General features: G+C 39.8%; 1 protein-coding gene across 2 annotated transcripts; it reads left to right on the top strand.

Annotated features, from left to right (window-relative positions):
* Positions 1-22,127: 22,127 nt before the first annotated feature.
* CCDC198 (coiled-coil domain containing 198) lies at positions 22,128-52,357 on the top strand. Of its 2 annotated transcripts, none has more exons than XM_029239696.1 (6): positions 22,128-22,350; positions 24,727-24,809; positions 43,187-43,273; positions 44,416-44,517; positions 45,296-45,455; positions 51,118-52,357. In XM_029239696.1, exons 1-6 carry the CDS (start codon positions 22,128-22,130, stop codon positions 51,345-51,347), a joined length of 885 nt encoding a protein of 294 aa, XP_029095529.1. In that variant the 3' UTR covers positions 51,348-52,357. The 2 variants fall into 2 exon arrangements, with proteins under 2 accessions (XP_029095529.1, XP_029095530.1); XM_029239697.1 differs by having other exon boundaries at positions 44,419-44,517; positions 51,118-51,347.
* Positions 52,358-72,089: the final 19,732 nt, after the last annotated feature.

The following is a 72,089-nucleotide window of genomic DNA, read 5'->3' as shown; positions in this document are numbered from 1 at the left end:
ATATAAACATGAAAGAAATATGGCAAGATACATGCCAAACTTTTAAGAAAAACTACCTCATGGATTTGAGGCAATAGGGAAAGAATTTAACATTTCCTTTAAAACGTAGCACAGTAGTCAAGATCATAGGCTTAGTAGTCAGACTAGGTTCAAATCCCAACCCTACCACTTTTTATGTGTGTCACTGGGCAAGTTCTTAACCTCTGTGTGCTTTGTTCCCTCAACTGTGAGTGGAGATCATAAGGCTTCCAACCTCACAGGGTTGGGATGAAGATTATCTCAATCTTCAGATAATATTAATACACTTCAGAGTGCTTCACACTTAACAACTACTTGATTAAGGTTAGCTATCATTAGTATTTTGTTTGATCTCTTACAGTGATCAAGGAGTACTTCGGAAATAAAGGGAAAATATTTCACAGCAAAAGTAATTTTAAAGGAACCAAAGTATAATAAAAGAAGAAGAAGGAAGAAGAGGAGGAAGGAAGCAAAGGAGGCAAATGGGGAGGAGGAGAAATACAGCCATTGGTTTCATCCTGAAGAAATTTTGCCTTCAGCCTTCCGACTTGCTCCAAGGATGGGCTGGTTGCTCCACGCTTCCCGCATAGCTATAATCTTGGATTTTGCTTTCACCTTCATCTTTAGGATTTCTTTTGTCTATCACTTATGTCGAATCACATTTTCCTGGGTCCCAAGTTTTCACTTCTCTTCATACCTTCTCATTTTGGTAAGTCATATTTACCATTACCCTCTTAAGAAGGGGTGCGTGGCAGTTAAGTTTTTTGAGATACAGCATGCCTGAAAAGGTCTTTATTATGCACTCATGCTAAATTATGTTTGCGAGGTCAGCTGTAAAATTCTACAGTGGAAATAATATTCCTTCAGAATTTTAAGACATTGCTCCATTGTCTTTTAGCTTCCCGCAGTCCTATAGAGAAGTTTGATACCATTTTATCTGTATTCTTTATTTCAAACTTGAGTTTTCTACCTGAAGGCTTTTAGGATCTTCTCTTTGTCCCATGTGCTCTGAAAGTTCACAGTGGTTGGACTTGGTGCTTTCATCCCTTGTGTTAGGCACTCAGTGGACCTTTTGGTCTGGCAACTCATGCCCTTCAGTTCTGGGAGATTTTCATAAATTACTTCTTTGATAACTTCCTCCTTCCTCCTCTCTGTTTTTGCTACTCTTTCTTTGGAATGTTGTTTGTTTCTGTTGTTGTTGTTCTCCATTGTTGCCTATTTTCCATCTCCTTATCTTTTTCCTTTATATTTTGCAGAAATTTAAACCTTATTTTCCAAAATTTCTTTACAGTTTAAAAAAATAGCTTCTATAATACTTTGAATTTCTAAGAGCTCTTTTTTGTTCCCTGTATGTTCTTTTTTACGTGGCTACTGTAGCTTCCTTCACAGATGTAAAATATTCTCCTCTATCATTGAGAATATTAATAGAAGGTAGTTGTTTTTTCTCCAGTTTTCTTCTCCCTGTATCTTCTGTTTCCTCCAATTAATATTTTTGTTTTAGGTTCTTTCATATTAAAGGGTTTCCTCAAACGTCTGGCAATCCTTCTATGTCTGTTCATATTTAAAAGTGGGAGGGCGGAAGAGTAAGATGTGGAGATCACCTTCTTCCCCACAGATACACCAGAAATACATCTACACGTGGAACAACTCCCACAGAACACCTACTGAAGGCTGGCAGAAGACCTCAGACTTCCCAAAAGTCGTGTGGATGAAAGGCTCTTGGTGCTGCAGCCAGGAGTCAGTGCTGTGCATCTGAGGTGGGAGAGCCAACTTCAGGACACTGGTCCACAAGAGACCTCCCAGCTCCACATAATATCAAATGGCAAAAATCTCCCAGAGATCTCCATCTCAACACCAGCACCCAGCTTCACTCAATGACAAGCAAGCTACAGTGCTGGACATCCTATGCCAAACAACTAGCAAGACAGGAACACAAACCCACCCATTAGCAGAGAGGCTGCCTAAAATTATAATAAGCCCACAGACACCCCACAACACACCACCAGACGTGGACCTGCCCACCAGAAAGACAAGATCCAGCCTCATCCACCAGAACACAGGCACTAGTCCCCTCCACCAGGAAGCCTACACAACCCACTGAACCAACCTTAGCCAGTGGGGACAGACACCAAAAACAACGGGAACTACGAGCCTGCAGCCTGCAAAAAGGACACTCCAAACACAGTAAGATAAGCAAAATGAGAAGAGAGAAAAACACATAGCAGATGAAGGAGCAAGATAAAAACCCACCAGACCTAAAAAATGAAGAGGAAATAGGCAGTCTACCTGAAAAACAATTCAGAAAAATGATAGTAAAGATGATCCAAAATCTTGGAAATAGAATAGACAAAATGCAAGAAACATTTAACAAGGACCTAGAAGAGCTAAAGATGAAACAAACAATGATGAACAACACAATAGATGAAATCAAAAATACTCTAGATGGGATCAATATCAGAATAACTGAGGCAGAAGCACGGATAAGTGACCTGGAAGATAAAATAGTGGAAATAACTACTGCAGAGCAGAATAAAGAAAAAACAATGAAAAGAACTGAGGACAGCCTCAGAGACCTCTGGGACAACATTAAACACACCAACATTCGAATTATAGGGGTTCGCAAAGAAGAAGAGAAAAAGAAAGGGACTGAGAAAATATTTGAAGAGATTATAGTTGAAAACTTCCCTCATATGGAAAAGGAAATAGTTAATCAAGTCCAGGAAGCACAGAGAGTCCCATACAGGATAAATCCAAGGAGAAACATGCCAAGACACATATTAATCAAACTGTCAAAAATTAAATACAAAGAAAACATATTAAAAGCAGCAAGGGAAAAACAACAAATAACACACAAGGGAATCCCATAAGGTTAACAGCTGATCTTTCAGCAGAAACTCTGCAAGCCAGAAGGGACTGGCAGGACATATTTAAAGTGATGAAGGAGAAAAACCTACAACCAAGATTACTCTACCCAGCAAGGATCTCATTCAGATTTGATGGAGAAATTAAAACCTTTACAGACAAGCAAAAGCTGAGAGAGTTCAGCACTACTAAACCAGCTTTACAACAAATGCTAAAGGAACTTCTCTAAGCAAGAAACGCAAGAGAAGGAAAAGACCTACAATAACATACCCAAAATAATTAAGAAAATGGCAATAGGAACATACATATCAATAATTACCTTAAATGTAAATGGACTAAATCCTTCCACTAAAAGACACAGATTGGCTGAATGGATACAAAAACAAGACCCATATATTTGCTGTCTACAAGAGACCCGCTTCAGACCCAGAGACACATACAGACTGAAAGTAAGGGGATGGAAAAAGATACTTCATGCAAATGGAAACCAAAAGAAAGCTGGAGTAGCAATTCTCATATCAGACCAAATAGACTTTAAAATAAAGACTATTACAAGAGACAAAGAAGGACACTACCTAATGATCAAGGGATCGATCCAAGAAGAAGATATAACAATTGTAAATATTTATGCACCCAACATAGGAGCACCTCAATACATAAGGCCAATACTAACAGCCATAAAAGGGGAAATCGACAGTAACACATTCATAGTAGGGGACTTTAACGCCCCACTTTCACCAATGCACAGATCATCCAAAATGAAAATAAATAAGGAAACACAAGCTTTAAATGATACATTAAACAAGATGGACTTAATTGATATTTATAGGACATTCCACCCAAAAACAACAGAATACACATTTTTCTCAAGTGCTCATGGAACATTCTCCAGGATAGATCATATCTTGGGTCACAAGTCAAGCCTTGGTAAATTTAAGAAAATTGAAATTTTATCAAGTATCTTTTCCGACCACAACGCTATGAGACTAGATATCAATTACAGGAAAAGATCTGTAAAAAATACAAACACATGGAGGATAAACAAGACGCTACTTAATAATGAAGTGATCACTGAAGAAATCAAAGAGGAAATCAAAAAATACCTAGAAACAAATGACAATGGAGACACGATGACCCAAAATCTATGGGATGCAGCAAAGGCAGTTCTAAGAGGGAAGTTTATAGCAATACAATCCTACCTTAAGAAACAGGAAACATCTCGAATAAACAACCTAACCTTGCATCTAAAGCAATTAGAGAAAGAAGAACAAAAAGGCCCCAAAGTTAGCAGAAGGAAAGAAATCATAAAATCAGATCAGAAATAAATGAAAAAGAAATGAAGGAAACAATAGCAAAGATCAATAAAACTAAAAGCTGGTTCTTTGAGAAGATAAACAAAATTGATAAACCATTAGCCAGACTCATCAAGAAAAAAAGGGAGAAGACTCAAATCAATAGAATTAGAAATGAAAAAGGAGAAGTAACAACTGACACTGCAGAAATACAAAGGATCATGAGAGATTACTACAAGCAACTATATGCCAATAAAACGGACAACCTGGAAGAAATGGACAAATTCTTAGAAATGCACAACCTGCCAAGACTGAATCAGGAAGAAATAGAAAATATGAACAGACCACTCACAAGCACTGAAATTGAAACTGTGATTAAAAATCTTCCAACAAACAAAAGCCCAGGACCAGATGGCTTCACAGGAGAATTCTATGAAACATTTAGAGAAGAGCTAACACGTATCCTTCTCAAACCCTTCCAAAATATAGCAGAGGGAGGAACACTCCAAAACTCATTCTACGAGGCCACCATCACCCTGATACCAAAACCAGACAAGGATGTCACCAAGAAAGAAAACTGCATGCCATTATCACTGATGAACATAGATGCAAAAATCCTCAACAAAATACTAGCAAACAGAACCCAAAAGCACATTAAACGGATCATACACCATGATCAAGTGGAGTTTATTCCAGGAATGCAAGGATTCTTCAATATACGCAAATCAATCAACGTGATACACCATATTAACAAATTGAGGGAGAAAAAACATATGATCATCTCCATAGATGCAGAGAAACCTTTCGACAAAATTCAACACCATTTATGGTAAAAACCCTGCAGAGAGTAAGCATAGAGGGAACTTTCCTCAACATAATAAAGGCCATATATGACAAACCGACAGCCAACATCGTCCTCAATGGTGAAAAACTGAAAGCATTTCCACTAAGATCAGGAACAAGACAACGTTGCCCACTCTCACCACTCTTATTCAACATAGCTTTGGAAGTTTTAGCCACAGCAATCAGAGAAGAAAAGGAAATAAAAGGAATCCAAATCGGAAAAGAAGAAGTAAAGCTGTCACTGTTTGCAGATGACATGATACTATACATACAGAATCCTAAAGATGCTACCAGAAAACTACTAGAGCTAATCAATGAATTTGGTAAAGTAGCAGGATACAAAATTAATGCACAGAAATCTCTGGCATTCCTATACACTAATGATGAAAAATCTGAAAGTGAAATCAAGAAAACACTCCCATTTACCACTGCAACAAAAAGAATAAAATATCTAGGAATAAACCTACCTAAGGAGACAAAAGACCTGTATGCAGAAAATTATAAGACACTGATGAAAGAAATTAAAGATGATACCAACAGCTGGAGAGATATACCATGTTCTTGGATTGGAAGAATCAACATTGTGAAAATGACTCTACTACCCAAAGCAATCTACAGATTCAATGCAATCCCTATCAAACTACCACTGGCATTTTTCACAGAACTAGAACAAAAATTTTTACAATTTGTATGGAAACACAAAAGACCCCGAATAGCCAAAGAAATCTTGAGAACGAAAAATGGAGCTGGAGGAATCCAGCTCCCTGACTTCAGACTATACTACAAAGCTACAGTAATCAAGACAGTATGGTACTGGCACAAAAACAGAAAGATAGATCAATGGAACAGGATAGAAAGCCCAGAGATAAACCCATGCACATATGGTCACCTTACCTTTGATAAAGGAGAAAGGAATGTACAGTGGAGAAAGGACAGCCTCGTCAATAAGTGGTGCTGGGAAAACTGGACAGGTATATGTAAAAGTATGAGATTATATCACTCCCAGCACCATACACAAAAATAAGCTCAAAATGGATTAAAGACCTAAATGTAAGGCCAGAAACTATCAAACTCTTAGAGGAAAACATAGGCAGAACACTCTATGACATAAATCACAGCAAGATCCTTTTTGACCCACCTCCTCAAGAAATGGAAATAAAAACAAACATAAACAAATGGGACCTAATGAAACTTCAAAGCTTTCGCACAGCAAAGGAAACCATAAACAAGACAAAAAGACAACCCTCAGAATGGGAGAAAATATTCGCTAATGAAGCAACTGACAAAGGGTTAATCTCCAAAATTTATAAGCAGCTCATGCAGCTCAATAACAAGAAAACAAACAACTCAATCCAAAACTGGACAGAAGACCTAAATAGACATATCTCCAAAGAAGATATACAGACTGCCAACAAACACATGAAAGAATGCTCAACATCATTAATCATTAGAGAAATGCAAATCAAAACTACAATGAGATATCATCTCACACCAGTCAGGATGGCCATCATCAAAAATCTAGAAACAGTAAATGCTGGAGAGAGTGTGGAGAAAAGGGAACCCTCTTGCACTGTTGGTGGGAATGTAAATTGGTACAGTCACTATGGAGAACAGTATGGAGGTTCCTTAAAAAACTATGAATAGAACAACCATATGACCCAGCAATCCCACTACTGGGCATATACCCTGAGAAAATGATAATTCAAAAAGAGTCATGTAGGGCTTCCCTGGTGGCGCAGTGGTTGAGAGTCCGCCTGCCAATGCAGGGGACACGGGTTCGTGCCCCGGTCCGGGAAGATCCCACATGCCACGGAGTGGCTGGGCCTGTGAGCCAAGGCTGCTGAGCCTGCGCGTCTGGAGCCTGTGCTCCGCAACAGGAGAGGCCATGACAGTGAGAGGCCCGCGTACCGCACAAAAGAAAAAAGAGTCATGTACCAAAATGTTCATTGCAGCTCTATTTACAATAGCCTGGAGATGGAAACAACCTAAGTGTCCATCATGAGATGAATGGATAAAGAAGATGTGGCACATATATACAATGGAATATTACTCAGCCATAAAAAGAAACGAAATTGAGCTATTTGTAATGAGGTGGATAGACCTAGAGTCTGTCATACAGAGTGAAGTAAGTCAGAAAGAGAAAGACAAATACCGTATGCTAACACATATATATGGAAGTTAAGAAAAAAAAATGTCATGAAGAACCTAGGGGTAAGACAGGAATAAAGACACAGACCTACTAGAGAATGGACTTGAGGATATGGGGAGGGGGAAGGGTAAGCTGTGACAAAGCGAGAGAGAAGCATGGACATGTATATACACTACCAAACGTAAGGTAGATAGCTAGTGGGAAGGAGCTGCATAGCACAGGGAGATCAGCTCGGTGCTTTGTGACCACCTGGAGGGGTGGGATAGGGAGGGTGGGAGGGAGGGAGACGCAAGAGGGAAGAGATATGGGAACATATGTGTATGTATAACTGATTCACTTTGTTATAAAGCAGAAACTAACACACCATTGTAAAGCAATTATACTCCAATAAAGATGTAAAAAATAAATAAACAAAAAATAATAAAAGTGGGGCACTAAAAAGTTGATTAGATGTGCCTGTTTATTGTGGGGTTTCCTGGAAGATGATATGGCCAGACCATGTCACTGGGGACTCACTGGTGTTAGTATCTCTAGGTCTTTTCTCTTGAGCCGGCTAGAGTTTCCAGAAAAGTACCCTCCATTTCCTGCCTCAAAGAAGTTGAATTCTGGGGGCTAGTAGGGAAAGAGAACCAATACTCTCAGCACTCAGCCTATAAACTTTTAGTTGATACAGCACCAGCCTACAACAGTTACTGGTGCTCCCAGGCCAGAAATCCATTGTTGCAAAGAATAAATCTCTAGTCTTTTTTGGGATGGGGATGATCAGGAAAGACAACTAGGGTTCTAACTGCCTTAAAAAGACTTACAAATTTTCCTTCTCTTTAATCCTGCCTTCACCCACACTTTTTGATGTACCTTGTGCTTCCAAATTTCTGGACCATTGAGTTGCTTGGAGATAAAAAAAAATTTTAGACACTCTTAGGGTCTCTTTTGCTCTTGGCTTATAGTTTAGCTTTTTCAGGGATGTGCTAAATAAGTTATCATTTATCATGTACTGTCCAACTTGTAGTTTTCTCCTTTTCCTGTCTTGCATGGGGTTTTACCTTTTAAAACATACCTTGGCTGCCATTTTAGTGGCATTTCAGAAAAGAGATAAATGCATGTACCCAATCCACTTTTCATTCAGAAGTCACCCACAACGTTATTTTCAAAGGAAAAACTTCAGCAGGATTCAGTGTTGGATTGTCTATAAGAGGTGAAGAAATAAAGAAATCAGATATAGGTCCAAGATTTCTAGTCTGGGTGATCAAGAAAATGTGATATCGTTTACAGAGACAGAGAAAACTGGAAAGGGAACAGATGGGGTAAAATTGTAACAGATGATTCTGTTGGGTTTAGACATATTGAAATTGAAGTGATGGGAAACATTCAAATGGAGATGTTATGCAGACAATTGGAAATGCACTCATGGAGCATGGGGAAGGGTGAAGGCTGGATATGTATGTTTGGGAATAAACTTTATTTAAGTCTGTTAAGGTAAGTAAGAGTAGGAAAATATTGAAGAAGTAAGTGCTTAGAAAGAATAGCAGAACAAAGACCTAGCCTTGAAGAATATCAAACAACAGGGAAAAGAAAAAGAAAGGAAATTTCTCACTGGGGAAAAAAAGAGATATGGTTAGAAATAGAAAATAATCAGTATTGTAGGGTAATGTGAAACCCAATGACACTGTGCAAGCTTGGACAGCCACCAGGCCGGGAAGTGGCAGAGTCCAGACGGAACTTCAGGATAGAGTAGGAGGCCAAAAAAGGGGTCTTTAAGGTATTAATATCATAACTAAAGCTGAAGAATATGGACTCTAATGGGTCCTATAGCACTAGTACCCTAGACTAAGGGAAAAGGACAGATGAGAGCAGAATCCCACAAGTCGGTCGGCGTAGAGGCCAAGAACAGATGAGTTCATCCAGGCCAGTGTGCTGGGGAGGAGAGAAGAGCAGTAACTGGTGAAGATTCCAACAGGTAGGTGCTGAGTGTCTCAGAGATACAGGTACAGTGTTCAGAGACTCAGGCATAGGGGAAATCAGGGCAAGTCGCTGAGACAGAGAAGGAAACACAAAAGCAGGAGCTCAGACAATGAGTTACCGTGGTCAGAGGTGGGGCAGCGGCAGAGTCAGCTTAGGTGAATCTTAAACTGCTGAAGTAGGATCTCTGAATAGCCTCCCTGCTAGGAACATGCCTTAATCCTCGATTTGAGCTGAGCTGAGCTAAAAGATGACAGCTAAAATAAAGACAACTAATTATTAAAATTTAATATCCTATAACCCAGTAAATCCATCTTGGCATTTACCCTAGAAAAATACTCACACCTCTGTCCAAAGAAGCATATTCAAGGATGATCATTAAAACATTGTTTGCAATAGCCAAGACACAGAAGCAACCTAAGTGTCCACTGACAGATGAATAGATAAAGAAGAGGTGGTCCCGTGCTGCGGGAAAACTAAGCCCACGTGCCACAACTACTGAGCTCGCACGCTTCAATGAGAGAGCCCCTGCACCACAACTACAGAGCCCACAAACCCTGGAGCCTGTGCGCCACAACTAGGGAGAGAAAACCACACACCACAACTAGCAAGAAGCCCGCGCCGCAACGAAGATCCCTCGTGCTGCAACTAAGGCCCGACACAGCCGAAAATAATAAAGAAAGAAGAGGTGGCCCATATATACAATGGAATATTACTCAGCCATAAAAAAGAATGAAGTAATGCCATTTGCAGCAACATGAGTGGACCTAGAGATTATCATACTAAGTGAAGTAAGCCAACAAAGACAAATATTATATGATATCACTTATATGTGGAATCTAAAACAAAAAAAGATACAAATGAACTTATTTCCAAAACAGAAAGAGACTCACAGTCAGAGAAAACAAACCTATGGGTACCAAAGGGAAAAGGTGGGGGAGGGATAAATTAGGAGGTTGGGATTAACATATACACACTACTATATATAAAATAGATAACCAACAAGGACTTACTGTATAGCACAAGGAACTACTCTACTCAATATTTTGTAATAACCTATAAGGGAAAAGAATCTGAAAAAGAAAAAACATATATATATATATATATATATATATATCTGAATCACCGTGCCGTATACCTGAAACTAACATGACATTGTAAATCCACTATACTTCAATTTTTTAAATTAATTACTTAAAGGGAACTGGATCTAAATTAGGGGACAAAAACAACATTGTTTGCAATCAAAGAACATGTCCATCAATAAAGGCATAATTAAATATGTGTATCCATACTGAAATAATACACAGCAATCAAAAATAATGAGGTAGTGACTGACATGGGACAATCTCAATACGTAATGTTGAGTTGCAGGGGTAAAAAAGTGGCACAATATAATGAAATATCTGAAATTGTTCATGTTTTTGAGAGAGAGAAAGAGGTCTGACAAATGTAGAGGGTCCTTCAGGGATGACACCTGCCACTGTAGATCATTACATGTTGACATAGTCCATATGCAGAGATGCTGAGTCAGGGAAGAAATAAGAAAAGGCGAATGGGTTTGGGTAGAAGGAAGTCATCACCAACCTTCATGACAGCACTACAAGTTGAGCAGTAGAGGTGAGAAAAAGACTGCAGAGGGAGGGAGATGATGGGTGATTTGTGGGGGTGGTCTCTACACCTTCTAACTTTAAGGACAGGAGAGGAATACTGAAGCTGACACAGACAGAAAGGTACAATGAAGAATTTTTAGACTAAGGGCAATCTGGGCATATTTGAAGTTGGAAGGGGAAAGCCCTTGGAAAGAGAGAAACTGCAGATGTTGTCGAGAGCACAGGACCAGAGGGCAGTGGGTTTGTCAAATGTTAGGGTCTGAAAGGAACCTCAGAGCCACCTTGCCCCCTTATTTTATAGTTGAGGAAACTGGGTCTAGGGAGGTGTTGTGGGTAAGATCATGGTTTGGAATCCAGACTCTATCTCTTAGTAGCTTAGAAACTGCTTTGAGCCACCAATTCCTTATCTTTGAAGTAGAAATAAAAGCTGCCTACTTCATAGGGTTGTAAAGCTTTATTTCCATCATCATCATTACTGTTATTATTACTTAACACATAAAGATTTACCATGCCTGTCACTCTTCTAGTGCTTCACGTATTAACCTTCTTAATAACACTGTGAAATAAGTAGCATTTTTATTCCCTTTTTACAACACAGAACTGAGGCATGAAGAGACATTAACTTACCCAGCTAGAAAGTGATAGAACCAGGATTCAAAGCAGGCAGCTGGCTTCTCAGTCTAAGCTCTCAATTACTCACCTCCTGCCTCTCAATCAGGTCATGTGACAAGAAGAACCGGCTGCTGTTCCCACAGAGGAAGCCAGGACCCAAATGACTCAGAATGAGAAATTCTCAAGCATCGGGGCCTCATGGCCCATAGGTCAAACCCTGTCTCAAGGGATATTCCAAGCTCTTTTGTTCTACTGGAATGGGCTGAGTCAAGTATTGCTTAATACAAGGGGATCATGATTCACCATTTGGTAGTCTTTCCAGGTGTGTGGAGATTTTTTATTCAGTTTGATAGTTGTAACACAATTGATTTTGTATCTTCCATTACGGTACCTCATCACGAGTGTTCAAACACATGACAGAGTAGCTGCAGACCATGCTGGCTTCCAGCAGGCCGGTCCACCAACTCAGTGGCAGCTGGAAATCATCTCCATTGAAAGTGGCATTGACATATATACACTACCAAATGTAAAATAGCTAGCTAGTGGGAAGCAGCCGGAGATCAACTCCGTGCTTTGCGTCCACCTAGAAGGGTGGGATAGGGAGGGTGGGAGGGAGACGCAAGAGAGAGGAGATGTGGGGATACGTGTATAAGGATAGCTGATTCCCTTTGTTACACAGCAGAAACTAACACACCATTGTAAAGCAATTATACTCCGATAAAGATGTTTAAAAAGTAAAATAAAATAAAGGCTGCAAAGTGTACCGGAACACTCCTTCCCCTTCCAAGTGAGGAAGGCTCTCCCTCGACATAGGATGCCCTCATCAGCAGACTTGGTGAAAGGGCCAGAGGTGGGAGTACAGGCCGCAGCTGAGACCTGGATGCAGCGATGGATGTGGCACAGGCCACACATGGGAAGGCAGCGGTCCTTCGGCTTTCTGGGTAGGGGGCATGCCCCAGTCCTTACGATACACTCCCTCCAACACGCATCTTGGCTTTTAAAAAGCAGCTTCTGCATCCAAGATTTTCTTCAAATGGAGGGGCTCAAAATGCTTCACTGGGGTCTTCACGATGCACGCGACAATAGGGACGATTATAGATCAATAGCTGCAAGACCCAAACTGGTCACTGCTGTCTACTTTGTGCCTATAATAGAGCTCATTAGGAGCTTAATGAGAATTGAAGGATTTTTTTTTCTTTATGTTAATTTGAAGACCTAGCACTGATTAAAAACCCAGAATTCTTTCCCCAGATCCTAGTGCAGAAGAGAGGGAAAGTCCGGTAATATATCCATTCTTCCAATAAACACTTACACGGGCCTGTTATATAGAAGGTTCTGGATTAAGTATGTAGATGGTGGAGGTGAGAGATGGTACAAAGATGAGGGTAGGGTAGAGTTGCTCCTCTTCATGGATTTAATTTATTACACAATAGGAGACAGATAGAGCTAGGGTTCTAGACTAGTCACAGTGCTTGAATTCATAACCCAGTGAATCCACGCCATGGGACTCTGGATGAGCGACTTGGTCTCTCCAGGCTTCCATTTCCTCACAGGTAAAACAGGGACAGTGATGGGACCATCGTTGTCAGGTTGTTGTAAGAAATAAAATAATGCATAAAAGAAGTTTTGTAGAAAACAGAAATAGAGTTACAGATGTAGAAAATAAACTTATAGTTAGTGGGGGGTAAGTAGGGGAGGGATAAATTGGAAGATCAGGATTGACATATACACACTACTATATATAAAAGAGATAACTAATAAGGACCTACTGTACAGCACTCAATACTCTGCAATGGCCTATATGGGAAAAGACGCTAAAAAAGAGTGGATATATATATATATGTATAACTGATTCACTTTGCTGTACACCTGAAACTAACACAACATTGTAAATCAACTATACACCAATGAAAATTAAAAAAACAAAAAAGAAATTTAAAAAAGAAGTTTTGTAGAGTCTCTAGTACATAATTGAAGCTCATTATATGCTAGTTATTATTATTGTAAATAACAAAAAGCAGATAAGAATCACATTAATCATGATATCCATAAAGATGAAATTCAGGGTTTTGAATAGGAATATACTTTGAAGGGTTTGGTCCCCCCTACAAGATTAGAAGTTTCAGAAAACATTTGACAAGAACGAAAGCTGTAAGTCCTCCCAAAATAAGGATCACCCATCTCTTCAATGCTACCTAAAGTGCAGCCCGTCTCTAGATTGCTACATGTGCTAACCCCACTGTGTCTTGCAGCTGGCCACTCTCTGTTCTGGATCTGACTTTGTAGGCTTGTTTCCTAGGGCCCTGTCCCTCCAAATGCAAAAGCAGTCCTCCTGGATCTTAATCTTCTAAACACCAACTTCCCTGTTCCCCTGCCCACACGGCTGCCTATGCCAGTTTTCACACTGCATCCTCACTTAGCCTTAAAATCTTTTTTTCTTCCTTACAAACTTGCTTCTTTCATGCAAACTCTTTTCCTGCCCTCCACGAACAAAATAAGATCAGAAATGTGACCAGAAGTCTCGACAACTACTCTCCTCTCTTAAAGATCTTTCCATGTGTCTTTTGCTGACCTGGCAAGATTTGGGGGTGAGGGAAAGTTTGTTAGGAGTCCCTTCCAGGTGGGGTAGCCCAGCACTCACATGCTCCAAACTCATGTGCTTGCCCTTTAGGGCAAACCACATTATTACTGATTGCATCTCACTTTTTCAGAGCGGAGGGGTCCCGTGAACTTTTTCCCTGGACCCAGATATCAAGCGATAGTGTGGGAAAATGAGTGGCCCTGCCAGAGGGGACTGCCTCAGGGGCCCCAGGGGGGCAGCAGCAGCAACTCAGCCTTGGGCTTTCCCTGTAGAGTTCCAGCCCCCAGGACACATCTGGTTGTAGGGCAACTCACCAGGCCAGGCAAAGTGTTAATGAGAGCCGAGTGTGTGGGAGTGTCATCAAATCACTTGGTGCTTTGGGGTTTATTCTGGTGCTCAATCAGATCTGATTGCATTAATAGGCCCATTTAACATAATTGGAAGTGGAAGCTGACAGTTTCTTGGCTTGTTTGGGACCTGTGGTGGCTGGCATGAGAGACAGAGAGGGGCCCAGTATCATCTGGAATGAATCTGGGCAAGTGCCGGAAAGGGGGGGGCTGCTCTGCAGGCCCTGGAATGACGGCAAGAGGCACGCTGGTATCCTTGGCCCCAAGCCAGCCCCTCCTGTCCTACCTCCTGGGGCTCAACCTCTGCAGCCCTCGAGGGTCTCATTGTTATCTCCACCTGAAACCTGAAAAGATCAGGTCCAGAGAAGTGAAGAGGGGACAGCGTGCCTCTTCTCCATTTCTTTTCAAACAAAGGCCAAGGCTGTCTGAAGTCTGAGACTCCTCTGTCAGTTCAGGCTGGCACCTTGGTGGGATCAGATTTGGCATCACCATATCTAACTTGAAACTTTGGGGTTGAGATAGTTCTATTATATTATGGTTAAGAGCACAGGCATTGAAAGTATCGCCCACAGATGACTCACTGATTGTAAGCGGGGGAAGCATCTTTGCAATGGAGGGATCCACTGTCGCATCCTGAACCCACTGATTAACCTTAGCTCCCAGCCTCCCCGTGGATGCAGTATGCTGTGTACCGAACCAGCTAGAATCAGGGTCACTAAATGATAGAACCTGCGTCTAACGAGCCTTTAGACCTAACTCCCGGTTTACAGAAAATCCGGGGACTGGAGGGACAAGTTAAATGACACCGGGAAGAAACAATCAGATCCAGAATATGCACACGCCACAGGACAACTAATTTTTTCAGCAAGTTAGTGGCATGTAAAAGGCGGGGAGATTCCTTTAGATGAAAAGATTTGACATTTTAGAGATATAACAACCAGGAAACAAACAAAAGCAACAAAAACAGAACAATACAAAGGGCTGTGGAGTCAGACCAGCAGGGCTTACTTACACCTGGTCTTTGCCACGTATAGGCATGTGGCCTCACACAAGTTACTGAACTCTGAGCCCTATTTCCTTACCTGCGAAAAGGGAATAATGCATTCTACTTCACAGGGCTGCTGTGAAGATTAACTGAGAAAATGCACTGAAGCCTTTAGCATGGTGCATGGGCATACTGAGTACTCCAAAGCAGCAGTTATTAGTATCATAGCAGAGATCCGCGGGTGAACTGAACTGATCCTGTGGCGTATGCGCTGCCTGCCCGATGCTACTGGGCCTCCCTACTTACCGCTTAGCAGCTGCTTTACTGAATGATGCCTGACCCACCCTACTGGCAGTATCACCTCCCAAACACAAAGCCCCCTCATATACTACCTGCTCCTGAGTTGAGGCTGGAAAAGGCGCCAGAGGGCTGCTTGTGCAGGAATATACAAGAGCCTGTGGAGCAGACGGTGCCCCACCCCAGTTCCTGGGCCTTTACCATTTCAGGGCATGCTGCCAGCACTCATCACTCTGTCCCAGGGCTTACTTACTTTCTTTCTTTCTTTTTTTTCTTTTCCCACCTAGGGCTTTCTTTGACTGCTAGAACTCGCCCTGACCTGAGGCGTATGGCCAGCTGGAAGTGCCAGGGAATGAACAACCCGCCCTGCCCTCCCCTCAGCAATTCTCCATCAGAGACAGACAGGAGTGGAGGTATAGATATCCCAGCTCCCTTGCCTCTCTGCTGGGATATCTCTGAAGTATGTGTTCAACACTGTTTCCCAGAAATCCACAGCAGGGCTAAGGTGTACTCAGTGCAGTGGAACAAGCTAAATTATACAGCCCCTCTTCTTAGCTTTTTTCCCTCCCTGAATTAGCTCCCCACACACCACCTGTGAGTTCTAGGACGCCTCCCAAATAAACCGCTTATGCTGAAAGCTTTGTCCGAGGGAACCCAAACTAAGACACCACATAAATGAGTTTGGATTTTACCCTAAGGGCAGCAAGAAGCTGTTGAAATACTCGCTGAACTGCAAATATTCGTATGGTTCTAGAGATCCAAGCTCTGCCCCAGTCCTTGAATTTTCACTACCAGTGCTAGATGTTTTATCCAGTAAGACTAACAAGGGCTGTGTCCCATTCATGTGAGATACTCCCCATGTAGTGCCCGTCACAGTGGACTGCCTCCATCTTCTCCTCCTCGACAGCATCCTCCCCATTCTGCTTTGCGACAGGAGCAACAGGCACGGAAGCTGGAGAGAACCCGGGGATCTTGTTACGCGGAGCTTATGCACGGTAGACACCATGGCTGCAAACGGGCACATAGAAATTAACTGTTGCCTTCTGCTTGGAGATGTCTGAAGTTTAAGAGAAAAGTCCTGCAGAAGACATCATGCCAGTTGTAGCAAGAAACATCTGGAAGGGATGCAGGTCTGAGGAAGCATCTGGCTGCCCGGGGACCTACCTTCCCCGGGGTAACAGAGAGAGCCCTGGAAACACCCGTGGGAAACTGCACTGCTCTAATAAAGAGAATCCTAAGCCCGCTGTCCTGCTTCGACAGCAGTGCCCACAGGCATGCTGATGAGGCCAGAATAAGCCATAAGCAATACGATCAGGCAGCTGGCCAGCGTCCTGTCAAGGGTTTGTATACAGCTCTTGGAACTACTTCAGAAAGAGTTTGGGTACAAGTGTATATCATGATGGAAGATCCTTGCAAAAATCTTTCCAGCGGAACCTAAGATCATCCCCCCAACGCTTCTGGGTAATAATTTTTCCCTTCTCGTGAGAAGCAGATGGAATAAACAGACTAAGTTTATTGTTCCATTATTCTATTGTTGTAAAGCAAGACACTCCATGATCTGTATCTCGGCTACAAACTGGTAGCAAGGAAGTAAATTTAAGATTAGGAAATCCTTTGCCTCTATCCCTTTGTTTAGCAATCATGCCGATTTGTTTTCTGTTTATATTTTCAAAAAAGAAAGAAAGAAAAGAAAAGAGAGGCCGAAACATGCCTTACAAGAGTCCCTAAAGAGATCATAAGAGTTAAGACTGGGTGGCATCATGGACATATAATTTCTGCCTCAAGGAAAGTAATAAAGGAGGTCAAGGTGGTCACTGGACTGCATTGGCAGGGGCTCAGCCCCAGGTAACAGGAAGCCCTCTGTCCTCACTGCACCGCCCAGTGACCTAAGCCAGATCGGGGATCCTGGGACACCTGGACAGGTAAAGAGTCTGTCCAGAGAAGTGACGGTGCCTCTCAGGATTGCTGGGTATCACATTTATTAAAAGTAACAAAAGGGGGAATGAGGGAAAGGGAAATCTTTAGGGAAGGTTTCTTTATTTGGTGTCCCCTAAATTTCATCTCATTGCAGTTTACAAAAAAAATCAAGGTACAGAGTTTCCCAGGACAGGGAGACATCCCTGATTTGGGCATACCCCAGAGTAAATGCACCTTAAAACACATGGCTGACAACTGAGATTTCTGAGCTGGGACACTACTCTGGCCGGGTAGCATTTAGTTTGATGACACCAGCTGAAGTGACACTTGGGACCACTTTGGTCCACCCGGAACTTCGGGACATCTGTTTCACCACGCTCCTCTCTACCCTGTTTTTATGCACCTTGAAAGATAGAAAGAATCCCACGTCTTCACCTCTGGCTCCACAATTTAAATTTCTCAAAAAAAGAGCAACTCTATAATTTGTTTTTAGTAGACATCTGCAAGAGTAGGATTTTGCCTTAAGGGGGAAAAAAATGCATGTTAATCGATTTAGGCCTATATCCTGAGTGACTCTATCTGGTTTAGACCAGATAGAGACCATGTATTAAAGGTTAAATTTCCATGTAAATTCTTGAGACAAACATCTATGGATTAACAGTTAAAATGTAATCTTATTTCAAAGAAGGTAGAAGAGAAAAAAGATTTTCTAAAGATGTCTTAAAAAGGATTATTATAACCAAAATCTGATATTCTCCCAATGAGAGAGAAAATATACAAAAATTCTTTGACCTAAGTTAAATCCACTAGCATTTTAGGAAACTCATACACTGGCTATCTTCAGAGCAGCAGGTATGTGATGGTTTGGTTTTAGCATTTAATTCAGTGATGCACTTGCAGATTGCATTTAAAGTGTAGAGATATAAATTTGATTCAACTGATCTCATTTAACAGTTTATACAAGAAGCCTCAATTCACATTTTTTCCATTTGCTTTGCTTTAGCATTTCCAAGCCAAATAGGTCTGGTTGGACTGTCACCCTCACACCAAATGTATGGATAAATATAGAGGAAAATAATCACTGGGAGGAAAACTAAGGTTTGGATCATACATCAGCTCTGCTTAGTTGGCATCCAAACACATAATTCACATGGCTGAAAAGCCTCTAGTGATTGCTTATTCATTACAGATCAATTGCAGAAAAGACTATAACTTTATTAAATGCATAATTTAGGAATCCTGTAAACATTTAGGATTTAAATCCCACTTACTGAATGGCCAATGCATAGTAATTAACCCATGTGTGAAATTAAATCCAACCCTAAGGAATATTTATATACACGTTGTTTTTAATCCTGTCGGAAACCTTTCCAAGAAAATACTACGCTGAAGGATCAAAAGGCAATTTAACCAACCTGACTCCAGATCACCACCATCCTATTCCAGGGAATATCACCTTCGCATTCACCATCTGCTTAACATAAAACATCCAAATGGATATGCCCATAGCCCATTAAAAAAAGAAATTCATTTGTCCAACATTAGGTTGTATAAATCTTAAAATTTACTACAGATTACTATAAACAGCCACTGAGCATCTGTGTGGTTTTCTTTCTGTCTGTAGCTGCTTAGAGCCTATTGCTACTGCAGTCACAACTTGCTGCTTGATTCACATAGTACCTGGTGAGCTCCCTGCAGGAAATCTACCTTTCTTCATGGCAGCCTCTTAATCTCCAAGAGGTAGGGGGACAAGAGAGCGTGGATGACCCTGGCAAGTCCATCAAAACTATGGCAAGAGCTATCAAATTACAATCCTACGAACAAGGTAGGTCATGTCTCCACACAAGAAAAAAATGCTCTAGTCTTGCTGCCTCTGAGGAGATACTGTTGTGTGAATTGGGCTGGAAAAGGTTGTAAGGAAACTTAGAGGGCACCTAACCTGCTCTCTGTTGCCCAACTCAGCCCTCTGTATTCACATGCAAAATTTTCTCTTATTAGAGAACAGAAAAATCCACCTATCTCCTATGAATGTGCATTGAGTTTCTATAAAATTTAAATTCACTAAACAAGATTCCTTAACAGTTTTGCTCAAGTTAAGACTGAACCAAGAACAAAAGCAGAGATTTCTGGCTGCAGAAAGCAACTTTGTGTTATAGCATTTGCCTCTCCTTCCTGTCTTTAGATCTAAAGGCTGAAGAGGAGGTAAGGGACAGGGTTAGTAAGTTCATGGGAACTGTGTGGTCAGGTTGCCTACGGAGCCGCCCGAAGCTGGGGCTTCCATACCTCACATGTGGAAATGGAACCCCTGGCTATGGGTCCCTGCCCCTCTCCATCTCCTCCGGCACCTCACCACCTGCTCTGTTCTCTGTGCCCTCTGTCTTAATAAAGTTCTCTCCGGGCATTATCTTCAGCTTTAGAAAAGTTTAATCCCTTCTCTGCCTCATCTTAATAGATTTATATACTTATATTCTCATTTCATATTCAAGAATTCTGAGTATTACAAATAACATATTTAATCATCTTTACACACTATCTTGCATATTCATAACCAGTCTTGAACTGGAGAAGAATCATTATAAAGTATCACTGATAGTCTGAGGAGTGGGCAAGGTTTTGTGATTGAGAGCTTTTTAATGTTTTCCAACTCTTGTGGTTAAGAAATTGTATCTTATATATAACTCCATAGGTGAGATTAACTTCTCCTTTTCCTCTTTTAATGAAATTGAAATTATTTTTCTCTATCACTCTTAAAAACCCCTTTTAGCACATGCTGACTTTTTAAATATTAGATCTTAAGTATTGTTTGTTTTCCCAGTTAAATAGGCCCAATTAATTTACCCTTCCCTCACTGGTCTTTTCCATACTTAGGTATAAACTCCTTTAGACAGGAATATGTCTATTTTAATGGATTATGACCAATGGGTGATAAGGACTACCCTATTACATGTAGCAGTACTTCCTCAGGAGGACAAGTGTAGTGGCTAATGTTTACTTCAAGCTTGCTGTATGTCAGGTACTATTCTAAGAGCTATAAGTGGAATTAATTGATTCATTCCTCATTAAGTATTTTTATTAACCCCATTTTACAGATGAGAAAATTCAGGCATGGAATGGTTAAGTAATCTGCACAAGTTTCAAAGCTTGGAAGTGGCTAGTGATCAATGGAAACAAATGTGGTATAAATCTTCATTTCTTTCATCGTTTCCTCAACAACTAACCAACTTCCTCTACAGAGGCTCATATTCTCTACAGATACGTCTCTTGAAATTAAATAATAATAAGGCAAAAAATGAGAACTGAATCTTTCTCACTGGTCCAGATCCATGAAGTCCACAGTTTCCAGTATAATTTCTAGTTCATTGGTCAGTTTGCAATACTTTCGCCTGCCCTTAGAAATACTTAAACTAATTGTATCCAAAAATAAACCTGACTAGATATTGTTCAAGTATTTTAATCTTTATAATTGAACTAGTCTCTAGTTACCAGAGGTAGTTTTGTTTGCAGATACTACTTATATATGATTATTTCTTACAAGTCTTTCTGCCACAGAGCAAATTGTGTGTAAAATGCAAAGGGAATAAGTAGGAGAAAATTAAACTCAGGCTTCTTTTTAGAAGTCCTCTATTGGCTTACAAGAATTTCCAAACCCATATTAGCATCTTAGAAAATGAATTTTACAAAAGTGAAAAATAAATTTCTTTGAACTTCTCTCTATCCCTGTATGGATATGATGAAAACATAAGCAATCTGTGGTGATGAACAATTAGAACTTGAAAGTGAGTTCTGTTTCTAAGCATCAATATGAAGAATAAAATAAAAATCACCCATAATCTCAACATTCAGAAATCACTGCTCAACATTTCAGCACATTGCTTTTCAGTCTTTTTTTTTTTCAATTTTTTTAAACATAGTAAATAGGCTATCTTTGAATAGGCTATCTTTGAGTTTTACTTGAATTATTTATTCAAGAATTTTGTCCCCTCATCCCCAGGAAAGAAGTGCTATTGTCTCCCTGCCCTCCTGTAATGTATTCATCTCCTTCAAAGGCAATTCAAATTATTGACAGAAAAACTATTTTAGCTACTCTGCTGTTTCCTTTCCTATTTGGAAGATAAATTCTTCAATTAAGATTAAAGATTAACAAAGCCCTAGATGATTAGTTCCTGTTATTTCCAAAGGTGACTTAGCTCTTCTCAGTTGGTAATTCTTACAGATGATGTTTGAAGGTACACACAATGAAAGGGTCCAATTTAAGACCAATGAAAGGGTCAAATTTAAGACCTCTGAATCCTTGCTCTCCATCTCTGTTAATGGCCTTCCTGGTGTTAAGAGATTTGTTTAATGATCAATAGTGGTTTCTCTTCCTACCACTGAGTCTTTCAGAAAGTAGGCATAACCAAGTCAATGTTTAACTGGATTCTTTGGGTCTGAAATGGCAAAGTAGGAGTTGAAGGGCAGTCTCCATGGAAACCAGCCCCCCGGGAAGTGGCCAAAGTGTTAGTGTGTAGTGAAATAAAGCTACACAGATGTTATGAAGGAAACGACTGCTTTAGAGCTGGGTTAACTTCAGAAATCCCTTGATTAAAAAAAGCTATATTAAAGGCCCCAAACCACTAACCTCATGGTTTTACACTGAGTGTCTTTAATGTGAAATGGGCCTGAGCCACTCTAAGGCTCACCCAAGGGTGACCAAGGTAGCACCTTTGCAAAACAAAGAGGAAGAGACTCCCTCAGCCGGCCCTGTGGACTTTGTATTCACTGAGAATCCAGAAGAAGAGAGTTCATATTCATTTGCAAGACTGGAGGAACGGAATAAAGCTTTGGAAGGGCGGTTGCCACCTCTAAGAGAGACCTGGTATGGAAGATATTCTGCAGGTAAATGTAAAACCCAGCGTGAGATTTGTGGATTTGGGCCGAGGAGTGCTATTGATAGATTTACCTGACTGTCTATCTCTATAATCTCTGAAAGTTTCTAAATTACTGAAATATAAGAGAACATTCATTCTTCAAAGGGTGACAATGTTTGTCAGTTGTAAGTATTCTGGGCACATTAGAATAGGTGTGTAAACTGTGTGTGTACTAAGGGCTTTTCACCATTCCACATGAGAAGGAAAAAATCATTTTGTGTCATCTTGGTTTATAGTGCTTTGGATGTTTATACCTAGCTTTGCCAGGCAATTAAAATTCTATAGATAAAGATGTGATAATTAGGACAATCATATGTTTCAGTTAGATTCTAAATTTAAATCATTCTCTTCGGTACTGTTTCTTGCATCAGGCTTTGTTGTTTTGCAAGCAGTACTTTAGGAGTGAATCCATTGTGATGTGAATTTGGAAACCACCCCAAACTGAATTGATTTATTGCAGTACAGATGAGCGGATGGGGCACCCTCTCCCCAGCCCCTTATTCTTCATGGTCATACGCAAAACTAAGAGAATTTTTCCTATTATGATTGGAAGCTCTGAGCCAGGTGTGGCTATAAATTCTCCTGGGATATTTCACAAGACATAGAATGTTTTATGACAACCACGATGATACTTAAACAGATGATACTTAAACTGACGTTCTAACTTGGGAAGAGATACATGCATATATACATATGTATATATTTTATATATATATACACACACACACATATATACGCATGTTGTTTTTTCTTTTCTTCACATTCTGGATTATTAACACAAATAAGTTCCCATTATTGGCCATAAAGCCATATATTCCCTTTCAGCACCTAGTAGCTCTTACCTAGAATGATTTTCATGGCTACCTTCTACAGAACTGACAACCTTTGACTGGTTCTATATGGCCTTTTTTTTTTTTTTTTTAATGTTTTCAACTTCCTAAGCATGCGAGTAGGAATATTCCTCTTAGTTTCATTGAACAATTCCTTTTTTACCCAAACCTTCCATCTAGAGTTTTAAGATTTTGGTAACTGACAGGTAAAAGCTGATTCTAACATGTTAAGAGTCCCAACTGGGAAATGTTCTTATTTTTGAAATTGCAAAATCTCATTAAAAATAAATAACAACGGATGGTAAGCATTCTGAACACTATTTTCAAGGGGCCCATATTCTAACCCCAGCTCCACCAAATACCAAATAGTATGACTTTGGGCAAGTTGCTTCATCAATTTTCTTCACCTATAAATCAGGGGTAAAAGTAACACAGCCTATGGCATTTCAGCAGTATCAAATTAAATAACGGGGTGATATTACTCAAATCATGGCATAAAAATAAGTAGTCACATTGCTGAAAAAAATTTTGCTGGAAATATTTACATTTTTAAATGCAACATGTTTTTGGTCTTGCTCAGTATACTGGCATCTCTCGAAAGAAAATAAGGACATAGAGAAGTTCTTAAGGTGATCATTCAAATGTCTTAAGGATAGAAACACATAATTACCCATGGATTTTTCCATTTAAAATGCAAAGTGGCATTATAGGATAGTCTACACAACAATCTAGAAATCAGAATGTTTCCAGATTGTTAAGAGGAAAGGACAAGAACATCATTCATGTAGCATTGGTCACGGTAGTAGTCCCAAGGGCCCAGGATAATCAAACTGAAAAATGAAATCTATATGGATCTCTTGAGCTTCTCTGTTTCCTAATGAGGCTTAACTCTGTAGCCCTGGGTTATTTTATCAGGAAAGAATACTGATATGTTGTATTATAGTAGCAACTTGTGGGAATTCATTTCCCTAGATGGGGGGACTATTTAATTGGGAACATTCAATGCTAAACGTTGCATACTCCTATTACACACTCAAGCTCCATTTCTTTATCATCTCTCTGTCTAATACCTATCCACCTATTTATCTATTTTATCTGAAAAGAGAACTTATTTTCATTTCTTACAGCTATATGTTTTCGGATTTCCTATTTGAGGGAGATTTCATGAAATTAAAACAAATCAATAAGTTTCTATTTTCCAAGCTAAATTCTATGTCTGAATAACACTTGCACTCAATACGTTGTTAATTGTGCAGCTCTTCTTCTAAATATTAGTCTGGGGAGGAAATGATGAAAGCAGAAATTAAGTCCTGTATCTAGGCTAATATTTTATCATTTGCAGTTATGTAGGGCCCCTGGTTTATGTGTTTCATTTCCACATTCAACCTATCGGTTAGACATATAGAACTGAAGATACAAAACTGTGTTAACAAAGTCTAATAACTAATGACCAGTCTAATTTAATAGTAAATTGCTTTTAATAGTTTGTTTTTGTTTCTCTCCAACCCTTCAAGGACCGAGGGCCATGTATTTTGACATCCCACTGGAACAGGGAGAAACAAGTATTATTAAAAGGCATCCACCCCGAAGACTTCAAGTAAGACGCATTTAAAAGGCTTCATAAGGAATTTCTTGGATTTAATGGTAACATCCCTTTTTAACTATAATCATAGAAGAGGGATATTGACAATGACTAAGCTAATGAGAATGACAGTGTTGTTAAAGAGAATGTTGTCAACGCAAAAGCCATATTTCTTTAGGATTTCCTTTTGTAATGATTTCACTTTTAAGACCACCACCAAAAGAAAGAAGTATAGTACTAAAGACATAAACATAATGGGGCACAGAGGACCTGAATCTTGCACTTATTAGTTGGATGACTGTAGGGAAATCACTGTAATAAATAACAACAGTAACAACCACTACTACTATTCAATTACCACCTATTACAAGTCTGATACACTCTAAGCAACAATGATCTACATCATTCATTTAATCCTCATACCCCTCTATGAGAAAGGAAGGATTATCTTTGTTTCATACATGTGCTTCAGAGATTAAGTGACTTGCCCAAGGACAACAGGGGCCACATATCAACCAGGCCTCCAAAGCCTGTGCTCTTAACCATCGGCATAGATGATCTCAACAGCCCTTCTATCCCTAACTTTTCATTGTTCTAAATGTTAACCGGTTGTCTAAATTGAGGACATTGGATTTCAAGGCGGCAAAGCAAGAGCTTTAAGGTAAAATACATTCACCTGAATAAATATTTAATGAATTCCCTGTAGAGAACTATAAATTTTAAGAACTCTCATCCTAGAAGGGGAAAGAGATCTGAGTGGGTCCTTAAAACTGAGCATCAGCTAAAAGGAAGCTCTGGGGCTCTCTTGTGAGCAGGATCTATCACTGACATTTGGAAAAGGGAACTGGAACTAAACCCCACCTGCTACACAACTCACCCAGGTGTCCGGACTAATCCCAGGGGTATTTGAGCTCATTTGTTGGGGATTATTTCTTTTAACGTTAGTTTTTATTTACCTGTCTTCTCCAGAAGCTCACAATCATTATTTGAAATGAGTATATCTTTTGGTCACACAGAAGAAGTATCTTTTCCCAAAATATTAGAAACCTCAAAATATTGCTTAGTTACTGGAAAATAAAGTGTAATTCTATAAAATTGATATCTAATTTTTGAGCATATCTCTAGCTAAATGGCAATTTTAAAAACTTAGGTTTTATTCCTAAATCAAAGGTATCCTTTCAAAGGAGCTCATTTGATATATATTCCTGTGAAGACTCTAAGCCGAATAACTCAAATAGAAGATATCACTATAACTAGTGAAAAATATTTGTGTACCAACCTATAGTTCACAAAGTACTTTTTTATATCTATCAACCCTAAATAAGCTAGAGTCAGGCTTTGATTCTCTCAAGTCAATCAAACTCAAAAAGAGAAATTTGGTATTTCAGAGTCAAAGACTGCATTCCCCACATCCCAGCCAACCACCTTAAAAATGAAGAATCAAGATGAATTATTTGAGCATAAAAACAACATCTCATTCAGTGTTACATATTTAGTCACTAACACTTAATATGTATCCCTCGAAAGTTTATGAATAAAGGAATGAATGAACAGATGAATGAATGAAACCCATTATCCCTGGTGGGAAAAAAAAATCAAAGTGAGCTCCCTGCTATTTCAGACCTGTAACATAACTGTATTAGAAGTCAAATGGACTAGCCAAAGCAACCAATGCGATAAATTATAAGGATATAGGAGTGTTTTAAGGAACTCAAAAGCTGGGAGGCATCTAGACTTCAGGGAAGAGCTATGTCTTGGAACCTGAAAGGCAGAAGAACTCTCTCTGTGCATTTGCTTTAATCTCTTCTTGCAGGTCGACTTTCTCTAGCCCTCAAGACCTCTTGGTGAAATATGGCCACCTTGAATTTGCATCTTATAATTCCAGCCAAACCAACTAGTCTGGCCCTCTTGGGTCTAATTCAAAATTCCTGGGAGAAAAGATGCTGTTGGCTCAGTTTAGCTCATGATTCTAGCTCTGTTCCAATGAGCTATGACCAGAGAATATGCTCATGCAGTAGAAATGTGGGCAGGGGAGCCCTCCCCCTGCCACCAAATGCCACTCCCCACCAACTGCCACTCTCCATAGATTCTAGAAGCAGGTCCCAGAGAAGAAGGAAATCACTGTGAACTTGGCAGACACTCCCAAAGATATAAACTATAATTATCTTCACAAATGAGGCTCAGCACATTTTCTACCAAAAATGGGTTTTTGAGAGAATAATAACTTCTGGGTTCCCATGACATGCTAATTAATAGCCTAACCTCTTCCAAAGAAAATTCTAAAAGTATCTTTAATTATTAAACCAAATCTAATTGCATCCTAAATAATTTGAGTTTCATATTTGGCATACTCCACTTCCTGAACATCTACTCCTCAAGTAAACAGCAGGTCCTGAACTAAGGTTCTCCAACTCGGAGCGGCTAAGATCTGAGAAGCTCTGCCAGGGAACTCTGAATCAAATGTACTCGCCCCATGTTGAAGAGTTGACCATCACCGTCCCTTCTGGGTGGTTCACCTTCTCATCCAACCATCTCAGGTCCAGCCTAAGGTGGAGATGGTCCCCCACTCCCACCGCACCCCACGTATAGAGTTTCCTCAGGTGATCTCCTTGGATGACTCCCTCATCTCCAAAGATTTTCTTAAAGCTCACTTTCCCTATAAAGCTTATATGACAGCCTATTGACAACTGTAGCCCTTACTCTGGCACTCCTGATCCCCTTGACCCTTCACTGTCTTTTCTCTGGGGCGCTTATTTCCATCTAACACACCAAGCAATTTGCTTATGTGTTAGGTTCATTGTGTGTTTTTCTTTTTTTTTACTACCTGCACACTCCACCTCAATGCTAGAATATAATCTTCACAGGGGCAGGGATTTTTGTCTGTCATCTTCACTAATATCCAAGTGTCTAGAACAGTAGCTGGCACATAAAGGGTGATCACTAAGTATGTGTTAATCAGTGTTGAAAGAATGAATGGAGAGGAGAAAGATGAGCGTAAAGACGGCTGGTGAGGGATGAGGAGAGTGATTCCGACCTGAATGATTTCATTATACTCTTTGCGGTATTAGACAATTTGTCACAAACTTATTCTTTCCTTACTTATTCTAATCCTTTGCCCATTTTCTATGATTTTTCTTTATGATCTGTGACAGTTCTTTATATATTTTAGATGTAGTCCTTTGTTAGTTATATGTATTGCAAGTATCTTCAATCTATGGTTTGCCTTTTCATTTTGTTGTGTGTATGTGTGTGTGTGTACACAAAGACTTTAATGTCAGATTTCTCAATCTTAATCTTTATGTTTTGTATCTCATATTTTGTCAAGGAAAATTTTTAATTCCCTAAGTTCATAAAGATATCCTTATTTATTTCTAAAATTTGTAATCTTTAACTTTTCACATTTAGGTCCTAATCCATCTTAAGTTCATTTGTATGCAGGTGTGAAATTGGAAGCTAATTTTACGTTTTTTCCATTTGATTATTTTATTGCCCCAGAACTCTATGGAATCATCCATTGTGACCACTGATTTGAAATGTTACTTCTGTCACGTATCCAATATCCAGATCTTAATGAGTCTGCTTCTGAGCTCTCTCTTCTGTTGCACTGGCCTACTTGTATATCCACAGGAATTCCATCCTGTCCTAATTATGTACCTTTAAGCTAAGTCTTAATATCTAGTTTGGCAAGTCCCTTCACCTTATTCTTCTTCAAAATTGTCTTTGCTATTTACAGTCCTTTGCTCTTCCATGTAAAGTTTGGATCTTCTTGTCAAGTTCCACAAAAAAACCTTGTCAGCATTCTGATTGGAATGCATTCATAGATTTGGGGGAAATTAACCAAGTTTATAATACTGAGTCTTTTAAACCATGAACATGACGTAAATCTCCATTTAGTCACATTTTCTTTTAGATCTTTCAATAATGTTTCATAATTTCTCCACAGGGGCCTTGTGTGGTATATTTTTAGGTTTGTTTCTCGATACCTGTATCAGTCAGGGTTCAACCAGAGAAACAGAACCTATAGAAGGAGACATATATTAAGAGACATTGCAAGGAACTGGTTACATGATGGTGGAGGTGGACTGGCAAGGCAAGTTTGAAATCATAGGACAGGCCATCAGGAAGGGCAGACTGGAACTGTAGGGCATGAGGTGAAGCTGCTGTCCACAAGAAGAATTTCCTCTTCTGGAAAACCTCAGCTTTGCTCTTAAGGCCTTTCAATTGATTGAATCATGCCCACCCAGATTATCTAAAATAATCTTCGTTAAAGTCAACTGATTATTGGCTTTAATCACGTCTACAAAAGAATTTCACAGCAACACCTAGGTTAGTGTTTGAATAACTGGACACTGTAGCCTAGGCAAGTTGACACATACAACTGGCCATCAAAATACCTCATTTGGTTTTTACATCCTACAATGAATGAGGTATTTTTCCTATTTAATTTTCTAAATGATTATTATTGGCAAATAAGAAAGCTAATAATTTTTGTGGGGACTTCCCTGGTGGCACTGTGGTTAAGAATCGCCTGCCAATGCAGGGGACACGGGTTCGATCCCTGGTCTGGGAAGATCTCACGTGCCGCGGAGCAACTAAGCCTGTGCACCACAACTACTGAGCCTGCACTCTAGAGCCTGCGAGCCATAACTACTGAACCCACGTGTCACAACTACTGAAGCCCATGTGCCTAGAGCCTGTGCTTCACAACAAGAGAAGCCACCACAATGAGAAGCCTGCACACCTCAACGAAGAGTAGCCCCCACTCGCTGCAACTGGAGAAAGCCTGCGCACAGCAACAAAGACCCTACACAGCCAAAAAGAAAAAAAGAAAGCTAATAATTTTTGTGTATTAAATTTTGTTTTCCACAACTTGATTGAAATACCTTGGTAATTCTAATTGTCTATAGATTCTTCTTGACTTTCTATGTAGACAATATCTTCTATAAACAGAAATAATTTCTCCTCTTTCTTCCCAATTGTTCCTTGTACTGGTTTTCTTGACTTTTGCATTGACTAAAACTTCCCTTGCAATTTTGAACACAAGCAGTAATAATGGACATCCTTGCCTTATCTGTGACATTAACGGGACTGGTTCTAAAGCGAAATACATTCGCGATAGGATTTTGATAGATGCTCGTCAGAGTCCCAAAAGGAAACAGATGGTACATTCGAATTAGGACAATTCAGGGAAGTTTTCTTTACAGGTAACTGTACCGAGGTTTGGATGGAGGGAACCAGAGGGGGTATTGCAATAACCACTAGCAGCAGTAAGAAGTAGCTATATCTAGGCCAAGGGACTTCTAGAACCTGCAAGGGAAGAGTGAGATAGAGGGAGCTGCTCTGAGAGGAACAGTGGGACACAGCCAACCCAACATGCCTTGCAGGGAGGAGATAGAAGATGAAATATCCTGACCTCATTCTCTTTCTCCTCTCAGATTTCCTACCAGGATTCTTTAGCGGTTGAACCCAATAGGAAGCCAGAAGGCAGGATAAACTGCTTGCTCGTTATAGGCAGAGAACAGGGTAGAGAAATGTGATAAGTGGATCTGGAGAAACAAATGGAAGATATCTGTCACAATGCTGTTTACTAAATTATGGGCATTTCTCTCATTTCTCTTATTCCTGGTAGGCTAAGAGTTTTTCCCAGGACTGAGTGTTAAATTTTATTGATGTTTTTCCTCCATCTAGTAAATAATCAATTAAAATGATCTTATGGATTTTCTTTTTAACCGGTTGACCTAATATATCACACTAATAGATTTTATGATGTGAACCATGCTTGCATTCCTGATATAAATCCTACTGGGTCATGAGATACATATATAAATACACTGCTGAATTTTATATGCTTAGAATTTTTGTACCTACTGATATTTTCATAAGTGGAGTTGTTCTATAATTTCCCTATGCTGTCTTTTTCCAGTTTTTTTCTTGAGGCCGTACTAGTTTTATTAGAGGAGCTGATTACCTTTCCATCTTTTCTGTTCTCTAAAACATTTGATTTAACATAGTTCTTATCTGTTCCTTAAAAATCTAATAAAACAGGGCTGTGAAACCATCTTTGACCACCTGGAATTTTGGGGAAAGAGAAATTTTCCTGCTTACTTAATTAGTAAAAGAATGGTTCTTAGTTGATTTCGATATCTTATAGGTATCTTATTTCTTCCCGATGCAATTATGTTAACTTATATTTCCCAGAAATTTACCTAAGCTTTTAAGTTGATTGTTATAAAGTCTTAGCTTCTTATTCAACTTTTTGATAATGCCTGTAAAACAAATCTTCCGGCTTACGTTTTGATGCAGCTCTTGGACTGGGGAAAGAGGTGAGAACAACTCAGCCCCTGAGTTTAAACTCAGGCCCCTGTGAGCCTGCCTCTACTTTCCCTTCTTATATGGAGCATTTTTGAGGTCTACTTTAGCCTACAGAAATAACTCACAGCCATCAGGAGCCCTAAATGCCTTATGAATCAGCTTCCCCCAAGTTTTCTGTTCCATTTTCTGATCCAGAGAGATATTTTTCTTGTATTAAAGCCTGACCACATCTTATTTGGTTTATGTTTTATTTCCATTGCTGGTTATTTGAATCAAAGAATGTTATTGAAATGTGAACTCACTGCAATGCCTTGGCCTTATAGTTTCTTGCTCCAATCTGTCTTGGACACATTTACCTTCTTCCCAGAAACTTAAAAGACACATTCTTAAGTCATGATACCAAACAAACTTTACAGTTCTTCGAATTGCTCCTACCCACCTTTCTCTTCCTGCTAGTAAACAGAAGCAACCATCTCAGGTTAGTGGTTGTCACCAGGCTCTGTGCTTTATGCTTGATTTAATCTCCTTTCCTGAATCTCCTAGCTGACACTCCAACTGATTATCCTGACCATTTGTTTTGTTTGAGAAGCCAAATAATCCATAAATCTTTAGACAAATAATCATTTTTTATATCATGAAATAAAAACAGGCATCATTCTACCAATTCTCCAGTAATTCCTCCCATTGTATTCTCTCCGAAGATGATGAAGTGAGGCATCTTGCTTCCCAGGCAGGGAAAAGAAACATTGATATGAACCCAGAATTCTGAGGCAATTTCATTTGACTGGTTTGTTTGGAGATGCCAGTTTTCCAACACTTTTCTGCAGTGCTTCTCAGGGCAAGTGCAGACGATTTAACCAGGGAATCCTATTTGCAATGTTAGCTACTGCCATCTAGTGCCGTTTGTGGAGGAATGGCATTCTTTAGGTTCTTATCAAAGGCCAGAAAGAAAGTCATTGCCTGGAGAGAGTACTTAAAGATACTTACTACTTAACCATTATCAGAACTGAAAATGAGGCTGAAAATAGAATCATATATATTCATACTTTCAAAGAAAAAGCTGGCTCTAGAACTTATGGATAGACTATTTTAAATAGCTGAAAATATTTAAATAGCAGGCTTCTTCAGACTCAATTTTTCAATAATGCTCCACAAACAAATCCTCCCTGGTCTATTTTGATGTAGCTCCTTTACTGAGTGGAGGGAGTCTGGAGGCCAGTGGACACCACCCTAGGAAATCTTCAGAATCCTCTGGAGAGTTTTGAAAAATACATATTCCAAAGAAACAACTGATAAGCTTGACTTCATTAAAATTAAGAACTTCTGTTCTGTGATAGACAATGTCAAGAGAATACGAAGAGAAGAAGACATACAGATGGCAAGTAATCATATGAAAAGATATTCAACATCATATGTCATTAGGGAATTGCAATTAAAACAACAATGAAATACTACTACACACCTATTAGAATGGCCAAAGTCCAGAGCACTGACAACACCAAATGCTGACACGGATGTGGAACATCAGAAACCCTCATACATTGCTGGTAGGAACGTAAAGTAGTACAGGCACTTTAGAAGACAGTTTGGCAGTTTCTTACAAAACTACACATATTCTTAACAGACAATCTAGCAATCACTTTTCTTGGTTATCTACCCAAATGAACTGAAAACTCATATCCACACAAAAATCTACACACGAATGTTTATAGCAGCTTTATTCATAATGCCAAAACTTGGAAGCAACCAATATGCCCTTTAGTAGGTGAATGGGTAAATAAACTGTGGCATATCCAGACAATGGAATATTACTCAGCAATAAAAGGAATTGAGCTATAAAGCCATGAAAACACATGGAGGAAACACAAATGCATATTGTTAAGTGAAAGAAACCAATCTGAAAAGACTACATAGTATATGATTCCAACTTGATTACATTCTGGAAAACGTAAAACTGTGTAGACAGTAAAAATATTAATGGTTGCCAGGGGTTTGTGGGGAGAGAAAAATGACTAGGCAGAGGACAGAGGGTTTGGGGGACTGTGAAACTGTCTATATGATGCTACAATGGTGGATATATGTCATTATACATTTGTCCAAACCCAGAGAATGTATAACATCAAGACTAAGCCTTAATGTAAACTATGGACTTTGAGCAATAATGATGCATCAATGTAGGCTCAATGATTGTAACAAATGTAGCGCTCTAGTGAGGGATGTTGATAGTAGGGAGGTTGTGTGCGTACAGAGATGGGGGTATGAGAACTCTGTACTTTCTGCTCAATTCTGCTGTGAACCTAAATCTCTCTAAAAAATAAATTGTATTAATCAAATATATACATGTAAATATATATAAATATTTATAATACATATAAATATATATAATACATATAAATACATACATGTGTATATATTTTTAAAACATCTTTATTGGAGTATAATTGCTTTACAATGGTGCGTTAGTTTCTGCTTTATAACAAAGTGAATCACTTATACATATACATATATCCCCAAATCTCTTCCCTCTTGCATCTCCCTCCTTCCCACTCTCCCTATCCCACCCCTCTAGGTGGTCACAAAGCACCAAGCTAATCTCCCTGTGCTATGTGGCTGCTTCCCACTAGCTATCTATTTTACGTTTGGTAGTGTATATATAAGTCCATGCCACTCTCTCACTTCGTCCCAGCTTACCCTTCCCCCTCCCTGTACCCTCCAGTTCATTCTCTAGTAGGTCTGCGTCTTTATTCCTGTCTTGCCCCTAGGTACTTCTGACCATATTCTTTTTTCTTTTTAGATTCCATATATATGTGTTAGCATACGGTATTTGTTTTTCTCTTTCTGACTTACTTCACTCTGTATGACAGTCTCTAGGTCCATCCAACTCACTACAAATAAATCAGTTTCGTTACTTTTTATGGCTGAGTAATATTCCATTGTATATATGTGCCACATCTTCTTTATCCATTCACCTGTTGATGGACACTGAGGTTGCTTCCATGTCCTGGCTATTGTAAATAGAGCTGCAATGAACATTTTGGTACATGACTCTTCTTGAATTATGGTTTTCTCAGGGTATATGCCCAGTAGTGGGATTGCTGGGTCGTATGGTAGTTCTACTGGTAGTTTTTTAAGGAACCTCCATACTGTTCTCCATAGTGGCTGTATCAATTTACATTCCCACCAACAGCGCAAGAGGGTTCCCCTTTCTTCACACCCTCTCCAACATTTATTGTTTGTAGATTTTTTGATGCTGGCCATTCTGACTGGTGTGAGGTGATACCTCCTTGTAGCTTTGATTTACATTTCCCTAATGATTAGTCATGTTGAGCAACCTTTCCTGCGTTTGTTGGCAATCTGTATATTTTCTTTAGAGGAATGTCTGTTTAGGTCTTCTGCCCATTTTTGGATTGGGTTGCTTGTGTTTTTGATATTGAGCTCCATGAGCTGCTTGTATATTTTGGAGATTAATCCTTTGTCAGTTGCTTCATTTGCAAATATTTTCTCCCATTCTGAGGGTTGCCTTTTTGCCTTGTTTATGGTTTCCTTTGCTGTGCAAAAGCTTTGAAGTTTCATTAGGTCCCATTTGTTTATTTTTGTTTTTATTTCCATTTCTCTAGGAGGTGGGTCAAAAAGGATCTTGCTGTGATTTATGTCATAGGGTGTTCTATCTATGTTTTCCTCTGAGAGTTTTATAGTGTCTGGCCTTACATTTAGGTCTTAAATCCATTTTGAGTTTATTTTTATGTATGGTGTTAGGGAATGTTCTAATTTCATTCTTTTACATGTAGCTGTCCAGTTTTCCCAGCACCACTTATTGAAGAGGCTGTCTTTTCCCCATTGTATATCCTTGCCTCCTTTATCAAAGGTAAGGTGACCATGTGTGCATGGGTTTATCTCTGGGCTTTCTATCCTCTTCCATTGATCTATCTTTCTGCCTTTGTGCCAGTACCATACTGTCTTGATTACTGTAGCTTTGTAGTATAGTCTGAAGTCAGGGAGCCTGATTCCTCCAGCTCTGTTTATCTTTCTCAAGATTGCTTTGGCTATTCGGGGTCTTTTGTGTTTCCATACAAATTGTGAAATTTTTTGTTCTAGTTCTGTGAAAAATGCCAGTGGTAGTTTGATAGGGATTGCATTGAATCTGTAGATTGCTTTGGGTAGTAGAGTCATTTTCACAATGTTGATTCTTCCAATCCAAGAACATGGTATATCTCTCCATTTGTTTAATATCATCTTTAATTTCTTTCATCAGTGTCTTATAGTTTTCTGCATACAGGTCTTTTATCTCCTTAGGTAGCTTTATTCCTAGGTACTTTATTCTTTTTGTTGCAATGGTAAATGGGAGTGTTTCCTTAATTTCTCTTTCAGATTTTTCATCATTAGTGTATAGGAATACAAGAGAATTCTGTGCATTAATTTTGTATCCTGCAGCTTTACCAAATTCATTGATTAGCTCTAGTAGTTTTCTGGTAACATCTTTAGGATTCTCTATGTATAGTATCATGTCATCTGCAAACAGTGACAGCCTTACTTATTCTTTTCTGATTTGGATTCCCTTTATTTCTTTTTCTTCTCTGATTGCTGTGGCTAAAACTTCCAAAACTGTGTTGAATAATAGTGGTGAGAGTGGGCAACTTTGTCTTGTTCATGATCTTAGTGGAAATGGTTTCCATTTTTCACCATTGAGGACGATGTTGGCTGTGGGTTTGTCATATATGGCCTTTATAATGTTGAGGTAGGTTCACTCTATGCCTACTTTCTGGAGGGTTTTTATCATAAATGGGTGTTGAATTTTGTCTAAAGCTTTTTCTGCATCTATTGAGACGATCATAGGGTTTTTCTCCTTCAATTTGTTAATCTGGTGTATCACATTGATTAATTTCTGTATATTGAAGAATACTTGCATTTCTGGGATAAACCCCACTTGATCGTGGTGTATGATCCTTTTAACGTGCTGTTGGATTCTGTTTCCTAGCATTTTGTTGAGGATTTTTGCATGTATGTTCATCAGTGATATTGGCCTGTAGTTTTCTTTTTCTTGTGACACATTTGTTTGATTTTGGTATCAGGGTGATGTGGTGGCTTCGTAGAATGAGTTTGGGAGTGTTCCTCCCTCTGCTATATTTTGGAAGGGTTTGAGAAGGATACGTGTTAGCTCTTCTCTAAATGTTTCATAGAATTCTCCTGTGAAGCCATCTTGTCCTGGGCTTTTGTTTGTTGGAAGATTTTTAATCACAGTTTCAATTTCAGTGATTGTGATTGGTGTGTTTATATTTTCTATTTCTTCCTGGTTCAGTCTCGGAAGGTGGTGCCTTTCTAAGAATTTGTCCATTTCATCCAGGTTGTCCATTTTATTGGCATAGAGTTGCTTGTAGTAATCTCTCATGATCCTTTGTATTTCTGCAGTGTCAGTTGTTACTTCTTTTTCATTTCTAGTTCTGTTGATTTGAGTCTTCTCCCTTTTTTCCCTTATGAGTCTTGCTAATGGTTTATCAATTTTGTTTATCTTCTCAAAGAACCAGCTTTTAGTTTTATTGATCTTTGCTATTGTTTCCTTCATTTCTTTTTCATTTATTTCTGATCTGATCTTTATGATTTCTTTCCTTCTGCTAATTTTGGGGTTGTTTTGTTTTTCCTTCTCTAATTGCTTTAAGTGTAAGGTTAGGTTGTTTATTTGAGATTATTGTTGTTTCTAGAGGTAGGACTGTATTGCTATAAACTTCCCTCGTAGAACTGCTTTTGCTGAATCTCATAGGTTTTGAGTTGTCATGTTTTCATTGTCATTTGTTTCTAGGTATTTTTTGATTTCCTCTTTGATTTCTTCAGTGATCTCTTGGTTATTTAGTAGCATATTTTTAGCCTCCATGTGTTTGTATTTTTTACAGCTTTTTTTAAAATTACATAAGTTATTTATTTCTGGCTGCGTTGGGTCTTCATTGCTGCATGTGGGCTTTTCTCTAGTTGCGGTGGGCGGGCACTACTGTTTGTTGCGGTGCATGGGCTTCTCATTGTGATGGCTTCTCTTGTTGTGGAGCACGGGTTCTAGGTGTGTGGGCTTCAGTAGTTGTGGCTCGCAGGCTCTAGAGCACAGGCTCAGTAGTTGTGGTGCACAGGCTTAGTTGTGCCACAGCATGTGGGGTTTTCCCCGATCAGTGCTTGAACCCGTGTCCCCTTCACTGGCAGGTGGATTCTCAACCACTGTGCCACCAGGGAAGCCTGTTTTTTACAGTTTTTTTCCTATAATTGATATCTAGTCTCATAGCGTTGTGGTCGGAAAAGATCCTTGATATGAAGTCAATTTTCTTAACTTTACCAAGGCTTGATTTGTGACCCAAGATATGATCGATCCTGGAGAATGTTCCATGAGCACTTGAGAAGAAAGTGTATTCTGTTGTTTTTGGATGGAATGTCCTATAAATATCAATTAAGTCCATCTTGTTGAATGTATCATTTAAAGCTTGTGTTTCCTTATTTATTTTCATTTTGGATGATCTGTCCATTGGTGAAAGTGGGGTGTTAAAAATCCCCTACTATGATTGTGTTACTGTTGATTTCCCCTTTTATGGCTGTTAGCATTTGCCTTATGTATTGAGGTGCTCCTATGTTGGGTACATAAATATTCACAATTGATTTACCTTATTCTTGGATTGATCCCTTGATCATTATGTAGTGTCCCTGTCTCTTGTAATAGTCTTTATTTTAAAGTCTATTTTGTCTGATATGAGAATTGCTACTCCAGCTTTCTTTAGATTTCCATTTGCATGGAATATCTTTTTCCATCCTCTTACTTTCAGTCTGTATGTGTCCCTAGGTCTGAAGTGGGTCTCTTGTAGACAGCATATATATGGATCTGGTTTTTGTATACATTCAGCCAGTCTGTGTCTTTTGGTTGGGGCATTTAATCATTTACATTCAAGGTTATTATCAATATGTATGTTCCTATTACCATTTTCTTAATTGTTTTGGGTTTGTTTTGTGGGTCTTTTTCTTCCCTTGTGCTTCCTGCCTAGAGAAGTTCCTTTAGGATTTGTTGTAAAGCTGGTTTGGTGGTGCAGAGTTCTCTTAGCTTTTGCTTGTCTGTATGGTTTTAATTTCTCCATTGAATCTTAGCTTTTGCTTGTCTGTATGGTTTTAATTTCTCCATTGAATCTGAATGAGATCCTTGCTGGGTAGAGTAATCTTGGTTGTAGGTTTTTCCCTTTCATCACTTTAAATATATCCTGCCACTCCCTCCTGGCTTGCAGAGTTTCTGCTGAACGATCAGCTGTTAACCTTATGGGGATTTCCTTGTATTTTATTTGTTGCTTTTCCCTTGCTGCTTTTAATGTTTTCTTTGTATTTAATTTGTGAAAGTTTGATTAATACGTGTGTTGGCATGTTTCTCCTTGGATTTATCCTGTATGGGACTCTCTCTGATTCCTGGACTTGATTGACCACTTCTTTTCCCATATTAGGTAAGTTTTCAACTATAATCTCTTCAAATATTTTCTCAGTCCCTTTCTTTTTCTCTTCTTCTTCTGGAACCCCTATAATTCGAATGTTGGTGTGTTTAATGTTGTCCCAGTGGTCTCTGCGACTGTCCTCAACTCTTTTCATTCTTTTTTCTTTATTCTGCTCTACGGTAGTTATTTCCACTAGTTTATCTTCCAGGTCACTTACCCGTTCTTCTGCCTCAGTTATTCTGCTATTGATTCCTTCTAGAGAATTTTTAATTTCATTTATTGTGTTGTTCATCTTGTTTGTTTGCTCTTTAGTTCTTCTAGGTCCTTGTTAAACGTTTCTTGTATTTTCTCCATTCTATTTCCAAGATTTTGGATCATCTTTACTATCATTACTCTGAATTCTTTTTCAGGTAGACTGCCTATTTCTTCTTCATTTGTTTGGTCTGGTGGGTTTTTACCTTGCTCCTTCATCTGCTGCGTGTTTCTCTGTCTTCTCATTTTGCTTAACGAACTGTGTTTGGGGTCTCCTTTTCGCAGGCTGCAGCTTCTTAATCCTGTTGTTATTGGTGTCTGCCCCCAGTGGGTAAGGTTGGTTCAGTGGCTTGTGTAAGCTTCTTGGTGGACTGATGCCTGTTTTCTGATGGATGAGGCTGGATTTTGTCTTTCTGGTGGGCAGGACCATGACTAGTGGTGTGTTTTGGGTTGTCTGTGAACTTATTATGATTTTAGGCAGCCTCTCTGTTAATGGGTGGGTTGTGTTCCTGTCTTGCTAGTTGTTTGGCATAGGGTGTCCAACACTGTAGCTTGCTGGTCATTGAGTGGAGCTGGGTCTTAGCGTTGAGACTGAGATAGTTCTCTAGGATAGCTCTCACTGATTGACATTATGTGGAGCCAGGAGGTCTCTGGTGGTCCAGTGTCCTGAACTTGGCTCTCCCACCTCAGAGGCTCAGGCCTGACAGCCAGCTGGAGGACCAAGATCCTGTCAGCCACACGGCTGCTAGTGTTGGAGGGTCTCCTGCAGAGGTGGGGGCTGGCTGTGGCTCACTGCAGGGACAAGGACACTGGCAGCAGAAGTTCTGGGAAGTACTCCTTGGCATGACCCCTCCCGGAGTCCACCATTAGCCTCAAGAAAGAGCCTGTAGCTTCCACTGCTGGATCACCTCAGGCCAAACAACCCTGTATTTTATATATATATATATATATATTCCCTCCTGCTGGGACATATCCCAGACCTATTGAATCTCAATCCCCAATGAATAGCCTAGGATTTTTTTTTTTCAATTCCAGGAGATTCTAACAATAAACCAGGTTTAGAAACAAGTATGGAGAAAGGAACATGGAATTTGGAAGTGGACAGACCTGAGTTTGAACCCCAGAATCAGCACTTTCTAGGTCTGCAAACTTGCACAACTCATTAACCTGTGAAACAGAGAATCACCATAATTATACGCAGGGTTCACGTGGGGATTGAATGACATATTGTGAGCGTGGCATGATGGACGGCAGTGGCTGCAAAGGCATATGGGCCTAATCACCAGAAAGGACCAAATCTTGAACCAAGTCCAGGGGATGGCACAAACACTTCCTTGTTCTCTCCTCACCCCGAAATCCCCCTCAGTCATTGCTGAGTCTTCCTCCCATAGGTTCCTGCATATCCCTTCCCCTTGGTCTCCCTCCCCCTTCCTTTTCTTCTCCATTCCTTCAGGGTTCTGACTTGATCAATGGCTGCTTCCTGTGCCAGCAGGTGTCATTTATCCTGCATCTTTAGGTTCTGCAGAGTTGAGAGACAGGACAACAAACAAACCTCTTTCTAGCTAGTATTAATTACCTCTCATTACCTCATTGCTAAGTTATTATGTTAAAAAAAAAAATCCCTCACTTCCTCACCTGAGGTGAGACCGGGACAGAGAACCACTTCCTTCCACAAATGCAAATGGCCTGGCACATCTAACACAGAGATGAGTTCTTCCCCCTTTGTCTCTCCTTCCCATCTCTACATCCTTTGCCTTTCTTTCCTTCCTTGCCAGCTCAGCTTTGGGCTGCTCTACCAGAAAGGGCTGCTGGCTGTTCTCCCTAGAACAGCTCAGGCCCAGCCCAGGGACCAGGAAATTGTTCTACAGGGAAGGAGCAGGAGGCCCCAGTCATGCTCCCCCTTATGAGTGCTGGATGCTCGGCTGCCATTTTCCATGGTCTCTCCCTCTCTTTTCACTCTGGTCACCTTGAAGAACAAACTGGCTTCCAGGCCTACCCCTTGATAAGGCAACCAATCAGACTACAATGGAAAATACTTTCAAAATATGTTAGGATTTGCTTGTAGTGCTGGACTAAGGTGGGCGTGGTGCTGACACAGGTTTCTGTGGCATGGTGTCCTCCTGGTTTTCCTCCCACTTCTGAAGCAATCGTTCCTCCATCTCCTTGGCCAGCCCATCCCCATCCACCAGCTCTCAGTGCTGGGGCATCCTTGACTCTGCTCTCCTCACTCTGGACCTCATTCATCCTATGGTTTCAGTTATTCTCTACCCAGGGATGATTCCCAAGCATGCATCTTCAGCACAGACCTCCCCTCTACATTCCACCCAAACGTGGCCCTCTTCCAGGATTCCCCATCTCAGCAAATGACAGCACTATCCATCCCTTGTATCTGGGTGTCATTTGGACATGTCACTCTCCTTCAATAACCATCACAAATCTTGCTTGGTCTGTTCTAAACATTTGTAGAGCCCATCAATTTTCCCCCCCATGAGCCCCCAGCCCATCATCTTTGTCTTCCTAAGTGCTCACCCACATCCATAATTGCTCTTCTTCAGTATAGTTCCCACACTGCAGCTCGAGTGATCATTTTTTTAAGCAAATGTAGCATGTCCCTACTCAGCTTAACATGTGTCGATGGCTGCCTGCTCCTCTTAAGAAGACAACGTCTTCATGATGCCCCATCAGGCCCTTCATGAGCTGGCCCCTGCCTACCTCTCCAGTCCCATGTGAGCCACTCTTCCTCTCACTCTCAACTGTAGCCAACTGACTTCTTACAGTTCCTTCCAGAGATCATGCTCTCTCCTGCCTTGGGGCTACTGCCCATGTGATTCCCTCTGCCTGGAACTCCTCAATCCCCTGAAAACTCCCAACCTTCCAACTGCTGCTAAAAAATTACTTCCTCAGGAAACTTTCTTGGACTGCCTCCTGACCCCTCCATCCCTTGAATTAGTTTTCTAGGGCTGTGGTAACAGAGAATAACAACTGTGTGGCTTAAAACAATAGAAATGTATAGTCTCACAGTTCTAGAAGCTACAAGTCCAAAATCAAGGTGTTGGCAGGGGTGGTTCCTTCTGGGGGCTACGTAGAAGAATCTGTCCCATTCCTGTCTCTTAGCTTCTGGTGGTTTGTTGACAATCTTTGGCATTCCTGAACATGTGAAAGCATCACCCCAATTGCTACCTTTATCTTCATGTGGTATTCTCCCTGTGTGCATGTCTGCATCCAAACTTCTCCTTTTTATAACGATACCAGACATATTGGATTGAGGGTCCACCCTATTCCAGTACGACCTCATCTTAACTAATTATATCTGCAAGGACCCTATTTCCCAATAAGGTTGCACTCTGAGGTACTGGGGGGAGGTGGTTTAGGGCTTCAACATATGAATTTGGGGGGAACATAATCCAATTCATAAAACCCCTCATTCCCAAGGCGGAGTCCTCCAGTTATATCTTGTCATAGTCCTACCCTGCAGACTTTTTCTTCAAAGCCCCAATCGCAGTTTGTAATTATTCATCAAATAATCACACAAGCAAAAGTGTACTTGTCTCCCCATAGATCGTAAGCCCCAAGAGGGACCATGCCCATTTTTGTTGAGCATTGCAACCCAATGCCTGGCCGGTAGCAGTCATTCAATAAGTCATCACTGAGTGAACAAATAAATTCAGGTCCCTGATTGCATGTCAATGTGAAGAGACCAGCCCTTGTCTCCCAAGCCTGCTCAGTCACTTCCTAGTGCTCCAAATTAAGTCATCTAAGACAGGTAGAGCTGGCGGCCAATCACTAGTTCATCAACTGCTGCCTAGTCTCAGTGACCGCTTGAAACTTCAGCATCACCCCCCTGATAAAGCCAAGGCCCTGCTGGAAAAATCCATGTCTGAGATTTGTTAGCACAGTGCACTTTCATTGTCAATATGCCTCACAAGCACCAGTGATTATTACTGAGGAGGCTGAGGGAGCTTCTCTGGAGAGCTTAAAATAGGTTACTTCCCTAAGGACCAGAATAGTTTAGCTGGGTGGTTAAGGGATAAATAAAGTAAAGGAGCTTCCTGGCGCCTCTTTCATCTCTAATATTCTAAGACCCTTGTTGCTTGATAACTGTGGACATAGTCCCTCAATGCAGACAGAAAATGATTCTTAATCCTTTAACTCTCTGACCAATACTTAGATCAATGAGTCACTGGCAACAGTGCAAGAGAACACTGAAGAACCCAGATAGGTAAAAAAGCCTTTCACACAGATACAGCTGTACTCCTGGAGAAACTGCCTTCCCTGTGTGCTCTCATGAATACGTGCAGAGTGTTAAGATAGTTTAATATCTGGCTTTTATGTTTCATCATCTCATGGCGTGAGGAATGCTGAATACTCTAAATGTTGGACTTCCAGAAGCTTGAACCCATTGACCTGCCACAAGTAATTACTTCTGAAAGGCTCCTGAGCCAGGAAGAAGCTGGGAGGACTCACAAAGCCAAGGTGAGTGGCAGCAAAACCTGGAGGGGGTGGGGAACTGGGGGGCTGGCCATCCTTTTCCTGTACTCCCCACACAGAAGACCTCAAAGGCAAAGAGAGCTATTAAGTCATTCAGAGCTAGAACTTTCCAAAGCTATCCATTCTCTTCTGGGCCTGCTTCCAACTGGTGATTACTCTTGCCTCTCACATGAACTCTGAGCCCTTCTCTGCTGCCTGGTGAAAACAGGGAGATGTAGATGAGAGAGAGGAATTTTACTTGGAGATTGGTGATTCTAGAAGCGTTCAAATTTGTGAACACTTTCCTCCCCTGATTCATTTCAGAGTTATCTAGATGCTGCCATCCACAGATGACTGAGTTGATAAAAGATGTCCAGGTACTTTTAGATCCCCAAGGCCATGTTTGTGATACTGACAGTGCCCATAGAGATGGGCCCCTCCCTTAGGCTCACATAGCCACCACAGTTCATGTCCACAAGGAAACAGAACAGGGGATTACTGAACACATTTGGCTGCATGTCCCTTCCCCTTCCTGGCCACAGCAAGTGATGAATGAGGGTATATTCACCCCTGGCTGCCCTCATTAACTGTTCACATTGTCTCACTGGAGTTTATGATACACCGGGGGAGATCACCCAAGTCACAAATAATCAATTTTAAATCCTTCCTAAACTGCAGTGTACCAGGGCTTATAGTGGAATATGGGAGTAAACCCTACAGAAATAGGTTGGCCCCCCTCTAGTTTCATAGCCAGACAATTACTCAATGACAGAAGAAGCAGGGAGAGAGAAGCAGGTCTCATCAAACCGGAACACATTTCTGGAAAGATAGTTAAAGCAGCTGTTGACATGGAAAGTGATATCTTGTCAAAATGAGATATGGAAACATATTTCCATGCAACGTTTGCAAAACGCTACAGGAACCTTAAAAATGATATGATACACATGGCAAATCGCCACTTCATTCACTGATAGCTTCACTAAGAACTGGTCGGGAAGCTGCAACGGTCCACCTCTGACGTCACAAGAGATCTCTATGGATTATGACTGATGACTAAGATCTCACTCTGTTCCAAAAAGGATTTCAAGTTGTGATTGCAGAGTCAGTAACTAATTACCCCATGCTAACGAGTGCGTCATCTTTCATAGCAGGAACTGGAAAAGAAGATGCAAACTCTAATGTATCCTTCTGGGAAAAGACAGTATTTACATAAGATGCAAATGCTGGAAATGAACCGTAAAAGACAAGAGGTAAACATGAGAAGAAGAGGGTCATATTTACCAAATGTACTCTACATAATCACTGCCCTGGCACACGAATATAGTTAAGCATTCATCTCTAGTCTTTACCTAGCATTTTAAATTTAGTCATTGGAGCCGAAGTTTCAACTACTGGGGTTGAGAAGAAGCAGGAAGATCCCTTCTGCTACCAACTCTGTTGAGTCTTTCCTCTGTTTTCCATCCTCTCAAGGATGTATCCATGTCTCAAGTCTCCCTTTTTTTAACTGTTGCTTCTATGACATTCTGGCTCCAGCAGGAAAATGAGGTTAATTTTTCTTGGTTTAGTAAAAAGGAAGAGGGTGGTGAATTGGTCTGTGTATTGATACCTAGGCATCTCTCTATAATTTAAGCCATAGAATCATTTTATAAGCAAGATCTCTTGTAACAAACCCCTTTACAGTAATGTCTCCTGTAAATGTCATAACCCAAATTCCTCACTCTAGTGAATAAGCCTGAAGTCCCTGTCTTCTGCAATTCCAAATATATCAGCTAGCCTATGGTGAAATGGTTTTACAAAGGTCCTCACTGTTTTGAGATTATAGGCATGCTCCCCTTTCTCCTAACAAACCTGCACCTGAAGAAAGTTTCCATACCTTCTAACAGGAAAAAAGAGAACTGTGTTCTATTTAGGGTATGACAGATGTCTACAGATAAGCACACAATTTGCAAAGTAGCTGATCTGTTGACCTTCTCTGGTGAAAGTAGCTTGAGGGGAGAATACTAACTGTTTATAGCTGATCAATTTCAGGCCCAAGTGGAATTGAAGACAAGTCTTCACAAGGAGGCAAGAACTAATAAGCAGAAACAGAGGGACCATAAAGTCAAGAAAATCCTTCAAAGCATCCCAAGAAATGATGACGATGACTTTCTAACCTTGTTGCCTGATGAAACCTTGAACAGAAGTCCAGGTGAGGCACACAATTTTTTTAGTAAAATATTTCAAGCATTTTAAAAACTTCATCAGATAAACTTCTGATGTGGAGTGGGGAAGGTGAAATGCAAATCTGACCATATCACTCTCCTGCTGAAAAAAAAAAAAAAATCCTTCAGTGAGTCTCCTTGAGCCTGAGGACAAGGTATATAACTCCTTGCCCTGATACTCTAAGCCTTCAGGATCTAGCCTCTGCCTACCTTCCTGGCTTCATCTCCTGCTATGATCACTCCCAGCCCACACACTGCAGTCAGGCCAGTTGCTCAGGGGCCTCAGATGGCTCTGTGATTTCCAACAGACATTTTGCTCATAAACTCTGTGTTGTGTTGCCCCATCAATTAGCGTCCCATTAAGTTTTCCCTGTCTGTACTCCCCCAGAGCAAACCCACCACTGCAAATGCATGGTATTGTTCACATACAGAGCTTACTGCGCTGTGGGCCAATCGCCCATTAGCAAGACTGACCGCTTAGAGACCTACAGAAATGCTGGCCTCCTCTCTGGAGGTCTTGAGCTTCTAAGATGCAAAGTTACCAGCTGAAAGAGACACTGCCCCTGCTCAGAGGAATGAGATGCTTAATCAATAAGTTAATTAAATAAGAAAAGGCTGAATAAATGAAAAATCTACTTGGAACATCTATTTAACCTACAGTCCACGTCCCAGAATGAAATATGCTGTGTAGTCACATAGAAAAACAACTTTTACCATTTAAAAAATATTGACAAAACCACCAAGAAAGGCGCCTCAGTTAAAATTAGACACTTAGAGTCATTGCTTGAGATCAGGCCAAAAAAAACCCCAACATTTGGAAGATGCTCCAGATCTGGAGAGGCCAGGGGAGACAGAGGCACATGGAGAAGGGGGTTCGCCTCTGCTCTCCTGATACTTTTTAAAGCTGTTTCATTTAGTTCCAGCTAAGGTTTCTTGAGTGCTTACTCTAAGCCAGGCACCGTGGTCCACCCTTAACATGAATTATCACGTTTAAGCTTCACACCTATAAGACAGGAGTTACTATTAGCCCCCATGTGACAAGCCAGGATTCAAGGCCGGGTCTTTCTGATTCCAAAGGGTGCACTCCCACCCATCCCCTCATATAGCCTCATCAGGACTCCAGCGACTCAGAGCTGGGTCCAGGACAACCTTGGGAAAGTCAGCAAATGTAGAGGTTATGACTCCTCCAATTTCTGTCTCAAGAGAAGGCTTCCCACTGCAAAGCCTTATAGACCTCGCCACTCTGTAGGCATATGCTCAAGCAATGGTTCCTTTTTACATATTCCGAAGTAGCATCTTTGATTACCTTCTTTGTCTTCTAAAAGCAGTTCACTTTTCTTTCTCCTAAAAATGAAACGTCGCTAAGATCATAGACTTCCATGAGCATTCTGCTAGTCGGGTTCTGGTAATTAAGGTTCCTCTGTACCCGGCTCCTCTTATTTAAGGCTCTATTTGTCCATTGTTATTCCCTCTTTTGGAAGGTAGGATGAGAGTTTCAGCTCTCTTGTGAGATAAAAATCAGTCTTTGCTTCTTGCTGCTTCTTTAAAATGAAATCACACATGCTTTACCTATATTTTATAGATAGTTACATAGTAAATTACATATATCTGTGTAATACATGATAATATATAACTTACACAAAGTGAACATTGCTCTTTTAGGTATACAATTCTATGAGTTTTAACATGTTAATGTGGCTCCTACACTTTCCAGAAGCCATATGAGTCTAGTGAGTAGAAAAAGCACTGGACTTGGAATCAAAGTCCTTTATTTGAGCCCTGATGGTACATTCACTAATTGTAAGCTCCATGGGAGCTAGGATCTTTTCTTGTTCCTATAACAGTGCCTGGTACATAGCCGCTCAATAGCACCACTATTAGAATAGAATTAGAATAATAGAAGCCCGAATAGTACCGCTAAGAGCAGCCGCACAATAAATATGAGCTATATATTTGTTCATATAGCTTTATTCTACAGAGAGATTATAGCTAACTTCCAGTTGTCTAACCTCTTTGAACCTCAGTTTCCACATCTATAAAATGGGAATAAAGCATTGTGTCTACCATGTAGAGTTTACATAAAATTCAAACGATGTGTGTAAAAGCACATATAAAATGTAAAGTATCATATGGATAGGGACAAAACTGAAGAAATATGGAACTGATGTCTTATAGTGAAAATAACTACCTGCTTCAGGGGAAGTGTCACTCCACATACATCATTTGAATGTCACCTTCACAACTCTGGTCTTATCTGGCCACTTGTACTATTACTTAGTATTTTCCTTTAAGGTATCTTGCTTTGTTTTATTTTTATAATTTAGCCTTGTCTGTGAATTAACTGTGACATTATGGGTTCGATATAGTGGTAATACATTTTTCTAAAACACATATTATAAAATACATAACCATCAAACATTTTTAATGGTTGGTATGATCCTTGTACTACCTAAAATCACTCCCTATTTTTCCCACACTGGCTTCTGTTTCTTTCCTCTCTCCCCAAATTAATTGTGAAGTAGGATACACTTTCCTCTACTCTGCTCACCCAAAACACATTTAGGTTTTAAAGGCTGTGTTTTTCTTTTTTTACTTTTTCTTTAAGTCTAGCAACCATAAAGAATCAAACAGAGATTTATCAAAATGTAACAAGTAATAAGACGTCTAGCTCAGAAGTTCTCAGACTTTAATGCTTAGTATACAAAACTTTGTATATAGTGCTTTGTGAGTGACTTAAGGGATTTTCAAGGATAAAACTGAACATGTGACTTTTGCCTCACATATAACTTTAGAGTTGAAATATCATAACACCAAGAGCGTAGTGAGAGTCAAGCTATTGCTAATATTACATTAGATCCCACCATTAACAAATGGTCTCTTCCTGTTTCAAAGCTCCTGCCTCTAGTCTGCAGAAAATCCCTGTTCTCAATCTGAGTGAAGCTTCTAATAGTTCTGGGCTCATGTGTAGAGCAGAGATGATTGACACGCCCTGGCCCCAATGAATGAAGCCCTTCCCAGGTCCAAGTTACCAATACTTCCCGCCTGCCAAAATTCTCTGATGGCTCACTTGTTCATTCCTTTACTTATTTACTCTTTCAACAGATACTGAACTGAGTAGATGTGGTTCTTACACAATAGCACACACAATGAACAAAGGAAAGTCCAATGAGAGTATAACTGAGAGACCTAATAATCTGAGGAGTTGGACAGTTTCTGTGAGGAAGTGATATTTAAGTTGAGACAGGAAGTAGCTGCATGAAGGGAGCAGGTGAGCACGTGAGCATAAGGAACAGAGTCCTGGGACATCCTAAACTGTGATTGATAAGTGTGCAAAAGCCCTTGAGTGGGAAGGAGCCTGACAGATTCCAGACACCAGATGGAGAAGAGACATTGAGATAGAGAATGACTGGAGATGGCTCTGGAGGCACAGTCAGGGCCCAGGGCACACAGGGTCTCATAAATCAAATAAAGACTTTGAACTCTATCTTAAGATCAATGGGAAGCCACTGAAAGGGCAAGTAAGTGAACTATTGGGTTTATATTTTAAATATTACTCTGTCTGAACTGTGGAGCATGGATGGGAGAGGAATGCAAGAGGATGTGGGGAGACAGGTGAGAAGTACATAGCAGTAGTGCAAGAGAGAGGTGGTGTCTGGACCAGCAGAGAAGGGTGACACAGAGGAGGGAGAGAAGGAGCCAGATATAAGATATTTAGGAGAGAGAATCGGCAGAACCTGGTGATGAATTACACGTGGGTACGTGGAGAGAGTGAGGTGGCCAGGAGGATTCTTGGGTTTCTCCTGAAGAACTAGGCAGATGGAACAAAGTTACAACCAAGTGCTGGACTAGGGTAACTGGGAGAAGAGGCAGGTTTAAGACAGAAAAAGAAGGTGGAGCTGACATATTGTCAGGAGACATCAAAGAGGAGGTGTCCAGTTGTACAAAAAATGTATCAGAGCTCAGGAGACAGATTAGGGCTGCAGAATAAATTAACTATAGTATTCTGTCGGGGCTGTGTAAATAGACAATGCTAGTAAGTAGAGTAACATGCAAGGGGAGAGCAGGGTAGCCCCTCAGTGAGGCAGAAAGGGAACTCGCGAGTCACAAGGCATGAATCCTCACGTTGAAATGTTTAATATTCTTTTGTAACCGTATGCAACTTCAGATATCAAGGGCTTAAATAAAATATGCCTTAAGATTTGATAAACAACAATCATGAAAACAACTTCTATAAAGTTACAGCTGATTCCGCCAGACCGAGGGGAAAATCTGGACTTTGACCCAGGATGATTTTCCAAGCTTGAAAATGATCGTTAAGATTTTGTTTTCTTAAAAGCCACCTTCCTTGCATAAAGCCTGTTGTTCTGAAGCGCATTCTAAAAGGGCACTGAGTACTACTTAAATAAAAAGCTAAAGTAAAGACATACATGCACAAAATCCCACACCAAAAAATAAATTAAATCTCTTCCAAAAAAAAAAAGAAGGTAAAATAAGTGCCTGACCCTTTGAGCTCCCTAGTTCTGTAGATCTGGCATCTGTGTCTCTGAAAAGCTCCATAGGTGATTCTGCTACGAAAGGCAGAGCTGATGTGAAGGTTAAGAAAAGTGTATAGTATGTGCCTAGCATGTAGTAGAAGTTCAATAAGTAGTTCCAGGCAACATCACCTGTGCAATATTCTTGCCAAAACCACTTAATCTTAATTTAATCACAAGGAAACAATCAGAGAAGCCCGAATTTAGGGCCATTCTACCAAACAATTGACCTGGATGCTTTAAAATGTCAGTGTTAGGGAAAAAAGAAGATAATGAAGGTGGAGGAGGAAAAGAGCCAATGAGAGAGTTGGGGATGGGGAGAGAAAGAGAGACGAAGGAGAAGAAGAAGGGGGAGATGGGAGGGGGATAGGAGGGAAGGGGAGGGGAAGGCAAAGAAGAGCGGGAGAGAAGGAAGGAAGGAAGGAAGGAAGGAGAAGAGAAGAAAGAAGAAAAAGATAGGAGGGTGTTCTTGAATTAAAGAAGACTAAGAGACAAGAAAATAAAATGCAACACATATTCCTAGATTGGATCCTGGATCTAAAAAATAAAACACAAACAGACAAACAAAAAGCCATTATAAAGGGTATTACTGCGACAACCATGGATATCTGAATACAGACCGTATATTAGAAAACAATGTTGTCTCAATGTCATATATCTTAAGTGTAATAATTGTATTGTGGTTACATAGGAAAATTGCCCTTGTTCTTAGGAGACTTGTGGTGATGTATTTTGGGAGGAAGTGACTCTGCAACTAATTCTCAAACGGTTCAGCTGAAGAAAAGTGTGTGTGTGTGTGTGTGTGTACATATATGTATAAAATATTGTGACAAAATGTTGTTGATAAGTTAGGATATACAAGTGTATACTGTGCCATTCTTGTGACTTTCAGAAAATTAAGAAGTTTTTTAAATAGCAAGGAAAGCATTTTTAATGCTCACAGAAACACCAGTTGAAATCCTTTATATGTGTGTATGTGTGTGTGTGTGTGTATATATATATATTTTTTAAAGAACACCAAGTAGATTATTTTGTGTTCCTAAAAACCTAAGCACTTAAACAAATACATCATTGTCAGGGGAAAAAATAAATTAAATGAACTTCTAATTCTTTGTAGAAAATACACAGAGTGCAGAATTTCTGGAACATCAAGCAAGTAATGACTATTGTCCCCAGAAAATTGGCAAATTGGAAACATGGTTCCGTGAACGAGAGGCTCGTGGACAGCTTCTCTGGGACAGTTCCAGCTCTGACTCAGATGAGTTGGGGAAAGACGAGAAGAAACCACGAGCACTGGTGAGAACCAGGACAGAGAGAATTCCACTTTCTGACGAGTTTTTTGATTGAGAATAATAATACTATTCACTAACCTAGATACTGAGTGCATTGAAAGCTTACTTTCCTTTAAAAATTCTCCAAGGTAGTATATGAACTATTTTGAGGACACCAATTCACTTTCTTTTCATTTTGAAATCCTAAGATTAAACATGTGAGATATATTGTTAATTATACTACATAACTGACTGCCTCAAAACTTAGGGGCTTAAATAACAGCCACTTATTGTCCAACTTTTCTGTGGGTTGCTGGGCTCAGTTGGGTGGTTCTTCTGCTGGTGTCTTTTGAAGTTTCTCATGCTGTTGAAGCCAGATGGCAGCTAGGACTGGAGTCCTCTGGAGGCCGACCAGGACACTGAGACAGCTGGACCTCGCCCCCTCTCTGTATCATCCCAGAACCTCCTCATGTGGATTCCCCAAGTGCTCTCTCCTGCAGGGTAGTGAATTTGCTTTTATATCAGCCCAGGGCTCCCCAAAGCAAACGTTTCCAGAGGAGGAAAAGCTGCCTATCCTCTTAAGTCTAATTCATGGAACGGGCCCCAAATCACTGCCCCAACAACACACACTCGATTGGTTACTACAAGTCATAGGCCAGGCCACAGGTAATGAAAAAGGGGCTACACAAGGCATCAATTCCAAAGTGTGGTCTATTGGGGTCCATCTCTGAGACATGGCACCCCACTGTTTTAAAAGCAAATTATTTCTTATAAAACAAATAGATGAGAGAGTAAATTTGATAGAAATAAAAATGACTTTTTAAAGAAAAGTCACAGTGATGCTACAGTAGACAGTAAGCTCACTTAAGTCACTTTCCTGTGAGTTAGAAACTTGTTACCTCATAACAGAGAGGCTATAGGAAAAAGGTAAAATAATGTCAAGTGTGGAACGTCACTGTGAGTTGAAACTCAAAATTAAATGAAGATCCCTTAGATTATGGTGTAGATCTTAGAACTCTTTAAAAGGAAACTTAGAAATGTTCAGTCCAAAAGTGATTATATTTACAAAATTAAATTTTTTTTACCCTTCAAGCAATCTACTTTATTCAGATTTTACCAGTTACATGTACTCGTTTGTGTGTGTATTTAGTTCTGTGTAGTTTTGTCACATGCGTAGATTCATGTGAGCAACCCCACAATCAGATACAGAGAAGTTCAATCACAAGAATCCCTTGTGCTATCTATAGGGGCCCCCAAAGTAGATTTTTAGGCAATTTTAAGAACTTCTTTTGTATAAAATTTGACTCCACTTTTAGCATAACCTAAAAATATTTTTAAGCCATCCAGAAGCTTCTAAGAATTTAGTGAACTTTAAAACAAAGTAAAACAAAAATACCTTTTAAGCCTTCTCTAGGAAACTTCCAAAAAGAAAACAATAGAAACACCCCCTGAATTTGACATTCAGTGCATTCAGATCAGTCACTAAGAAGATAAAAAGACTGCTGTGTCAAGGGATGAACATTCATGTTTCTTCCAAGGACAGAGACAATTAATTAGGTCATCCCTGGGCATTTTTACTCCCAGTTCTTTGCAAGCAGCATTCTTACTTTTTCTTTGGTAGGTAAAAAGCGTATTTCTTACAAAGGAATGCATAGATTGTTTGACCAGTCAGCCTGTTTGGAAAAGTAAGATCCTTCTTTTTTTTTAATTGAAGTACAGTTGATTTACAATGTTGTGTTAGTTTCAGGTGTACAGCACAATGATTCAGTTATATATATGTGTGTGCATATATATATATATATATATACATGTATGTGTATACATATGTATGTGTATGTATATATATATATATATATATATTCTTTTTCTGATTTTTTTCCCTTATAGGTTATTACAAAATATTGAATATAGTTTCCTGTGCTAGACAGTAGGTCCTTGTTGGTTATCTTTTGTATATATAGTAGTATGTATAGGTTAATCCCAGCCTCCTAATCTATCCCTTCCCCAGCCCTTTCCCCCTTGGTAACTGAGAAGGGATTAATTCAAAAAAACAACCCAATCAAAAATGGGCAGAAGATCTAAATAGACATTTTGGTAAAGAAGACAAACAGATGGCCAATAGGCACATGAAAAAAATGCTCAACATCACTAATTATGAGAGATTATGGCCATTCTGACCAGAGAAAGGCAAATCAAAATCTACAAACAATAAATGCTGAAGAGGGTGCGGAGAAAAAGGAAACTTTCTACGCCGCTGGAGGGAATGTAAATTGGTGCAGTCACTATGGAGAACAGTATGGAGGTTCCTTAAAAACTAAAATAGAGTTGCCATATGATCCTGCAATTCCACTGCTGGGCATATATCCTGAGAAAATATATTTTTAAAAGACACATGCACCCCAATGTGCATTGCAGCACTATTTACAACAGCCAAGACATGGAAGCAACCTAAATGCCCATCAACAGATGAATGGATAAAGAAGTTGTGGTATATATACACAATGGAATATATACACAATGGAATATTAAATGCCCATCGACAGATAAATGGGTAAAGAAGATGTGGTATATATACAATGGAATACTACTCAGCCATAAAAATGAATGAAATTTTGCCATTTGCAGCAACATGGATAGACCTAGGGATTATCATACTGACTGAAGTCAGACAGAGAAAGACAAATATTGATATCATATGATATCACTTATATATGGAATCCAACAAAAAAAGGAAAAGTAAGATCCTTGAGAGGAGAAATGAGTTCAACCTATTCTCAACATCCTCATATTATGGTTGACCTGGAAGGTTTAAAACAAAGTGGGAGGGGCTTCCCTGGTGGCGCAGTGCAGGCCCGCGTACTGCAAAAAAGAAAACAAAAAAACAAAGTGGGGTGGGCAACTCCCAGCACTGAAGACAGCAGGGCCAATGAAGGTGTTCATGGCTCTGGTCTGTGACTTGAACTTGGACGACACTTCCTTCTACACGTTCACTGGTCTCTGAGCTACATGAGGGCTCGGCGTCTCCTCCCTGTAGTATCCACACCCTACACCCACCCCCCTGCTTCCTAGCATGACATCTGGCACCGAGTTTATTATTTAATGTTTGTGGAATTCATTAATTTATGTGTTAACTAGTCAATTAGCGTCAATTGCTCACTCTCACTTTCATTTCCCAAGAGTCTTAGTTGTACAAGGTTGATTATACAGTTTAAAAAGAAGGGCTTCCCTGGTGGCGCAGTGGTTGAGAGTCCGCCTGCCGATGCAGGGGTACATGGGTTCGTGTCCCGGTCTAGGAAGACCCCATATGGCGCGGAGCGGCTGGGTTCGTGAGGCATGTCCGCTGAGCCTGCGCGTACGGAGCTTGTGCTCCACAACGGGAGAGGCCACAACAGTGAGAGATCCGCGTACCACAAAAAAAAAAGATGGGGGGTTTTTTTCCCCCTAGATCTTGGAATTTATACATCTAAATGGATGGCACAAATTAGACATTGTCTTGGGATAGAGGAGCTAGACACGTATGTGTACCAATGAAGATGCCATAGCTCAAAATATTTCTTGAAATTCAATCGGAGTGTGTCAGCTGCAAAAGAAAGTCAATCATAATGCCTTCTCTATTTTCCTGCTCCATGTGGAACTCTCCTTCACCCAATCTTAAACTCAAGAATTTGAAATTACGATAATAACAATAACGGTGATAGTAATAACTGCTAATGTGCACTGACTGCTTATGGTGTGTCAAGCACTCTCCAAATGCTTCACGTATATAATCCACGCAACAATTTTGTGGGTCACCCCTGTTTGACAGATGAGGAATCTGAGGCACAGAGAGGTCAACTAACTTGCCAGGGTCACCCAGCAGAACTGGGTGTTTTTGAGTAGACCGCTGCTTACCAGAAGGGGCCTGATGGGAGCCAGAAGCACACGCCTCCTCTCCCTAATTTAACCTTAGCTCACCAGTTGCATTCTCACATTTCTGTTACGTTTTTTGTTTGGGGAGCGGAATACTATTACACTGGAAATGGTGAGAGCTTTCTTTGAGCAAGAAAGAATTGCCGTGGAGCCTGAGTGCTTAAATGGGGGCACAGGGCAGGATAAGAGCACCTGAGAAATATGTCAGGAGGGGAGTTTCCAGGGGTGGGGTGAGGGGTACAGAAAGGCAGATGAGAGACTGAAGATACATTTAACTGTCTTCACGATTTGGCCTGCGAGCAGGATCAGTGAGCAACCCCACCAGACACCCCATCCAGGATGGAACTCAGGTGCACACCGTATCCTGGGCCAGAGGGCTGTGGTTCTCAGAGCCACATGTTGGAATCAGCCAGCGAGTGATCAAACACCTAATAACAAGTAGGATTTGTGTTCCCGCCTTTTGATTTATTTGGGTCAGGCTAGAGTTCTGGCACTGGGTTGGTGTTTTCCTGCTTTTAGCTCCCAGGTGAATCCAACGTGCAGCTGGGGTTGAAAACCACAGCTTCAGGGCTACAAACATTCTATTATAGCAGATATACCAACTTCTATCTTTAAAAGCAACAGCTTCTGAGGTAATTTTTAAAGGTAAGGACATGAGGCCTAGAGCTCCACACACAGTAAGAGACTGTGCGTTTGGCTGGTAATCATCTGAGAACACCAATCCTTTACTTAATCTTGAATTTGTTCAGAGGCAACGCAGGGCCGTCAGTAAACACAGCTGCTGCCGCTGGTAAAAGCTATAAAATTAAGCCTCAAGGCAAAGTTGTCAATTTTCTCTAACTGAAAATCTCCTCAGCTTTGGGGATGGTGGGGGGGGGGAGAGTGGGGGGAGGCTTGTCTATGACCAAATACATGCTTTCTCTTGTGGAAGCAGCATTTTCTTTCTTGCTCTGAATTTTTCATGAGAAAAAGAAGTCTTTTTTCTGGCATACTTTTGGAAATATGCTTTTCTCGATTATTTTTTTCCAGCAAAGGGCCATTCTTCTTCATCTATCTATTTTGACGATAATTCTGAGTTACTGTACTGGGAGTTAACTGAACATGATTCTTGCAGGAGTCACCCATGAAATAGCTTTGTAAACAAGAAGATAATCTTTTCCGCTCACACAGAGCCTTTAAAGACAGAAAACAAATACCAGCTCTTCATGCCACTTCCCTTCTTACCAGGATCATCAAATCATAATTAAATTCAAATATTTCCTGCCTCAAATGAAAAACAAAAGCCTATTTCCACATATTACTGCAAAACCTAATTTAGAATACTGTGGGGAAAGCTTGAGAGAAAATATACTAAGGGGTAGATTAGGGAAGTTTAGACCATGAAAAATCCAAATTACATCTCACTTTTAAAGGCATACTATTATACTATTTATGTGCAAAATAAACAAAAACATTTTAAAACAAAGTGAAGAGTTAAGGTTTATTTTCAAATGTGTACTTCATAATAAGTCTGCAGCTCACTCTCATTCATTTACTTAATCAAGCATGCAGCCAATAGGTTTTAAGTGTCTACTAGATGCCAAGCACTGTTCCAGATGCTGAAAATACAGCCATACAAGACAAAGTCCCTGGACCCATGGGTCATATTCCAGCGGTGAGACCTGGAGCAGAGAGTCAAATACATGATACAATTTCAGGTAATATTGAAGAGAATAAAGCAGGTATGAGGACACGCACAGTGGAATGGACTGTTTCAGGCAGGATGCTCAGGGAGGGGCTTGTTAGGGAACCAGGTTTGTTTTGCCTGACACACAACAAGCAAAAACACTGCGGTGACCAGGTTTGCAGCAAAGAGAGGGTTTATTCTCAGGACAGACAAGACAGGAGAACAAGTTTCAAATCTGCCTCCCTGAAGCCAAGGGGCTTGGGTATTTATGAGATAAAGAATAAAGCAGCAGGGTGGTCTGAGGCATGGGGGGCGTGGGGAGTGTGGGGAAAGGTGATTGGAAAAAGGTGCAGTAATTGTCCTTCTGCGCAGGTGTAACTAAGCTACAGGCCTTGGCACATTCAAATATGTAAGTGCTTAACACAATCTGAGGGTGGAGTTTTCAGCCCTCTGACAGCTAAAGAATACTCAGGCATGCCCAGCTGGAGGGTCAGTGGTCCCATCCAGTCTTAACTGGCTCGGCTTGAACTAGACACAGCTGACTGCAAGTTCCCGGAAAACAACTTGGGCTATGTGCTGGTTGGAGAACAGGCAAATCTTTTGTAGCAACAATGAAAATGACCTTGATTAGTAAAGCAAGGTGAAATGGATTTGACCCATGGTTTTAGAATCTCTGAGGAAGAGACTTGAATGAAGTGATGATGGAAGCCATGAGAACACCTATGAGAGCAAGTACAAAGGCCCTGAGTTGAGATGAACTTGTAATATTCAAGGACCAACAAGAAGGCTGGAAAAGTGAAGTGAGCAAAGGGGACACTGACAGGGACGACCTCAGAAAGGTCATCAAGACACAGATGGTGAGGAGTCCAGAGGATCGTGGTGTGACGAGTTTTAAGTGTAACAGAATTTCAGAGACAGAAGGGGCTGGTCCTAGTCTAGAATGACATCTCCAATGTGATCATGAACAGAAGCAAACAGACTATGGCCAACACTAACGTCACATGGTCATAGCTGACTGTCTAGGACTGACCCTTGACCCAACTGAGCCAGTCAGAGAGGACCTCAGTCTCTGCTGGTGGCAAGAACCTCAGTGGGTACATTCAGGATTGATGGATAGTAGCATTCTGCTCTGTGAGCCAGAGATGCAGGAACACAGACCTGCAGTAAACAGAGTCAGAGACAAGGGATGCACTGAGACCCCACAGCACATCTATCCCTCATTCCCAGCCCTCCTAAGCCCTGCTGCCTCCTTGCCCTTCCTTCTAAGACTGTATCTTTACAGCGAATTCACCTTTGACTTGGACCAGCTCCACCTGATTTCTATTTCTTGAAGCCAAAGAACCTCAACCAACAGGTACCTTACACAGCAACCACCTCCTTGCCTTATGATGTAATGCTGGAGGCTGAGGAGTGCTGGAATTGCCTAGTGTGGCCAGTTCCGGTTCCCAAGAGGAATTATGAGGACCTCTTCCCAAATCCATATTCAGTGATACCACATCAACCATGGTGAAAGTAGTTACACCACAAAAATTGGCAAATGTTGCCAATCGGGACTTTTTTTTTCTCAGAGAGCTGGATATTAAACATTTACCAGCACACCTGTCTAAAGGTAAAGAACAATAGGCTCTAGGCTCAGAATTCACAGCCCGGCTCTGCAACTTCCTCATGGCCACATAGAGGTTAAATAACTGAAAGAAATTCTGAATCAGGTATCAATAGTTAATAAAAGCTGTGTATTTTTTAATGAGTCTTCTATGTGCACAGAATTCCTGATCCTGATTCCATGATAGACATTATCATTCTCGATTCTGAAAAGGGAAAACCGATGTTAATAAAGTGTATGAAATGTCAATGCCCACACATTTAATTGGAAAAACTGCAATTTCATTTGAAGTTTGCCTGTCTTCAAAACCTCCTCACTGTAAAATGGAAATTATAATAGTGCCTACCTCACAGTGACAGAAATAAGATCATACATTAAAGTACTTAAAACAGCACCCAACACACATACAGACTGAAAGTGAGGGGATGGAAAAAGATATTCCATGCAAATGAAAATCAAAAGAAAGCTGGAGTAGCAATACTCATATCAGATAAAATAGACTTTAAAAAAAAGAATGTTACAAGAGACAAGGAAGGACACTACATAATGATCAAGGGATCAATCCAAAAAGAAGATATAACAATTATAAATATATATGCACCCAACATAGGAGCACCTCAATACATAAGGCAACTGCTACAGCTATAAAAGGAGAAATCGACAGTAACACAATAATAGTGGGGGACTTTAACACCTCACTTATACCAATGGACAGATCATCCAGATGGAAAATAAATAAGGAAACACAAGCTTTAAATGACACAATAGACCAGATAGATTTAATTGATATTTATAAGACATTCCATCCAAAAACAGCAGATAACACTTTCTTCTCAAGTGCACAAGGAACATTCTCCAGGATAGATCACATCTTGGGTCACAAATCAAGCCTCGGTAAATTTACCAAAACTGAAATCATATCAAGCATCTTTTCCAACCACAATGCTATGAGATTAGAAATCAATTACAGGGCTTCCCTGGTGGCTCAGTGGTTGAGAGTCCGCCTGCCGATGCAGGGGACACGGGTTCGTGCCCCGGTCCGGGAGGGTCCCACATGCCGCAGAGCGGCTGGGCCCATGAGCCACGGCTGCTGGGCCTGCGTGTCCGGAGCCTTGCTCCACAACGGGAGAGGCCACAACAGTGAGAGGCCCACGTACCGCAAGAAAAAAAAAAAAAAACCGTGAAAAACAGAAAAACGTGGAGGCTAAACAATACGTTACTAACTAACCAAGAGATCACTGAAGAAATCAAAGAGGAAATCAAAAAATACCTAGAGGCAAATGACAATGAAAACATGACGATCCAAAACCTATGGGATGCAGCAAAAGCAGTTCTAAGAGTGAACGTTATAACAATACAATCCTACCTTAAGAAACAAGAAAAATCTCAAATAAACAATCTAACCTTACACCTAAAGGAACTAGAGAAAGAAGAAAAAACAAAATCCAAAGTTAGTAGAAGGAAAGAAATCATAAAGATCAGAGCAGAAATAAATGAAATAGAAACAAAGAAAACAATAGCAAAGATCAATAAAACTAAAAGCTGGTTCTTTGAGAAGATAAGCAAAATTGATAAACCGTTAGCCAGACTCATCAAGAAAAAGAGGGAGAGGACTCAAATCAACAAGATTAGGAATGAAAAAGGAGAAGTTACAACAGACACTGCAGAAATACAAAGCATCCTAAGAGACTACTACAAGCAACTCTATGCCAATAAAATGGACAACCTAGAAGAAATGGACAAATTCTTAGAAAGGTTTAACCTTCCAAGACTGAACCAGGAAGAAACAGAAAATATGAACAGATCAATCACAAGTAATGCAATTGAAACTGTGATTAAAAATCTTCCAACAAACAAAAGTCCAGGACCAGATGGCTTCACAGGTGAATTCTATCAAACATTTAGAGAAGAGCTAACACCCATCCTTCTCAAACTCTTCCAAAGAACTTCAGAGGAAGGAACACTCCCAAACTCATTCTATGAGTCCACCATCACCCTGATACCAAAACCAGACAAAGATACTACAATAAAAGAAAATTACAGGCCAATATCAGATGAATATAGATGCAAAAATCCTCAACAAAATACTAGCAAACAAAATCCAACAACACATTAAAAGGATCATACACTGTGATCGAGTGGGATTTATCCTAGGGATGGAAGGATTCTTCAATATATGCAAATCAATCAATGTGATACACCATGTTAACAAATTGAAGGATAAAAACCATATATCATCTCAATAGATGCAGAAAAAGCTTTTGACAAAATTCAACACCGATTTATGGTAAAAACTCTCCAGAAAGTGGGCATAGAGGGAACCTACCTCAACATCATAAAGGCCATATACAACAAACCTGCAGCAAACATCATTCTCAATGGTGAAAAACTGAAACCATTTCCACTAAGATCAGGAAAAAGACAAGGATGTCCACTCTTGCCACTATTATTCAACGTAGTTTTGGAAGTCTTAGCCATTGAAATCAGAGAAGAAAAAGAAATAAAAGGAATACAAATTGGAAAAGAAGAAGTAAAACTGTCACTGTTTGCAGATGACATGGTACTATACATAGATAACCCTAAAGATGCCACCAGGACACTACTAGAGCTAATCAATGAACTTTGTAAAGTTGCAGGATACAAAATCAATGCACACAAATCTCTTGCATTCCTATACACTAACAACAAAAGATCAGAAAGAGAAATTAAAGAAACAATCCCATTCACCATTGCAACAAAAAGAATAAAATACCTAGGAATAAGCCTGCATAAGGAGGAAAAGACCTGTACTCAGAAAACTATAAGACACTGATGAAAGAAATTAAAGATGACACAAACAGATGGAGAAATATACCATGTTTGTGGATTGGAAGAATCAATATTGTGAAAATGACTATACTACCCAAAGCAATCTACAGGTTCAATGCAATCCCTATCAAATTACCAATGGCATTTTTTACAGAACTAGAACAAAAAATCTTAAATTTTGTATGGAGACACAAAAGACCCCAAATAGCCAAAGGTATCTGGAGGGGAATAAAACAGAGCTGGGGGAATCAGACTCCCTAACTTCAGACTATACTACAAAGCTACAGCAACCAAGACAATATGTTACTGGCACAAAAACAGAAATACAGATCAATGGAACAGGATAGAAAGCCCAGAGATAAACCCATGCACCTATGGTCAACTAATCTATGACAAAGGAGGCAAGGATATACAATGGAGAAAAGACAGTCTCTTCAACAAGTGGTGCTGGGAAAACTGGGCAGCTACATGTAAAAGAATGAAATTAGAACACTCCCTAATACCATACACAAAAATAAACTCAAAATGGATTAAAGACCTAAGTGTAAGTCTGGACACTATAAAACTCTTAGAGGAAAACATAATAACACTCTTTGACATAAATCACAACAAGATCTTTTTTGATCCACCTGCTAGAGTAATGGAAATAAAAACAGAAATAAACAAATGGGACCTAATGAAACTTCAAAACTTTTGCACAGCAAAGGAAACTATACAAGATGAAATGACACCCCTCAGAATGGGAGAAAATATTTGCAAATGAATCAACAAAGGATTAGTCTCCAAAATATATAAACAGCTCATGCAGGTCAATATTAAAAAAAAAATCAAACAACACAATCAAAAAAATGGGCAGAAGACCTAAATAGACATTTCTCCAAAGAAGACATACAGAAGGCCAAGAGGCACATAAAAAGCTGCTCAACATCACTAATCATTAGAGAAATGCAAATCAAAACCACAATGAGGTATCACCTCACACCAATTAGAATGGGCATCATCAGAAAATCTACAAACAACAAATGCTGGAGAGGGTGTGGAGAAAAGGGAACCCTCTTGCCCTGTTGGTGGCAATGTAAATTGATACAGCCACTATGGAGAACAATATGGAGGTTCCTTAAAAAATTAAAAATAGAATTACCATATGACCCAGCAATCCCACTATGGGGCATATAGCCAGAGAAAACCATAATTCAAAAAGACACATGCACCCCAATGTTCATTGCAGCACTATTTACAATAGCCAAGTCATGGAAGCAACCTAAATGCCCATCGACAGACGAATGGATAAAGAAGATGTGGTACATATATACAATGGAATATTACTCAGCCATAAAAAGGAAGGAAATTGGGTCATTTGAAGAAACATGGATGGACCCAGAGACTGCCATACAGAGTAAGTCAGAAAGAGAAAAACAAATATCACATGTTAACGCATACATGTGGAATCTAGAAACATTGTACAGATGAACTGGTTTGCAAGGCAGAAATAGAGACACAGATGTAGAGAACAAACATATGGACACCAAGGGGGGAAAGTGGGGTGGTGGGGGGGAGTGGTGGGGGGATGAATTGGGAGAGTGGGATTGACACGTATACACTAATATGTATAAAATAGATAACTAATAAAATAAACAGCACTCAATGCCTAATAACTGCTCTATACATGTTTGTTAACTAGTAGCTTTATTCCTGTTGAAATTAGGAATAAAATAAGAAGAAAAAATTTTGTGGTTCTAGGAGTCTGGTCTGTTCAATGAGACATGAAACAAAAGCCAGAAGTACATAACTATGGAATTAAAAAGAGATTTACCATGATTCACAGACAATTTGATTATATGCCTAGACTACCCAAAAGAATCAGCTGAAAAACTTTTAGAATGCATAATGGAATTAAAAATAGGTGTCTGGATAAAAGATATATTTAAAAATCAGCAGCTTTCGCAAACCATTTCTCAGAAGTTAGCCAACAGAAATAAAAATATCAGTATGCAAAGACAAAAGTTCAAGGATGACTGGGGCTTCCCTGGTAGTGCAATGGTTAAGAATCCGCCTGCCAATGCAGGGGACATGGGTTCTAGCCCTGGTCGGGGAAGATCCCACATGCCGCGGAGCAACCAAGCCTGTGCGCCACAACTACTGAGCCTGCACTCTAGAGCCTGTGAGCCACAACTACTGAGCCCATGCCACAACTACTGAAGCCTGCACATCTAGAGCCTGTGTTCCGCAACAAGAGAAGCCACCGCAATGAGAAGCCGGCGCACCACAAGGAAGAGTAGCCCCTGCTCACTGCAACTAGAGAAAGCCCGCGTGCAGCACCAAAGACCCAATGCAGCCAAAATAAATAAATAACATAAAATAAAATAAACCATAATAACTGTAGAAAAAAAAAGACGACTGACAAAAAGCTCCAAATATAATTTTTTAGAAGTTCACGGATGAACAGTGGGTTCACTAATCACAAGGGAAATGTCTCAGGGTATACTATCTTGAAATGCTGTTCCTCTCTCTGTAACTCTAGCTCTCAAGCTCCCATTCCCAACACTGTCCTCTCACCAGTTCAAAGTACTTCAACCACTATGGCTTAAAATGCATTCGCTTAAGATTCTCCTCCACTCCTGTTTCTCTCTCCCCAGCCAGGGTCCAAGTTTGGGGGAAGAAGCTCAGGCCTGCTTACGGCCCTGTCCTTGTGGGGTGTGAGGAATAACTCATCAGTGTTGTCCTCTGTCCTCTCTGGCCTTGACTGAAAGATATTCATCTTGATGATCTTGGGCATCTACCTCCCTCTCCTTAGCAAGAGGCCCAGCCCCATCCCCAGCTATGTTACTTCCTGCCATACTCTCGGCACTAGCCTTGTGTAGTGACTGCTTACAAGGAAGCCCTGCAGTTTTCTCCTGCTGTTGGGCCCCACCTCAATTTGGAGGGTGCTACTCATCCTCCAAGAATCAACTATATTTTCTATACAGTCCCTGGGGTGGGCTGTCCATCCCACATACTGTGCAAAGGAGTCCCCAAGGCTCTCAGTTCTCAGCTCCCTCGCGTGCTTCTTTGGAGGCCGTGGAAACTTCCTTGCAATACCTGCAGGAGTCGAGGCTTGGAGGTGCAGGCCCTTTCTACTGAAATATATCTTGTTGCCATTATTACTCTGCTGCAGCCCCCAGATGTTGCTTTAAGGCAGGTTCATAATTTTCATTCTTTTTCATAAAGGGCACACCCCAAAATATATGTTCCTATCCACCCTGCAGATAGAGATGTAGCTTTCCGCTTTTAAGTCAACAAATTTTCCTGAAGACGGCAGGGGACAGTCAAAACATTTAACTATGCACAGAGCATGGGCAGTAGTCAGAATGGCTCCGGCAGGGTCCTCTAAACAGGACGCACTGAATGAGAATCTGCCCGGAGTCTCTACATGATCCCACCTCCCAGGTTTTCACACCAAAGGACAGGCCAGGGAGAAAGCCCCACATAAGCTTCTCAGCTCTTTTACTTTCTCCTCTCAGTTTCTTCCAAAATACTTGCCTCTAAGCCAAGGAGGAATTTTCTTTCTTCTTTATGTGGTTGGCAACCTGTTCCTGAGTCATCACCTTTCAACTTCTTACCCCATGTCCAGAACACAAATGCTTCGTTCTCTCTGTTCTAAGACTTATGGGATCTGGCTCTTAACATCTAAGGGGAACTTTTTAAAGTGCAAAAGCCCCCTTCTCAAGAACCTGACCTCGTTATTGAAGACAAAGATCTCAAGGTTATTGCAGCAGCATAAAATTTGAAACAATATTAATGTCTATCTATAGTGGTAATTGAAAAATTATAGTATGGAACCTCAATAAAATCAATGTAACACTATAGAGAATTTTTTTAAAGGATTGTCTTAGGCGTCCATGATATATTACTAAATGAAAAAACTAAGGCAAATTACAGGGTAATGTGTATAATGTATAACTTTTTTTCCTGTTTATGCATGTCGTAGAAGAGAAAAGTATAAGACAAACTACTCTAAATTAACAGTATTTATGGTAGGGTGGAATTGGAGCATTTCTTAGGTCAGGTTCCCCAAAGCAGACCTTGAGGTGACTTGAGCACAAGTTATTTTTTAAAGAAGAGATGTCAGGAAAAATCAGTTAAGGGAGGGGGGAATCAGGACAATGAAGGGGAAGAACCCAAATAAAGGTGCAATTTCAGGCAAAATTCTGAGGAAGGTAATTTATCTCACAGGAGACCCTGGAGTATGATTGAGATAACAGAGTTGTTGAGACCGACACCAGGAAGCTCTTCATAATCCTGTAACCTCTAGTCATTGGCTAGGGATGACTGGTGGAGAGTAACTGCCTGGCCCTCCAGCCCTCTGTTCATGGGGGTAGTGAGCTCCACTAGCCCAAAGCAGTTTGCTGAAGATGAGTCTCAGGTGACAGTCATTGAAAGCGAAAGCAATTTGCCCCAAAGGAAGGGCACACCAAATGGTAAAATGTATTCAAGAGGATCTGGAGTAGCAACAGTATATGCCATGGAGTAGAAGGGGGAGATGATCCAGTGCAACTATATATTTTACATAGTTTGAATCAGTGCAAAGTGTAGCAAAACAGACATTCCTGCCATATGCCAGATATATCATATACACTCAATTACTGTTATTTTGAAGTAGTGGATAGATGGATGATTGTGGCAATTTTACTTTTTCAGGAAGCAATCTAGAAGCTTCCAAGAAAGTCTTCAAAATTATTTGTTCTTTTTGACCCAGTATTCTATGTATAGGATAAATTCTTAAGGATATGAACATGTAAACAATTTTTTGAATAAAAAGACATTCAATGCAACATTACAAAAGCAAAGAACTTTAAAATAAATATATTAATTTCACAGAGATAAAATAGGCTGACAAAAACAAGTGTCTATAAATATAAACAGGTGAAGAAGACAATGTGAAATCTTGAAAATGTAAAATACAATTTAAAAAATAGCTGCTCAATAAATGAGCAGAATTGCATAATTGACATTGAAGATAATTTAGTGAGCTAAAACATTTGTTCAAGGAAATCTCCAACAATGTAGAAGAAAGGGGTAAACCATGAAAGATGGATCTAATAATTCCCCTTCCTTAGAAAAAAGACAGGACATACAGCAGAACAAAGATGGCAGTAGACTTTTCATCAAAAACTATACAATCCAGAAAACAATAACATCTTTAAAGTACTAAAAGGAAAAAAAAAAACCTGTCAACCTAGAATTTTATACCCAGAGAAAATATATTTCATAAATGAAGACAAATTGAAGACTATTTTAGACATTCAAAGCTGTAACAATTCATCACCAGCTGACCGGCATTGAAAAAAATGTCAAAGAAAGTTCTTTAGGCAGAAGGAAAATGCTATCAGAAGGAATTATGAATCACCCAAATGAATGAAGAGCACTAGAAATGGTAAATATATGTAGGTAAATATAAAATACTTTAAAAAAATTTTCAGAACCTCTATAAAAGTTAATTGACTGTTTAAAGAAAAACAACAATGTATTATGAGATTTCATATATATTTATATAGTTATATATTTTAATAATATTAGTATACATTATTATATATTACATTTTATTTATATATATCTTTTTTACATATATATGTAAAACGCATGTATTGACGTGTGTTGACATCAACAACAATAAAGGCCAGGAAAGAGGATATGGAAGTATACTGTTGTAAGGCTTTTCCACTATACATGAGTGACTTAATATTACTAAAAGGCAGACTGTGATATATAAATAACTATACTACAGCAACCACTTAAAAAAAAAAAAGAAAGAGGAGGAATGGCTAATACCCCAGTAAGGGGAGATAAAATCAAATCATAAAAAATAATCTAAGAAAAGCAGAAGAAAGAGGAAAAGTTGCACAAAAGAGAAAATGCAAAAACTAGATCCAAAAGCCAAGGTGTCCTAATTAAACCCAGATTGTCAATAATTGTATTAAATATAAATGGCCAACAGCACAATTTAAGTGCAAAGATGGTCAGATTTGATAAAAGAGCAGGAATCAACTCTATGCTATCTTCAAGAAACAAACTTTAAATATAAAGACACAGATAGTTTAAAAGTAAAAGGATGGAACAAGGTGTACCATTCCAACATTATACGATACAGAGTAGCCATATTAGCGTTGAACAAAGTAGACTTCAGAGCATGTAACAAGCATCATCACCATTAGCAGCCAAAGTTATATATCCATCCAGTTTAGCAAGGACAGAAATAAAAGATTGTATTGAATCCCTCCCACCCTTCCCACCTGCATGAAACTCAAATCCCCGAAAGGAATCTGACCGCCATGCTGAATCACACCCCCACTCTTTGGGAAAGCAGGTCCAGATGATTGAGAGCCTCACAGAGTCACATGAACTTGAGAAGGGTAGTTTCCCAAAGAATAGATCCAAAGACACTGAAGAAAAGCAGCAGATGTGAAGCAATTATACTCCAATAAAGAGCTATTAAAAATAATAATAATTTTAAAAATGTTTAGGGACTGTCTACTTTCCTAACACATCACACAGGTATAAAGCATAGCAATACCATCGTCCTATCCAAGAATAACTTGACAGTGGTAGAGGAGAATGAGAGGAGTTTTTAGGTGCTTATTAGTTCTTAAGACAATGCACACTAGTCTCTCCTTATCCATGGGGCATAGTTCCAAGACCCCCAGTGGATGCCTAAAACTGTGGATAATACCAAACCCTACATATCAGTATTATTTGTAATCTCAAAACCCTATACATACATATTCCCTTATACATACATATCTGAGGTACGACAGCAAAACTAGCACAAATTTCTTCTTTCGTCTTCACAATTTCGTGGATAGATAATTTGTTCTTACCATTGATCTCAGCAATCTCATTATACAACTTTTTTTTTTTTTTTTTTTACTAAGTCAAGAACTTCCACCTTTTTGTATAAAGGAAGCACTTTACAGCTTCACTTTGGCATATCCGAATTGCTAGCATCACTACTGTTGTGCTTTGGGGCCGTTATCAAGTACAGTAAGGGTTACTTGAACACAAGCACTGTGATACCTCAACAGTCAATCGACACAGTTACTAAATGACTAACAGGTGGAATATACTGGACAAAGGGATGATTCACATCCTGGGCAGGAAGGAGCAGGACTATCACACTACTTAGAATGGCACACAATTTAAAGCTTATAAGTTGCTTATTTCTGGAATTTTCCACTTACTATTTTGAAACCACAGTTGATTACAGGTAAATGAAACCATGGAAAACAAAAACCTTGGATAAGGAGGGACTACTGTATTGCCTTTTAACCAGAAAATGACTGTCCAAGAGAATGAATGAAGAAATAATTTTTCCCCAGAATTTATCAGCATAAAGTTAAAACTTTGAGAATCTCAGGAATGACAGAAAATGTTAACATTGAATCCAAGTTTTCAGTAAAGAAACAAAAGGTGATTTTACAGTCTCCTACGTTTTGTACTCCACTGGACTTACTCAAATGTTCCTGTTATCCTTCAACGTTTCCCCAAAAATTTTCCTCCAAAACTATAATCGAAATCTTATCCCACCATGTATACTTGGGAACTCTCTACATCTGCTTCCAGATCATAAAACACCGGAGACTTACGGAGAGCAGGTAAGATTTAGGTCAAGGTAGAGCATCTCAAACCACAGATTACTGGAACTGAAGGGGAATTTAGGAACTTTCTATTCCACCCTCTCTCCCACAGGGACAGAGGTAACCACAGCACTCATAGATGACCTTCAGGACAGGTTGGTTGACCAATTGATTTTGATACATACTGATTTAGTTTAACTGGCAAATGTCTTCATAACTATTTGAAAAGAAACTTATTTTTCCTTTAGTACGTTTTAAAATGTAACACACACACAGCCCACTAACACCACCCATCCCCCCAAAAAAGAGGCACAAATCCCCAGTATTTCTCTAGGAGGGGATCTACCCATTATGGGCCTTCTTCAGTCTAAGGGTTGTAGAAGTTTGCCACCTACTGACCTTTCACTGAAGTACTTTGTCCTCCATGAAATGGAGATTGCTAACAACAATGTCAGCAACATACACTGGGGCTGTAGCATTGTGCAACTATTTCCCAATAAAATGTGAAGGGTTTTTTTTTTTCATTTTCTTAAAAAATAATCCAATAGGAAGAAGAATTAAAGCTCAAAGATCCCACTTGAATATTAAAGTGTTCATGTTTGTCTGAAGGCCCTCTGCTGGCCATTCTCATTATATGTATTCTTTAATGTAAAAAGAAAAAGAAGTGAAATTAATCACAAAAATTGAGGGACAGTGAAGATATTTTCCAACATGAAGCATTTCTTTTTATTGCTCACGCTCCTCACTGGAGTCTGAGACAGCTGCCAGGAATTCCTTATTACCCATTTCTGGAAAACAGGTCTAAAGATCTGACCCTGACCTTCTGTCTTGCTCTGAGCTGGCTTCAATTTTTCCATTATTCTTTGCAAAGCTCCTGTTATCTAGCTTTTGGCTTCTTTCCTGACTTAGTGTTTCAGAGGTGGTCCTAAAAATAGGCTATAATGGACATACCAAGTCTTTAAAATACTATCTAATTACTAACAGACTGGGAGCTCATAAAGGCAGACGCATTATACCATCCTCAGTTACTACACAGTGATCCCCTGCAGGCCAGGTTGTGAACGTGTCAGGACAAGACGTATCACCCACCAAATTCTGAGGGCAGAGTCTGTCCCACTATTTATCCTCCCTTCCCCAATCCCATTTTCAATTTTTCCCCATCCTTGTTTCCTCTTAAGAATCTATTGGGCTTCCCTGCCATCTCTTTCCTTTACCCTGCATGCTAGGATCATCCTTGTCGATATTGGAAAATAAAATATGTATTTATTTGTTTAGGGGTAGGATGACCAGAGGATTTTTGAAATCCCTTATGGACATCTGATTCTGTGGTGATAAATCAATCCACTGCAGAGCTGACTTACAACATATTAACACAGATATAAATGAACTGAAAGTTTTTTTAGATAAATGAAAACTAGTTGATAAGAATTGGCCTATAGAAACTATGACTTGTGAAGGGATATGATTATAACCATAATAAAACTGACCATTAGCAAAAGAGCATAGAAATTCAAAAACTAGAAATAGAGAGACTGTAACAGATACAGACTAGAAAATGTATTACCAGAGCCAGAAATCTTTGAATTTTGGGTGACAGTCACTGCCACAATTTCTCAATCTAAATGCTAAGATGTTAAGAGAAATCTTTGATAAGACATGGCTACATCAAACTCTGAGCAGAAACTGTTTCTGGTCAGAGATTTAAATTTAACCTAATCTTTTAAATGCTTTAAAATATTCCAGAATAAAACTACCTCTCGGTGAATACCTATTATGCTGCTTCTCTATTGCTACCTATCAAACCACTCCACAATCCAGTAGTTTCAAATAATCATTTATTTGCTCAAATTTGGCAGTTTGGGTGGGACTTGGTAGGACAGCTTATCTCTGGGCCAAATGACATCAGTCTGGGGCACTTCTACTGGTCCTAGAGAATCCATTCCAAGATGGTTCACTCACATGGTTGGCAAATTGTTGTTGGCTGTCAACTGGGAACTGACAGGCCAGAGCTTCATTTCTCTTCAATATGAATCTCTCCATGTGGCTGCTTGGGCTTCCTTATGGCATGGCAACTGATTCCAAGAAGGAAATGGAAACTGCCAGTTTCTTAAAGACTGGGTTTGAAACTGGCACAGTGTCACTTTTGCCACATTCAGTTGATCAAAACCATCAGAGGCCTAACCCAGATTCAAGAGGGTGAGCTGCTATGCCTACAAACTCTTTGTTACTCTCTCCACTGAGAGGTAGGTGTGTTTCCCCATCCTTTTGAATCTTTATATAATATTACATAAAATTTTATATATTATATGTATAAATATATACAAATGACGTATATGTCTTTTAACTTCAAAACACTATGAAGTGCTAATCAGTTTTTCCACTTTTAAAATTTTCCCCTAATTTTCATATGTGTAAACTCATCCTTGGAAATATTAAGTATCTTGACTAATATAATGTAGAGAAATAAGAAAAAAGGACTGAAGAAGTTTTCCTTTTCCTTAACTACCCAAGACCAATCGTAACTTCTGCTTCACACAGAACCCCTGAAGAAGAGAAAAGAAGCAAAGGGGTACAGGAAGAGAAGGAGAACTGCAGAGACTATCAAGAGAGTTGTTTCTCCGAACGTGATGCTAACATGCAAGCTCCATGAGGGTAAAGATTTCTGTCTGGTTTGTTCCGTACTAGAGACCCAGCACTAGCCCAACACAACGGTTTCACAAATATCTATTGAATGAATGAATGAATGAATGAATATGTGGTCCAAAAAAACCACTTCAGGTTTTAATGCAGCTTAACATAATAGGAAGAGGATTTGGAATTATATAAATATTTTTCATAATTAAAAATAAACTTCAATCAAAAATAAAAATGCAATCCCTAAATATTGAAAACAAAGGAATATAAAATTGGTGGCATAACCACACAGAGAATAATTATTTCAAGTTACTGTTCAAAATAGCATTTTGACTCCACATCTTGAGCGGGATATAAGATGAAAACCTAAAGGATAAAAGAACCATGAAGAAAACAATTGTATCAGATACCTTTACTGATAGTGGTAATACCTGAAACTATATGTACGTTGTAAAAGAAAAAAATAGTTAATTATGAACCAAGATTTTCAGCATAAAAGACAGATAAATGTAAAATCAAAGTTCAGTAAAGCTCTATACTCTAAAATTTGAATTGGAAATTTCAATATGAACACATAATTTTTTTCCT

Source organism: Monodon monoceros, unplaced genomic scaffold, assembly GCF_005190385.1.
Source record: "Monodon monoceros isolate NGI ecotype Baffin Bay Population unplaced genomic scaffold, NGI_Narwhal_1 Super_Scaffold_21, whole genome shotgun sequence".
Classification (NCBI taxonomy): Eukaryota; Metazoa; Chordata; class Mammalia; order Artiodactyla; family Monodontidae; genus Monodon; species Monodon monoceros.
This window is presented reverse-complemented; position numbering and strand designations above follow the sequence as displayed.

Coding starts and splice junctions, on each gene's coding strand:
- CCDC198 (XM_029239696.1), top strand. CDS start 22,128: ATGGGCCTGAGCCACTCTAAGGCTCACCCAAGGGTGACCAAGGTAGCA. Junction 24,810..43,186: donor ATCCACCCCGAAGACTTCAA/GTAAGACGCATT, acceptor TTGGACTTCCAG/AAGCTTGAACCCATTGACCT. Junction 43,274..44,415: donor GGAGGACTCACAAAGCCAAG/GTGAGTGGCAGC, acceptor CATCTTTCATAG/CAGGAACTGGAAAAGAAGAT.